Here is a 72089-nt window from a genome sequence, read left to right on the forward strand (position 1 = left end):
TAATAGTAACGAATCCTTAAATTCGTTTCGTTACTAATACTATGATATAAAATTTTTTATTTTTTAAATAATAGAAGTAATAGTGACGGTTTCCAAATCCGTCACTAATAATGCGATAGTAGTGACGAATCATCAAATCTGTCACTAATACTATGAAATAAAATTATTTTCTTTTCTTTAAAAAAAAAACAAGTATTAGTGACGGTTTGAAAATCTGTCACTAATGTCTAATAATAGGATAATAGTAACGAATCCTTAAATTCGTCACTAATACTATGACATAAAATTTTTTAAATTTTTTTTAAATAGTAGAAGTATTAGTGACGGTTCCCAAATCCGTCACTAATACTATGAAATAAAATTATTTTTATTTTCTCTAAATAAAAAAAGTATTAGTGACGGTTTGAAAATCTGTCACTAATAATGGGATAATAGTAACGAAACCTTAAATTCATCACTAATATTATGAAATAAAAAATTTTTTTAAAAAAAAATAATAGAAGTATTAGTGATGGTTCCCGAATCCGTCACTAACAGTAGTGACGAATCATCAAATCCGTCACTAACAGTAGTGACGAATCATCAAATCCGTCACTAAAACTACGAAATAAAATTTTATTATTTTTTTTAAATAAAAAAAGTGTTAGTGACGGTTTGTAAATTCGTCACTAATATTGCGAAATAAATTTTTTTTTTTTTTTAATAAAACAAGTATTAGTAACGGTTCGTAAAACCGTCACTAATAATTGGCTAATAGAGACGAATCTACCAATTCATCACTAATACTATGAAATGCATTTTTTCAATTTTTTTAAATAAAAAAAGTGTTAGTGACGGCTTCTAATTCGTCACTAATAATTAGCTAATAGTGACGAAAATTAAGATTCGTCACTAATATTGTAAAATTTTTTGTGATTTTTTTTTAAATAATATTAGTAACGGTTATCAGTCATCACTAATAATTTCCTTTTAGTGACGGATTTAATTCGTCCCTAATATCTCAGGAATCATAGCCAATATTTTCCTGGGACAATTTATGCATGAAAATTTTTTTCCAGCGATATTTTCCTATTTTTAGTAACGAAATATTAGTGACGATTTAAAATTCGTCACTAATAGTCACTTACGAAATTGAATTCGTCACTAATAGTTTTATTACTAAAAACCAGTTTTTTTGTAGTATTTATTAGTTCTATTGATGATTACTCTATAAAGTTTTAGGTTTACTTCAACAAGGAAAATTCAAAGGTATTCTTAAATTCAAGCAAATGAAAGGCAGAGGTTGAGAAACAAATAAGAAATTCAGTGAAGTGTCTCAAGTCAGATAATGGGCTAGAGTATAAGTTTGATGAGTTTCTAAACTTTGATAGTTCTGAGGGAAATTTTAGAAATTTTATAGTTCATAGAACTCCATAGAAGAATTGGACAGCTAAATGGATGAACAAGACCATGCTTGAGAAAGCTAGGATTATGAGACTACATGCAGAATTGCCTAATAATTTTTAGGCAAATGTAGTCAGCATAGCTTGTTATATTATTAATAGGTTACCTTCTGCAAAACTAGATAGTAAAGTAGTCGAGGAAGTTCCGATAGATTAAGAGGTTGACTACTCTATATTGAAGATCTTTAGTTGTCTAGCATACGCTCGCATTCCTAGTGAGCTTTGATCAAAACTAGATCCTAAATTCAAGAGATGCATTTTCACTAGTTATGAAAAGGGGGTTAAAGGGTTCGAGTTGTGGGATCCAAAGGATAAAAAGGTTTTTATAAGTAGAGATATGGTGCTCAATGAGGCATCAATGTTGAGATACAAAGAAGATGGACAAGATAGTAAAGTAGACAAGAAGGTGCCAGAGGTGCAGGTGGAGCTTGGTATACTGTATAATTAACAACCAAAGGTGCCCTCAGTTCAGCAACATGATCAGTGGCAATTAAATGACCACAATGTAGCTACAAATAGACCCAAATGCATTACCTATGACCGTAGAGATATGTTTTAAGGATATGGTCTCCTTTTCTCAAGTTAATGGTAGTAGAGATCCCATATTCTTTTAGGATGTAGTTTTCGATTCAGAAATAAATAGGTGAATGGAAGCTATGATGAGGTGGAGTCTTTGCATAAAAATTAGACTTTGGTGTTGGTGGAACTTCCTAAAAGGAAAGAAAGCAGTGGAATGTAAATGGGTATTTAAGAAGAAGGATAATATTGCAGAAAGAGATGGTAAACAATTCAAGGTCAAACTAGTGGCAAAAGGATACTCTTAAAGGAAAGGGATAGATTATGATAAGGTGTTTTTTTCCTGTTATCTGACATACCTCCACTCGAATTTTTTTGGTCATGGTAACTTAGTTTGATTTGGAGTTGGATCAGTTGGATGTTAAAACTACATTTCTTCATGGTGATTTGAAAGAGTAAATTTATATGGAATAGCCAAAAGGTTTCATAGAATCTAGGAAGGAGAATTATGATTACAAATTGAGGAAATCATTGTATAGTCTAAAGCAATCGCCAAGGTAGTGGTACAAGCGCTTTGATTCAAACAAGATGAGTATCGAATATACATGCTATGAGTACAGTTGACTTTGGTGTGATCCCAAGAGGGGGAGTAAATTTGGTTTTAAAAACTTTTTCGCTAATTTAAACATTTTGTCGATTCATCACAAATCATATCTCATTCAATGTACACGCGTGTATGTAAAATAATTAAACTATGAGTTCAAATATACACGTGTGCAACATATCTCATTTAAATTAAATGTGTGCATGTGGATAATTATGGCAGTGAACAAGTAAGCATACACATATGGAAATTAAAGTGCAATAATTAAATGAGATAGAGAGAGAAAGTGACACACGATATTTGTTATCGAGGTTTGGTTAAACTAGCCTACGTCCCCGCCTTGGGCATACCCCCCAAGGATTCTACTATCTCTGCTCACTTAAACGGGTGGAGCAGAAACTGTTACAACCTCTCCTCATGGGCCGAGGTAAACGTCAACTCAATTACAAAGTTAGGCCTAACTTGTCTCCCTTAAGGGGTTGAGGCTCCTTAGTTTAATTTTCAGGCTGAACCGAACCTGTCTCACTTACGAAGCTACTCCCTAGTTCAATTCCAGTCTGAATCCAACCGATCTATTAAAAACATTTTTGTATATATGAACATGTTTCTGCAACTAAGCTGAGATGTACAACATGAAAGCTTTATAACATGCACTCTAATATGATATGAGTTATGTTCAGTAGAGTAAGGGTGTTTTTCTAAAAATGATTTTGCACAAAACAAAAATACAAACATTTGATATTCAATGTGCAAATCAAAGCAAGAATGTATTTCTCCAATATAATATTTACCATGGAAATATATGGAGAAATATCAAAGCAAACTCTCAAAATGATTTTCAAAGTAAAAAGGAAATAAGAGAGTTAATGTAATAACCCCAAAAAGGGATATAGAAGATTAGTATAATGATTTCCCAAAAAAAAAAATTATTTAATTAATTAATTAATCAGATTTAAAAAAAAACTTATAAAATTTATTTTTATTTTATTAATAAAATATATTATTATTATTATTATTATTATTATTATTATTATTATTATTATTAACATCCTGAAGCTTCAAACTTCTTTTTAAAAGTTCTCCTACAGCCGCCCCCCCCCCCCCCCCCCCCATCTTCTTCTTCTTCTTCTTTCTTTTCTTTTCTTTTCTTTATTCTCCTACAACGCAGGACTCTCTCTCTCTCTCTCTCTCTCTCTCTCTCTCTCTCTCTCTTCATTCTCTCTCCCTCTCTCCTCAATTTCGTCACGGATTTTCACCCGATCGAAAATCTGAAGATACCACTGGACTTCATTCTCTACTACCGTCATTTCTACTGGAGCGGATCGGTGGTAGGAGCGGTGTAGGCGTATTCCCTAGGGTAAGTCATTTTCCCCTTTTTCTTTAATTTCTTACAAATTATAAGTCCAATTGACGAATGAACACCACCACGAGAATCTAGGGATGATTCTTTACAAGTCTAATAGGACAAAATTCTCGTGGGGGTGTCGGTCAAAACTCCAAATTTGGGGTACGGGGGTTATTAAGAGGCTTATTTTTAATTAATTAGCATTAATTTATTAATGTTAAAATATTGAGCATCTGTGGCTGAAGTATGATTTCTGGAATTTAGGTCCCGGGTGAGCGCCGCGGGTGTAATTTTGGGACCCACAGGCAAAATTCAAAAAATTAAGTGGAGGTGTTAAATAATAGTTTAAATATTAATTTGAGGTATATGGAGCCTAGGGAAGGTTAGATGAGTATTATTTCGGAGAAATAGATTAATTAATCTACGAAAAATGCAAATTGTAGGAGTTGAATTTCGGGCGCCAAGATCATAGAATTTGGGATTCTAGCGAGACTCTCAGTAAGTCATGTAAAGGGAATAAATTATAACAGTCTTTTTATGAAAATTATGGGTTAAAAAATATGTGAAAATGGTGTATGTTATTTTACCTGAAATTTATTATGATATAAATACCATATGAAATTTGTGTGGCATATGATTTATATTGAGAAATGTTTAAATTGAGTTAGATGATTTACCCTGTGAAATATGTGATACTGAAATGTGTTTTATTATGAAAATTGAAATGTGGAAAAACGAAGAAAGGTGAAATATGGAAATGTGTTTTGAGAAATATTCTGTAATTGTGAAATAAGATATGTATATGATAATATGAGATGAGATGAATTATAAACTAAGAAAATATCATTTAAATGATGAAATATGTTGAGAATGCTGATATTGAAATGTGAATATGTGAAATGAAAATATTGCAATGTTAATTCTGCAATATAAAAATGAAAAATGTGGAAATACGTGAAATATGAATGATAAAATGCCAATATCGCATAATGATTGCGGGTATGCGGTGGTAAACCCTGTTGGATGGTTATGATATTAAGCACGGTACCGTTGCGAGTGGTGTTAGTGCAACCACACAGACTCTTGGAGCGTGTGGCGTGACAGTCGATTGTGCCATTGTGTAGGGTTGTTGGGTCCCCTGAGTCCGGATCAGGGTTATTGGCGGGCCAGTCGTACTACAGACGCAATATGTGATATGATATTTGATCTAACCGGGTCGGCCAACCACGGTTAGATCCATCCTTCGGGCCGCACAACCTTGACCATGGGGGGAAGCATGGCGCATATAGAAAGATCCTCAGGGTGTTCATGAGTTACAGACGCGATGTTAGTATTTAATACCAAGAATACTCATGAGCCGAAAAATAAAGTGGAAATGAAAAGTGAAAGAATGATAAAATTGGCTAAAATGAGAAATGAAAGAAAGAATGGAAATTGAGAAATAAAGAATGACAAAAATGAGAAATGGAATCGTGTGAGTTAAAAATATAAATAATTGAGGCGAAGTAAAACTCTCTGCCTGAGGCTTATTGAATAAGGTGAGTGCCCTGATAGGTATCAGATGTGGCCATACTCGGCTACATAACGTGTTTGGACAGAGGGAGGCTACCTGTATGGGCAGGTAATCTTCCCTATTCTCAAGAACTTCGAAGGTAAAATGTGTTGGAATGATCGATTTTGAGAAATGATTTTTAAAGCTTATAAAAGCTTGTGTTGTATATCTATACGATTATGAGAATGTGTATATCAGTGTATTTTCTCAGATGAAATGATGATTTGAAAAGTAAAGTGTATTATAATTGTACTCATATGGCCACACATTGTAAATAATTTATTCCTTCTTACTGAGATGTGTCTCACCCAATTTATCTAAATTTTTTAAGGGACAGAGATAGGCCAGGCGATAGAGCTCCATGATAGTAGGGAGCTAGAACCCTAATATACAAGGTGAGTTTGGACTAGGGTTGTATTATTCTTGGATATGAGATAGTATTGTGTATTTATGTGTATATTGATACTCTGGGTATTGTATTCTGACTTATAAGTATATATTGTCTTCCACTATTAGGTTGTATAATAAAATAACTTTTTATCCAGTACCCAATGCGGGTCGGGTCGTATGAATGATAGTAAGATTGTTCACATGGCCGATTTGTGGATTTATGACGTGATTATTTATTTATTATTCATTAAAAAAAATTGTACGAAAAATCGAGGCGTCACAGTTAATGCCTTGAATGAAAAAAAAAATACCTATAAAAATTACTCCCTTATAAAAATGATTTACAATTAAATGAAAGAGAGTTTTGGAGAGTAAAAGGTTTGTCCCAAGAAAAGAGTTTTGTAATAAAAATGTGTTTTGGGAGAACTTTGATTAGGATAAAATTAGAGAGAAAATTTGGCTAATCAAAGTCACTAATTTAAGTTATGAAAGGGTTATTTATAGTTTTTCCACAAAATATGATCGTTGGGGACAAATTAGGAATTTTGGAAATATTTTAATTGAGTTTTAACCCTAATTACCTCGGTAAAAAATTGGCAACCCGAGAGGTTCGGTTGCATGGTCCTTAGGGACAAACACCCAAATAGAGACAAAGAGAAAAGGTACTTTTTCATGTTCGGGTGCCCAAGGGAAGGTTTGGGTGGCTGGGCCAAGGCGATTTTTCAAACGCTCGAGGTTTGGTCGCCCGGTGAAAGGTTCGGTCTACTGAACCTCACACTTCAGTCGCCTGAGCCTATTTTGAACTAATAGTTCGATCGCCCGAAGACAGTGGAAAAGTAGTTCTTAAGCATTCGGACGACTAAGGACAATTAGTTCATTTTAAGTTTGGTCGTCCGAGGCATGGTCAACTGTTGACCCTTTGCATATTTGGTCGCCCGAACCATTTTTAACTCTCTAGGTTCGGTCGCTCGAAACCTTATTTTTGACCTTAAACTTATTCAACCATGTGTGAATAAGTTATAGCATTTAGGTTTTAAATGTGATGGTTTCTATGGTCATTCTAAGGTATCTTGAGCTAATCTAAAAAATCTGGCATCGGTCAACCAAGATGATCCTTAAGGTCACTCTACAGTCCTATGGCTCTCTATGGTCAATCTACATGTAGATGCATGCATTATTACAGACCAAATAATAAAAATAAATGCAACTAAAAAAGAAATATTATATCTTCTTCTTCTCCTTTACTCTTTGACATCATAGAATATGCAAGATTTGAGTTTTAAGTCCTATCTTGACTTCCATGTTCTCTTAATCTTAGGTGTGACCTGAATTATACTTGTTCACGCACTAAAACACACACATAAGAGACACTTGTATTTGTCAGCATCAAAACAGAGATCGGACTCAAAAAGCCAACAAGTACGATTGTTATGTTTACTTTAGAAGTTTATCTCATGGTTCATATGTCTTTCTACTATTAAATATTGATGATATGTTGATTGTTGCAAAGAATATATGTGATGTCAATGGTTTAAATTCCTTATTAAGTAAGGAATTTGAGATGAAGGATCTTGGTGCTGAAAATAAAATCCTTGGGATGGAAATATAAAAAAATAAGAAAGATTGAATGCTTTGAGTCTCTCAAAAGTGTTGAATTTTTTGTTAGATCCCTATTTTGATTATGACAAATCACAGTATTTCATCTATGTGCTTTGAGTATTTGAGCAGGTTTATGTTTTAGTTAGCAAAGATGATGATGCAATGTGGAAGCCGTAAGAGCACTTGAACGAGCATATCCCGGCGTATTCCATGGAATTACAAAGGAGTCGCGCATGAAAATCGATTTATATTTCAAGTTGTATTATATTTTTATATTTATCATTTTGGTCAGTAATCTTATATGGTCTGTAATAATTAATGCATTGCATGCATGATAGGACTAATAAGCTCAAATGACTATAGGGATCCGAATGACCTTAGGACATCCTTCAGTCGACCGACGCCAGATTTTTGGTGTTAACTCACAAAGACTATAGATTATCTTTAGGACCCTAAATCTTGCATAAAAATGTCTCTCATAACCTTGAAAATAAACATCATATAAATAGGGACAATTTAATAAAGGGAAAAAGACCAAAATGCCCAAGGATGGCATGTTCGGTCAACCGAACTCAGTTACACTAAGATCTTTAGTCGACCGAACCACCACCAGGTCAACAAGTTGACCCTTCGGTCAACCGACTAGAAATGTAAAGAACCATTATGGTCGACCAAACTGACATGTGGGGTTCTCTCAACCGTATGGTCGACCAAACCCTCAAGAAGGTCGATCGACCCTCTTGGGTTGTCAAAATTTACCGAGGTTAAAAACGTTGTTAATATTATTAACCTCACTTAAACTTTTTCAAAAATGACATATATGTCCCGAACGGTTATAATTTTAGGGAATTCTATATATACCCCCTCATTTTCAAAAATTAGTATGAGATTAGAAAACATAATTAGCAAATACTCTCTAAATCTCAAAAAGCCTATTTCTCATATTCCAGCTTCCTACACTCATTCTTACTCATTCCCATTGCTAAAACCATCTAGTAAGAGTGTTCTTATGACTTTCTCATTAAGCTTATGCTCTCACTTGTTCTTGTTAATTGAGATAATTTTTATTTGAGAGCAAGCTTCAAGTTTTTCTAGGGGACTTTGTTGATAAGTCTTCCATAGGAAAACTTCTTAGAACTCGTGAGTTTTGCATCTTCATTGCAATACTCAAAAGTTCATATTGCATTTTGTTTGTGAAATAATTTTTACAAACCAATTCCAAATATCTTTTGTGCTTATTTTTTGAGAAATATATTTTGAGATATTTACTTGTGTGATGAAGATCTTTACTGTTGTATCTTTTTTTATTGATATTATCGTCTTGACACAAAGATCAAATAATTTTTACAAACCGATTTTGAATATCCCTTGTGGTTTATTTTGAGAAAAATATTTGTTGAGATATCTGGAGGGTGTTTGAGATCTTTGTTACTACACTTTGCAATTAGCATTATTTTTTAAACACAAAGATCCTAACTCATACACTCTCGCGTACTAATTGCTATACTTGGATACATTTTTTAGAGTAAATACTAAGACTATATTGAGCTTATCATTTCCTATCATACTGTAGTGTGTTGATTATAGTGGTACATATCTGCTTAGTATAAGAAGCATTTTACGTGTACACAAATTATCGGTTAAATTTGTTGTATTCCAGACACAAGCCTGAAGAGGGAGACTAGCCCTTTTGAATAGTTCCAGATTGGCTTAGACCCGATTAGGAAAGTTAGGTGCACTATCTTAGTAAGGTGTAGGTTGAGGTCAGCCCCCCTAATTGACCTGATTGTAAACGGTGCCGCTCCACCTGTTAAGTGAACCATAGTGGAATAATTGTGCTGGAGAGCCAAGGCAAAGACATAGGCACTTTGGCCGAACCCCAATAACATTTCTTGTACGTGCTTTTAATTTCCGCATTTTAAATTTCAGCACATGAATGTTTATATTTTACTATTATGAATGATTGGATTTATAATTGTATAGACAGACCCTAGGTTGAGTAATACTGTTGTTAGATTAGTTAAACTTAGGATAAAATTTTAAATATCCAATTCACACCCCCCCCCCTCCTCTTGGGAATACACCAAATCTAACAAAAAGGCTTATATAGAGAAGATATTTGAGAGATTTAGCATAAGCAATGTAAAGCCAATGTCTACCCCATTGGCAAATCATTTTAAGCTATCTTCAACACAATGTCCACAATTAAGGAGGATGTGGAGGAGATATCAAGGGTACCATACGCTAATGTAGTGGGTTGTTTGATGTATGCCATGATTTGGACACTTTCATCTTGCACATGTAGTTAGTATGGTGAGTAAGTTTATGACAAATCCAAGCAAATAAAAATTAAGTGCTTTGAAGTGGATCTTAAGAAACATTAAAAAAAAAAAAAAAGACACTATAGATTTTGGATTTTGGCATTGAGTTTGGTAGATAATAGGATTCAGTTATAGTACAAGGATTCGTCAATGCAGATTATATAGGAGATTTTGATGCTAGAAGGTCCACCACAGCTTGTGTATTCACTATGACAGGTATACCTATTTATTAGAAATCCATGTTACAGTCAATTGTTGCATTATCTACCTCTGAAGCAGAGTACATGATAGTGACAAAGGCTGCAAAAGAGGTTATGTGGTTGAAGGTTTTGATAACTAAACTTGGCATAAAGCAATAGATTATTCATTTGCATTGTGACAATCAGAGTGTTATTCACTTAGCAATGAACCAAGTTTGTTATACCACAACAAAGCACATTGCAGTAAAATCTCATAAGAGTTGAGAGTTGATTGGTACTAATGAAATTCAGTTGGTTACGGTGGCTACACAAGAAAATGTAGCTGACATGTTGACGAAGGTTGTTAGTAAGGTGAAGTTCTTATATTGCTTGAACTTACTCCAAATTACTAGTTGTTGAATCAATTATGTGCAAGTTCAGGTGAGGGTAAAGGTCTGAAAGCTTCGTGCGGGTGAATTTATATTTGCTAAAGTGGAAATTGATAAGTTGTAACTTATATTTAGAGGGTATACACTTGAAAGTTATTATAAATAAAAGGGCTCAGGACCTCGCAGGCTTTGCTCAAACTAGTTAAGTAGGGGTGTGTTAACGTTAAAGGGGTGTGGAGGGGCGGTACAATATAGTATGTTTCATATGGGACTATATATACACATTGTAACCGAAAGTTGAAACCTTAAGATAATTTTTCATTTAATAGTGAAAATTGCGTAGAGACTTTATAGACGTAGGCACATTGCCTAATCACGTCAATTTATGTTCTTCTTCTTCCTTTTTGATTTTCTCTAATTTTCATATTTATTGTGTTTGCATGTATAGTTTTAGGGCATAATTTCACAACATTATTACACAATTTAAATTTCTATATATGGTATAAAATTTATTTCTTTTGAAATGTTTGGTGTTGCTTTCAAAATATTAAGACACTTTTGGAGACAAAATAATTAAGCTATTCAAACTTCTATATATAGTGTAAAATTTATTTTTTATTAGAAATTATGTGTCTCATTTTTAAAAGAATGGGATAATTTTGTCCACAAAATAATTTACAATATTTGTGCTCCTATATATAGTATAGACTATATATAGAGTATAGATAAATGTGATTGTACATTCGAAATAAAAACTAAGAAATTTTTTTTATAAAAAAAAAATTGTGATGTCAAAATGGTTCGGATCAGATAATTGAACCAAATTGTCGATCAGCTAGACTATCAGTTAAGCAACTTGTTCAAATCGATTTTGCTTGCAAACGCATGGAATCAATATATACTTTCACTTCGGTTCAGTTTTTAGAACTTCAATTCCAATAGCCAAGCCATGAACTCCTCTATCTTGTGGTGCAATTCATTGTTTAAGCTAGGGAAAAAGTATATCATTGTAATATTATTTTTTATGAAGGTATTTCAAGTTATTCGAATGGCAACCATAAGTAGAAAAGGGTTGAAACCTAAATTAATTCTTTTACTTTTCTTTTAATTTATTGTGTGTATGTGCATGTGTCATGGTCCCACATTAGATGTGTATATCTTACTAAAGTTGAGCCTAGGAGCAATACAAATTCGCGGCACATAATTAATATTTTTTTCATACAAAAAAAGAAAGTAACAGCTGGATCCGCTATTTAAAAGTAAATATACAAAATATGTTTTTTTTTTTGTTTTCTCTTTTCATTTATCTTGGTCCTTCCAAATAGATCTTTAATATATTTTTCTTATGAAAAGAATATAACTTTTAATTAATATTTAGGTAACCAATTAATGTTACGCTTGACTTATAATTTTTCACCCCTTTATTTATTAGTTCTTATTTATGAAGTATTTACTATTACATTCCTTTCCATAAAGCTTAATCTCCCCAAAAGCTCATTGTAAATAAAATCTTCAGACACATTTAAAATATAAATGCAGGAATTGAAAAAACATGCATGTTGCAAATAGCAATTAAATTGTTTCTAAGATAAAATTTTATAAAATAGTTAAAAATAATACTATCTATAAAATAGATTATTTTTATTCATTTTGTATAAATTCAATCAAAAATATTAGCTTAGTCTTTTAAGCTACTTTTATTTTTTTTTTATAAGGGGGGTTTGTGACATTTTTTAAACCTCAAGAGAAGTGAAATTTCAGAATAGGTCCATATCTTTTTGTCAAATCTTATAGGAGGTGAGTGTCAACAGCTCTATTTCAATCATCAATTAAAAACAATCTAGAGTTTTTAAAAACACTTGAAATCTTGAGTAAAAATCCTGCTTCCAAAAGGGTCAAGGCCCAAGATAAGCACGTTGTCGAATTAAGAAGGAAAATCGGGTAATCATTGGAACAATGTATGCCCAAGCATCATTGCTTTGGTCGATGACAAGTAGAACATACACAATAGGTAGTCTTGATTGTCTTTCCAGTCTAATTCAGTTTCAAAGAATATTTTAATTAAAAAACATTGACTTTTTTAGAAAAAAAATTCTTTGCAAAGTAAAGCCTTAAAGTCTATTAATGTACACTTGCTATTCAATTGGTGCTTAACAGATGCTACCATGAAGATATGACTCAGTGATTCAACTCGGTCATAATTTTTTTATTATTACACGTGTTTATCATTATTATAACTACTTGTTATCAGATAACAGTATTATACACGTGATTATATTGTTTGTAAGATCAAACTGTAGCTTAATTAGTTGTGATTGGTTGAAGAGTAACTAAGTTAGCCGAGTGTATCAAGTGAGTTATTGAGCAGAATATCACTTTGTATAAATATGTACAGCTTGTATCAATTTTGATTACAAGTAGATTTATTTTTCTACATGGTATTAGAGCTATTCTAGTTTCCTTCCGCATTCCTTTTGCATCTTCTTTCTTGAAGCTTTCATGGCTTCCACCAATTCATCTTCTTCCTCTTCTACTTCCTCAAATTCATCTTATGTGGATGATTTAATTAATCCATATTTTCTGCATCACAGGGATAGCCCAGACATTGCTCTTTTTACCACACCCCTCGTTGAAACTAACTACCATACATGGAGTCACTCTATGATTACCTCTCTTCATGCTAAAAATAAGCTTCCATTCATTGATGGCACTCTTCCACAACCTGCTATCAATGATCCTTTTCGGCTCGCATGGGGGCGCTGTAATTCAATGGTCATTGCATGGATCATCAATTCACTAAGGACATTACATCTAGTGTTCTATTCTTTGATAATGCAAGGAATATCTGGCTTGATCGCAACAACGCTTTTCCAGAAGCAGTGATCCACGCATCTATCAACTGAAGAAATCAATTTCAGATCTTTCTCAAGGGTAATTATCCATTACTCTGTATTACAGTCAATTGAAGACTCTCTAGGATGTGCTTCAGACTTATAGCCCTCCTCCTTGCTGCTCTTGTTCACCATCTTGTTCCTGTGGAGCACTTTAGAAAGTGTTCGATCATTAGCAGTTCTACTATACTATTCAATTCCTTACAGGATTGAATGATTCCTTTTCGGCTATACAAGGTTAACTATTAATGATGGATCCCCTTCCTACCATTAACAAGGCCTTTTCTCTATTCCTTCAAGATGAAGGTCAATGCCAGCTTACATCAGCTTCTACTCTAATTTTTTACTCTGCTGCCATGGTTACAACTGCTTCACCATCATCAACTGTTTCAAAGTCTTCCAAGAAAGACAAGCCCATATGTTCTCATTGTGGAATTTCAAGCCATACTGTCAATAAATGTTATTGAATTCATGGTTTTCCACTTGGATTTAAATTCACTAAATCCAAGAAAGGAAATTCTTCTACTAATCAAGTTGTCTTGAATGTTCCTTTTTTACCTTTTAGTCAAGAACAGTGCACTTAATTGTTGGCTCTTCTTCAGTCTTCACCTCCGCCATCTTCAGCTTTGGTTACTTCCACTATTCCCACTGGTAGTTCTTCTTTAACCTCAATGTATATAACAGGTATATCTTCTTAAACTTCACCTTCTATCTTTGTTTCCAATTGTTGTTCTTCTTTTTCTTCTTCCACTTCTTGGATCACAGACACGGGTGCAACTGACCATATGGTTAGTGAGTTCACTTCTTAACTTCCATTACTTCTTCCGTTTCAACCTTTGTCAATTTTTCAAATGGAACTCATGTTTTCTATGACTCATATTGGAACTATTTGTCTTTCATCTTCTTTAGTTTTACACGATGTTCTTTACATTCCTTCTTTCAAATTCAATCTCATTTCTGCTAGTAAACTATCATCCTCACTAGCATGTTGTCTCATTTTTTCTTCATCCTTTCGTTTCATTCAGGACCTACGGCTGTGGAGGAAGATTGGACTGGGCCAACTATTTAATGGCCTTTATTATCTGCTTTCTTTCTCAAATGGTAGTCATTCTACTACATCTACTATCAATTCTTCTTCTTCAAATAATGCACACCAGTCATTTGATCTTTGGCATCAATGACTAGGTTATCTCTCTTCTGATCGGTTACATTTGCTACGTGATTGTATTTCATTTTCTACTTCAAATAATCATGATACTTATAATGTTTGTCCACTTGCAAAACAACACAGACTTCCATTTCTGTTGGAATTTGTGTATTCCCAAGAGGAAGGGTGAATTTAGTATTTTAAAAATTCCTCCTAGGTTTGGTCCAAATTTCACAACTATTATTACACAACCCTAGGGTCTTTCTATATATTCATAAGTCTAATCAATCTCCATAGTAAAACATAAACATTCAAGTGCTGGAATTTAAAATGCAAAAATTAAAAGCAGACACAAGAAATGTTATCGAGGTTCAGCCAACTGTGTCTATGTCCCTGCCTCAGCTCGCAAGCCCAAGGATTCGACTAATGCTCACTTAACAGGTGGAGCAACACAGGTTATAATTAGGTCAAATTTCCAAGGCTAACCTTAACCTTTACAAATTCTCCTTACGGGGCAGAGAAGGCCCTACTGATCCTTACGGGCTAGATCAACGCCCCCTCAGGCCATGCCTAGAATACAACAAACAATTTAAATTTGCGTACAAACAAAGTTGCTTCTAATGCAAGCAGATTATGTACTAATACGCACAAGTAATAACTAATGCACTTCCAAATGATAGATCTATAAGCTCGGTGAAGATAAGTCAATCTACTCTCAATATTATGTCAATATGCAATCAAAGTGTGAGAGTGTATGTGTTAGTGATCTTTGAATTAAATAACAATTTCAATCACAATGTGCAATATCAAAGATCAGAACCACACAATCAAAAATCTCGAAAATGATTTTCAAAAACCAAGCACACAAGATATTTTGAAGACAAAGCATGTCAAAAATATTTTTCTTCAAAAAACATAAGACAAGCTTAAGAGTCTTACAATAAAAGTGCAAAGACTCACAAGCTAATAAAAAGTTCCCCCACAAAATAAATTTATTAACTAAATTTATGGGGAAAAACTTTGGGCTTAACTCTCAATAAAAATCAACATCCAATCACAACAATGAGAGTATAAGCAAGTATAGGAAGTGTAGGTAATCTCAAAGATACTCTCACTTAATAAAATTTTGCAAGAAATGAGTATATATGAGGTATATAGGCTTGAATGGGAAAAGGAATTTTAGAGAGAAAAATTATTAATCTAACCTCTAATCACTCTCTAATTTGTGCAAATGAAGGCATATATATATATATAGCCTTCACTAAAAATATGACCATTAGGATATAGAGGGAATAATTAAAAAAATTTTAAACAAGTTTAACCCAAAATAATCCAGTTTCGTCCTTAATAACCCGCAATAAAAATAAGCCAACCTGAGAGGTTCGGTCGACCATATCACTAAGTTCGGTCGACCAGGGTTTTTTTGAACTAAGGTTTTGGTCGACCATGTTTGAGGAGATTTTGAGCCTCTGACATTCGGTCGACTAGGCTAAGTTCAATTGACTAGACTTATAGGTTTGGTCGACCATGTTCTTTTATACCTATGAGTTCGGTCGATCAGGGCGTTGGGAAATCCCCACGTACCAGTTCGATCAACCAAAGCGTTGTAGTTCATTTTAGAGATGGTCAACCAAATGGTCAACTTTTGACCCTGGAAAGGTTCGGTCGATCAAAAGTCTTGGTATATTTTCGTTTGGTCAACCAAATGGTCAACTGTTGACCTGGGGAGGTTCAGTCGACCAAAATTCTTCTATATGTTAGGGTTCGGTCGACCGAACACACTAACTTTGTGCATTCAAGTCCTATTTTCATTTGAAGTCACCCCTATTCGCATAATTATCACTTCTAAGATATATATGGGGGCCTTTTCATGCAATATATTTGGACCTATGGTCAGTCTATAGTCTTTTGATTTTTTAAATTAGCCCCAAAAAACCTGGCATCGATCGACCATCCCTAAGGTCTTGTGGTTCCTTATGGTCAATCTACGGTCATGTTGAACTTATAGTCCCTACCATGCATAACATGCATTAATTATTATAGATTGATAGATAATTATTACAGACCCAAATTAAAATAAATATATAAAAAATACAACTTAAAATAAAATAATAAAAAAAAAAAAACTTGATGCTTTGCTCCTCCGCAATTTCATGGAATGCGCCGAAATATGTGCTCCTTTAATTGCTTCTCGGCTTCCATTCTCATATGTCATCTGTGTTTTAGAAAGGTAGACTTGTTCATGCACTAAACGCACAGATGAGATACTGTGGTTTGTCATAATCAGAATAAGAGACGGACTCAAAAAGTCAACAGTTTCAACATAGTCAATCTGTATCCACTTTTATTTTTCAATTGATTCATATGGACATTTGGGGTCCATTTGCAACTCCTTCATTACAAGGTTTTCAATATTTTCTATCTATCATTGATGATTATTGCTAATGCACATGGATTTTTCTTATGAAATATAAATTTGAGACTCATATGTTACTTCATTCATTTTTTACTTTAGTTAACAATCAATTTCAGACCACTGTTAAGATCATTAGAACTGATAATGGTCCAAAATTTAATATGACTGATTTCTATCACTCATATGGTATTATCCATCAAAAATCATGCTTTGCTACTCCTCAACAGAACTCTATTGTGGTGAAAAAACACCAACATTTGTTGAATGTTGCACGGGCAATTCATTTTCAAGCTCATTTGCCATTACCCTTTTGGTCTGACTACATTTTAGTAGCTGCCTATATTATAAATCACACACCTACCCCTCTTTTATCAAATAAAACTCCTTATAAACTTTTATTCGGTAAACCTCCTTCTTATTCTCACATTAGGGTTATTGGTGCACTTTGTTTTGCTTCTACTCTTCCTTCCAATCGTCATAAATTTTGATTCTCGTTCTCATCGTTGTATATTTCTTGGCTATTCATTCAACATCAAAGGTTACAGACTGTTTGATTTACAAACCCATCAAATCTTTGTTTCTTACAACGTTATTTTCCATAAACACGAGTTTCCTTTTGCTTCTTTACCTTCTGATTTTCTTACAAAACCATCACTTCTTGATGTTGTTTTGCCTACTCCTCCAACAGATGCTTTTTATCTTACTATTTTTTTCATCAAACACTCCACCTTCATCAAACAGTTTGCCCTCATCTTCCCCTACCTCATATGATCTTGCTTCTAACTCTAATTCTCTTCCTCTTCGACGTTCAACACACCTCAGACAGCTACCTTCTTATCTTCACGACTACCACTGTTCTCTAGCCAACAATTTTAATTCAGTCCTTTCTCATCTTTACTGCTCAGACCCGCCATCCTCAGGTAACTCGTATTCTTTATCTTTTGTTTTATCATATTGCAATCTTTCTTTAGCCTATCGTTCTTTTTTATTGAATGTTTTTGTTCACACTGAACCTCAATATTATCATCAAGTTGTTCAAATTGCTGAATGGCATGATGCCATGGCTGCAAAGATACATGCACTTGAGGAAAAATAGACTTGGTTACTCACATCATTACCCCCTGGTCACAAACCCATTGGTTGCAAGTGGGTATATCGTATTAAGTACAATTCAAATGGTTCTATTAAACGATTTAAGGCTTGGTTAGTAGCAAAAGGCTACACTCAACAAGAAGGAATCAATTATTTTGAAATGTTCTCTCCGGTTGCTAAACTAGTTTAGTACATTGTCTCTTAACTATTGTTGCAACCAAAAATTGGTTTGTTCATCAGCTAGATGTAAACAACGCCTTCTTACATAGTGATTTATCAGAGGAAGTCTATATGAATCTTCCTCCTAGTTATGGGACTAAGGGGGCGACTGATTTGGTTTGTAGACTTCATAAAAGTCTTTATGGTTTGAAGTAGGCCTTAACGCAGTGGTTTTCTAAGCTTGCTACTACTTTACTTGCTTATGGATTTCATTAGTCTAAGTCTGATTCATGTTTTTTTATTTAGCTTTTACTGCCCTTCTGGTATACATCAATGATATAATTGCCAATTCTAGTATTGATTCTATCACTGCCATCAAATAGTTTCTTCACTCAGCTTTTAAGATCAAGGTTCTTGGTTGTTTACGATATTTTTTGGGGCTTGAAGCTGCTTGTTCCTCCAAGGGATTTTTTCTTTGCTAGCGTAAATATACATTGGATGTTCTACAATATGCTGGTTTTCTTGGTTCTAAACCAGTTTCTTTTCCAATGACACAATATCTTAAACTTTCTCAGTCTAAGGGTGATCTGCTTTCAAATCCTTTACAATATCGACGTCTTATTTGTAGATTGTTGTATCTCACAATTACTAGACCTGACATTGCTTTCTCCATTCAAACACTTGCTCAGTTCATGGAATTCCCACGGCGACCTCATCTTCATGCTGCTCACTATGTGCTTAGGTATTTTAAATCATCTCCTGGACAGGGTCTTTTCTTTCCTGCTCATTCATCCCTCAAACTCACTGGTTTTACTGATTCAAACTGGGCTAGTTGTCCTTATTCTCACCGATTAGTTACTGGTTTTTGTATCTTCATTGGTAACTCACTTTTCTCATGGCGATCTAAGAAACAAACTACAATCTCTCATTCTTCTGCTAAGGCCGAATACCGTGCTAGGGCAACTACTGCTTGCGAATTAACTTGACTTGTCACCTTGCTCAAAGATCTTAATGTTTCGGTGTCTTTGCCAATTTCGTTATTTTGTGATAATCAAGTCACGATGCACATCACATCTAATCCTATTTTTCATGAGGATGAGACATACAGATATTGACTGCCACTTGGTTCGAGACAAAGTTCAAGTTGGGTTTCTCCATCTTCTTCACGTTTCCACTCATCACCAGTTATCAAATATTTTTACAAAGGCATTAGGGTCTGATGCTTTTCATTATCTTTTGCGCAAGATGGGTGTGTTGAATCTTTATTCACCACCACCACCTTGAGGGGGCATATTAATGTACACGTGCTACTCAACTGGTGCTTAATAGATGCTGCCATGAAGATATGACTCGGTGATTCAACCCGGTCATCACATGTTTTTATTATTACAAGTGTTAATCATTATTATAACTGTTTGTTATTAGATAACAATATTATACATGTGATTATATTAAGTTTGTTAGATCAAACTGTAGCTTAGTTGTGATTGGTTGAAGAGTAACTAAGTTAGCCAAGTGTATCAAGTGAGTTATTGAGGAGGATATGACTTTGTATAAATATGTACAGCTTGTATCAGTTTTGATTACAAGTAAATTCATTTTTCTACATATTAATTTTAGAAAATAGATACTTCTCCACCTCAAGTCACTCTATAGGTGATTACTTTGAAAAATGATATATTTTCTAAAACAACTTTTTAAAAAATTGTGAGAAAACCACATACCCGCTCTAAAATCACTTGGAAATTGAGTTAAAAACTTTCTAAAAATCACTTGCATCATATGTTTATTGTTTGATTTTCTCAAAAGAAGGCAAATCATTATAATAGATTGATCAAGTTTGTTGTCTCGGAACTCTTGAATCAGTTACTATATTACTCAATGTAATAGGTAATGAAAAAAATTAACAAATAAATGGGATTGAGGATTATATATATTCAGTGAAGAACATGTAGACAAGAAAATAATAATCAATAATTTTATTATTTTCACAATTAATTGTGCAAGGACAGACTCTTATAAATTAGAAGAATATTGAATTATTTAAGGATAAAAGATACTTACCTTTCCTAAGATTTGGTCAAAAAAACAATTTCAAAAATGTTATAAATCTTCCTTGAGGTTCGGCATAAAGACAACGACCTCTCCTCAAAATAATTGTATTTTTTGTAAAATACTAAAGGAAGATTTGTGTCTTTTTGATAAATATCAACAGAGATCTTTGAAATTCTTTCAAGAAAAGTCCCTAAAAAATTTTTTAAATCTCAAAGGATATCAATATATTTTTGGAAAACCTCAAGAGATGTCAATATATTTTGTCCATTATTTAAATAAAAACATTTTCAAGAGTTCAATCTATTCAATTTTCAATTGTCTAAATTTAGTAAGATAGACATCATCAATAGTTTTCCAATAAATTTACTTTCTATGTATATATATATATATATAATAGATTAGATATGGTGCATTAAGTGAGGTCTCTCTTAGTATAATTATAATGTCAACTATCCAAAAGTCATGAACACAACAATGGCAATACTTTATTATTAATAGAAGGGAATTTCCTTATTTGACAATTATTTTGAAATAATTTTTAAAATTTTTAAGATGCCCCATATTGATAAAACAATCATTTTTAAATTTCATAAATAAAAAATTTTTAAAAGGGGTATGTATAAATCCTCCTAGCAACAACAACAACAACAACAACAACAACAACAATAATAATAATAATAATAATAGCAATGTCTTGAACCATTTCTCTTTAGAAAAATATTCACATCGTTCATGACTATCACCGACATATGAATTTATTAATAAGGTGTAGAGAAAAAAATATCTACTCATTATGTGGACCCGTAATAATTAGTAGAATTCTTTGTGGGTACCATTACTCTCCTCCTAATTCGGAAAACTTTATTCGTTTGGATGGCGGAATAGCCATTTCTTGTATGTTTCTTATTATTTTCATATGCAATAAAAAAGAAATAAATATTTTCATAATAAAACATAAAATATTTATTCTTAGTTTCATATTCTAATTTATTTTTAATATTTACATAATTTTTATTTAACTAGTTGCAACCCTACTTAATTATTCCAACCAAACGTAAGTAGGAGTTAGGTAAGCCCAATTCACTTCAAGTAGCCCAGCCCAATAATAAAAACGGCCGGGCGAACTTGCTCGGGACAAAAGAGAAAAGAGCGCCCTGTGCTCAAATTAGCAAGGTCACGGGTTTAAATTTTCGAACTAGCCGTTGGCAAAAGGACGGACCCACCGTCAAAATCAGCGCCTCCGTGGCCAACGTTCGAAAATAATTTTGAAATTCCGATTTTGAGCCCCTTCTTATCGTCGTTTTGCTTCGCCGCCCACCCTTTTAAATTAAACCCTAAACCCCGCTCCACCTCGTCTCTCTCTCTCTCTCTCTGAAATTTCTCTTGTTCAGCTACAGAGGTTGAAAGAGAAGGAGGAGAGATCTGGTTTGCAATTGCGAAATCTATCAATTTCTTGTTGTAATATTCGCCGATCTATTTTTTTAAGGACTGTCTTTTGGGAAAGAATAAGAAAGACGATGGAGACCATCAACAATGGGTACCAAGACAATACGCCGGTGACCAATCCGACGGTACCGACTTCCAAAAAGGCTCCTACTACGGCCAATACCGTCGATACCCAATCTGTCCTCAAAAGGTAAAATTTGGGTCATTTTGGATTTAGGGAACTGGGCTTCTTCAAACCCTAGATATTCAATTTGCTTCTTTTCATATATCTTTGATCCTGTTTATGTTGATTTGAATGCATATGTTTCGTTTTTGAGTTTTTGAAACTATGAGATTTCTGAATTGACTCGTTTCTGTTAAACAGGTTGCAGTCCGAACTGATGGCTCTGATGGTAAGAACCATGATTAGGTTCTTTTGTTCCTAATTCAATTTTGTTAACGGAAAATACAATTCAAGATATTAATAATGATGATAATAGACACACACACACATACACAGATATGAAGTTCTGGAATTTTCTGTCGTTTTTGTTCCTGAAAATAATTGGAGAAAAACCCCGTCAAGTTAGAGTTAGTTGTTTGAAACCCATTGATTTATTGTCTTTTCCTTCAAATTCTTGGCAACCGAACACTACTACTTCTTAGTCAATTTCATGTTAGGGTTTCCAAACGCTCTTTTGCGACGGGAAAGAACACACACACACACACACATCTCGAGTTCTAAATTCTCTGCTGTTTTTGTTTCTGAAAATAAAGGGGGAAAAGACCAAGCATAAGAATTGCATTTAGCTTAGTTGTCTAAAGCCTTTGATTTCTTGTCGTTTCCTTCAAATTCTTGGCAACCAAACACAAATTGAAATTTCCTCATAGAATTTACCTTTTTTCTTGTTTAAATTTTTTCCAAGTTTAGATGAGTGGGGATTCTGGGATATCTGCCTTCCCAGAGGAGGAAAATATATTCTGCTGGAAAGGGACCATTACTGGAAGCGAAGACACTGTTTTTGAAGGAACAGAATACAAGCTATCCCTCTCCTTTCCGAACGATTACCCGTTCAAGCCTCCGAAGGTGAAGTTTGAGACTGCTTGTTTCCATCCCAATGTGGATATCTATGGCAACATCTGTTTGGACATTCTTCAGGTAAATTTATATCTCTCCTTTCTATACGATTGATGTATTTTATATTTCTTTTTCAAAAACAAAAATCTGAACATTACTATGTTTGATGAGCTTTTGCAGGATAAATGGTCATCTGCTTATGATGTGAGAACTATACTGTTGTCCATCCAGAGTCTACTCGGAGGTAAACACCCTATTTAAGGTTTTTTTTTTTTTGTTTTCAGATGAAACTCCTAAAAATAAATGTAGAAGGAAGAAAAGAATGTTTGCTTAATTTTTCTTGATACTGCTTTTGGGAGCATAGATTTCATATCTTGAATTTGGATTTTGGTAGATTAAGACAAATTTTAAATACAATTTTATATTACATGTTGTCGAAATCCAAGGCATAGTATTCTTTGCTCAGAAGTTAAGTCCTTTTGTCCTTTAGCAACCCTCAATACTGATTTGTGTGAATTTTGCTTGCTGTTAATTTCAGAACCAAACACAAGCTCGCCTCTAAACACCGAAGCAGCTGCTCTCTGGAGAAATCAAGAAGGTAAGCATGTCGTCAGCAATGTATTTTAACAATGTGGAAAACAAAGCATACAGATTTTTTTGTTCCTAATGTGCTGAAGGGAAGTGTTGTTGTTAATGAAACATATATTTGTTTGTCTGTTGCAGCATATAGGAAGATTGTGGTGGAGAAGCACAAGCCATCTGCTTAGGTTTTTTGGCATGCCAAGGAGCGCTGGCTGTGTGTCTCTCAACGTCTTGGGGAAGAGAAAGAGTTTAAACTTTAGTGTGCTTCATAGTTCATTCTTTCGGTTCTATTATTGTAATTTTGCCCTTCACAGAAAAAGCAAATTATGTTGGGGATCTTTCCGGCTACTGAAAAAATTTCGTCAGATAAATTTACGCTTGTATTTGAAATTTCTCTCTCTCTCTCTCTCTCTCTCTCTCTCTCTCTAAAAATCTCAGTAGAACTTCGCTGCCTTACTTAACTTACGTTTGGACATGAACTTACAACTTACTAATTAAAGCTTAACTAAGCCTTTATTTGTGTACACCCTAGCCCCATCCCTAAGAGAAATAGGAAGACACTAACCCACGATTATCTTGCAAAATTTTTGAATTGGCTATGAATTTGATGTTTGGAGAGGCCTTAAATTGAATTTGTATTGGATTTTGTTGACATTCTAACTAATGTTACCAACACGCCTAATAACAATACTAGAAGACACAAGTTCAACACTCCCCCTCAAGTTAGAGCATAAATGTCATACACTCCTAGCCTGTTACAAATAAATTTAACACAAGCACCCCCTAATGCTTTGACAAATCAACAAACTACTATTGACTTCACAAAAGTGGTTGCAATGAGCTTCTGCTCAAGTTTCTCCTGAACAAAGTGGCAATCAACTTCAATGTGCATCATTCTTGCTCATGAAAGACCAAGTTAGAGGCAATATGAAGAGCAACTTATCACACATCAACTTCATAGCTTGATTCTTCCAACATTGTTCCTCAACCACACAAGTTCGTAAGTAGTGAGTCATAGCTACCACACAAGTTCGTACGTAGTGTGAGTCATAGCTCTATCACACATCAACTTCATAGCTTGATTCTTCCAAAATTGTTCTTCAACCACACAAGTTCGTAAGTAGTGTGAGTCATAGCTCTATATACTTGATCATCACACATCAACTTTATAGCTTTATTCTTCCAACATTGTTCTTCAACCACACAAGTTCGTAAGTAGTGTGAGTCATAGCTCTATATACTAATTCAGCACTTTACCTGACCCACCATAGTTTGTTTCTTACACATCCAAGAAACCAAATTATCCATGAATATAAGTGGTGACCCCGATCACTATATAAAAGACCTCTCCCAAGTACACCTTTGAGATATTTCAAGTTCATAGCTTGATTCTTCCAACATTGTTCTTCAACCACACAAGTTCGTAAGTAGTGTGAGTCATAGCTCTATATACTAATTCAGCACTTGACCTGACCACCATAGTTTGTTTCTTACACATCACGATATAAAAGACCTCTCCCAAGTGCACCTTTGAGATATTTCAAGATGTGAATTACTACATCCCAATGAATCTAGAAATTAACTCACAACACTTATTGCAAGTGATTGTGAGATAATTCAACTTTCCTACAAGTCTCTGGTATTGTTAGGACTGGAGGAGCCCATGGGTGGGCTTGATACACATGGTTGAATACCAATTTTACCTAAAAGCTCAAGCTAATTGGGTCTTGGGTCCATCCATGTATATAAGCACCCATCATTCACTTTAATTTTCCAATATGGGACAAGCTTACAAGTGGAATTCTCAACAATCTCTCCCTCACTTGTGAGTTCCTGCTCCCCGTTGAACGGAAATCGTCTCCCTTCTGGGACAATTCTCCAACAGTTGCTCAAGTGGGCCTTACCACTAGCGTCTTACGTACCTCAGATTGCATTCCACGTGCCTCCAAACCAATCCTACCTCCCACATCTTAACCCTATTCGGATCCATCCGCAACATAGATGATCTTTATTAGCCTCAGCCACACACTTGGTCCTCCAACTGTTAGCACGTCAGGAAAATTAGCTTCCCGTCTCGACTTTTACGATGTCTCTCACCTAGAGTTACGAACCATCGGCTCTGATACCACTTGTTAGGACTGGAGGAGCCCATGGGTGGGCTTGATACACATGGGTGAACACCAATTTGACCCAAAAGCTCAAGCTAATTGGGTCTTGGGTCCATCCATGTATATAAGCACCCATCATTCACTTTAATTTTCCAATGTGGGACAAGCTCACAAGTGGAATTCTCAACAGGTATTATCCAGAATTAGGTAGCAAATCTCCCATATCCGAGACTAACTTGTTGTTAGGATCCATAGGTGTATCAACCGATTTAGATTCCAAGCAATATGAAGAGCAGCTTGATTATCACACATAAACTTCATAGACTAAGAATGGGAAAAACTCAATTCTTCCAACATGTTCTTCAACCACACAAGTTCGTAAGTAGTGTGAGTCATAGCTCTATATTCTAATTCAGCACTTAACCTGACCACCATAGTTTGTTTCTTACTACACATCCAAGAACCAAATTATCCATGAATTTAAGTGGTGACCCTGATCACGATATAAAAGACCTCACCCAAGTGCACCTTTGAGATATCTCAAGATGTGAATTACTACATCCCAATGACTTGTCCTCAAAGAATCTAGAAATTAACTCACAACTCAATTCTTCCAACACGTTCTTCAACCACACAAGTTCGTAAGTAGTGTGAGTCATAGCTCTATATTCTAATTCAGCACTTAACCTGACCACCATAGTTTGTTTCTTACTACACATCCAAGAACCAAATTATCCATGAATTTAAGTGGTGACCCTGATCACGATATAAAAGACCTCACCCAAGTGCACCTTTGAGATATCTCAAGATGTGAATTACTACATCCCAATGACTTGTCCTCAAAGAATCTAGAAATTAACTCACAACTCAATTCTTCCAACACGTTCTTCAACCACACAAGTTCGTAAGTAGTGTGAGTCATAGCTCTATATTCTAATTCAGCACTTGACCTGACCACCATAGTTTGTTTCTTACTACACATCCAAGAAACCAAATTATCCATGAATTTAAGTGGTGACCCTGATCACGATATAAAGACCTCTCCCAAGTGCACCTTTGAGATATCTCAAGATGTGAATTACTACATCCTAATGACTTGTCCTCGAAGAATCTAGAAATTAACTCACAACACTTGTTGTAAAAGATATATCCAACCTTTGAGATATCTCAAGATGTGAATTACTACATCCCAATGACTTGTTGTCAAAGAATCTAGAAATTAACTCACAACACTTATTGCAAAAGATATATCCAACCTTTGAGATATCTCAAGATGTGAATTACTACATCCCAATGACTTGTCCTCAAAAAATCTAGAAATTAACTCACAACACTTATTGCAAAAGATATATCCAACAGAGTGATTGCGAGATAATTCAACTTTCCTACAAGTCTCTGGTATTATCTAGAATTAGGTAGCAAATCTCCCATATCCGACACTAACTTGCTGTTAGGATCCATAGGTATATCAACCGATTTAGATTCCAAAAATCTAGTTTCATCTAACAAATCAAGAACATACTTCCTCTGTGACAAAACAGCTCTCATACAAGATCCAGATACTTCTACATCCAAGAAGTATTTCGACGGACCCAAATCTTTGGTTTGAAACTTAATCTATAAAAAAGTTTGAAATTCTGAATACCTTTATTATCATCACCTATAATAACGTTATCATCCACATAAATAACAAGAAGGATCCTACCAATGAAGTATGACAATAAGATATGAAATGATTCACTACATACTGTCAAAGACTAAACTCAAGTACTACAGCACTGAAACAACCAAATCATGCTCTATGAGACTATTTTAAGCCATAGAACCTTCTTAAGCCAACACATTAAGCATGATTCCCCATAAACAAAAAACCTAGGTGATTGCTCCATATAAACCTCCCCCTCAAGTTCACTATGCAAAAAAGCATTCTTCACATATAACTAATGTAGAGGCTAATGACAAATAGTAGCCAAGGATATGAATAGATGTACTAATGTAAGTTTGGCAATCAAAGAAAAAATATCAAAATAATACAGAATATACACTTGAGCAAATCCCTTAGCAACAAAGTGGGCCTTTAGATGAGCCACATAACCATTAGGGTTGACTTTCACAATGTAAACCCAATGACAACCAACCACTGACTTGTCAGGAGGAAGAGGTACCAATTCCCAAGTGTCATTGTCATGTAAAGGATTCATCTCTTCAACCATAGCATTCCTCCACCCATAGTGGGTTAAGGCTTTTGAAACAGATTTAGGAAGGTTAGTAGATGATAAAGCAATAACAAAACAATAATAATAGGGTGATAATAAGTCATAACAAACATTTGCGTTTACCTTTTCAAACAACAATAGAAGGATCAATGTCATGAGAAATATGATCAATATACGAGGAAACTAAAGGCGTGGTAGTAGAAGCTAGAGGGGACTCTCTTCCTTGGAGCTGCCATTGTGAATACACCTGCAAATTAAGATGAGCAATATGATGAGAAGGAGTCTAGCTACATGGAGACTTAGATGGTTGGTTGGGCAAGGACACCAAAGTAGAATCTAGAAGATTAGGCAAAGGAAGAGACTCATTAAGCTCAAAAGCACTAAAGGACTGAGTGTAGTAAGGTGTAAACTTAAAGAAGGTGACATCAGCAGAAACAAAGAAGCCATGCAACATAAGACTGTAACAATGATATACCTTTTAAGTATACGAGCCTATGAATACCCATTTTATAGAATGAAGATCCAACTTATCCACCCCAGGAGTTAATTGATAAACAAATGACACACACCCAAATATTCGAGGAGGGGGAGAGAGTGAAGATGAATTTAAAAGGGAATGGAGTAGGGAATTTACCATTAAGAATAGAGGATGCCATCCTGTTGATCAAATAACAAGCAATAAGTATAGCTCACTCCAAAACTCTTTAGGAATATAAATTTGATAAAGTAAGGTGTGAGTGATTTCAAGGATATGTCTATTTTTCCTCTCTGCAACCCCATTTCATTGAGGAGTGTGGGCATATGATAATTGATGGACAATATCAAACTAAGTAGTGAATTGTGCAATAAAATACTCATTAGCATTATCACTTCAAAGTATTCGAACTGACAAACCAAATTGAGTCTTTATTTCAGAACAAAAGGCACAAAATACATGAAATAACTTGAACCGATCTTTTATTAAATATAACCAAGTCATTCTTGAATAATAATCCACAAAGGTTACAAAGTACCAGAAATTCAACTTGGACACAACTCTACTAGGACCCCAAATATCATAATGAACTAACGTAAAAGGGCTTGCAATCCGTTCATTCATTAACTCGAGAAGCGAAAAGGGCACAATGGTGCTTTCCTAATTAACAAGACTCATAATCAAGACTAGACACAGAGCTCAAATTAGGAACAAAACATTTTAACTTTTTTAGAAAAGGATAATCAAGACAACAATGAATTTGGAAAGGAGTGTTAGCAGTAGTGCATGCAGTACTCAAAGTGATAAAGTCCACTAGCTTCACGCCCTCCTACAATCGTCTTCCCCATCTTCAAATCCTAAATAACCACATAATCAAGGAAGAATGCCACTGAACAATTCATGGATTTAATAATCTTTCTAATGGACAAAAGATAGAACAGAAATTTGGGTATATACAAAACCAAAGGAAAAGAAATAGAAAAGGTGGGATTTATAGTCTTTAATGGTGAATTCATCAACAAGAGTAACACAAGGTAAATTTACAGGATATTAAAAAGTGAAGAAGAAGTTAGGTATATATGTGATATGATCAGTGGCAGCAATTCTATGACCCAAGGACTAGGATGAGAAATACCGGATGACAGGTATGCTATGGAATTACCTATTTAGACAAGAGATGCAATGGAAAGAAAAGCTTGTTATGAAGCTTAATACTTTTGGAACCTGGAATACTCTCTCTCTTACATGGGTACAGTATGTAGGCCCCACTCAGCCCCAAAGGTAAGGAGTTAGTGGCGGCTGCATTGGCTGCTCCCAAAGGTGTGAAGTCCATGGTGGCTGGATTGACAAAATAACTTAATCCAAGTGAGAAAAATTTGACAGCTTCTACAATTTATAAACGTGTACAATGACAAGAAGAATGCATTAATGAGAACCTTAACTAGTGAAGTTTAGGCTAATGGATCCTTAAGCCTAGACTTCACTTAAGGTCCTTTATAGACTCTTCTTGTATGGCACCTTGGTGAAGTTATGTCAATAAGTCATTTTTAATTTACACTAAAATATTTATTTTAAAAAAGTATCCATTCAAATTATTTTTCTTAAAAAATATATTTAAAAAAAAATATACTTACGATAAAAATCTCAAGACTACTTTTTAACAAATAAGATAAATATTTTAAAACAATATATATCTTCCAATAAATAATTTCGAACAATTCCTAAAAGCTGTTTGAGAGAACTCTTATAAGCACTTTCGTTAGAAAAATTTGTTTTTAAAAAGTACTTAATTTCCTTATTTAAAAAAATAGTTTAGAAATACCTTTTGAACTAATAGTTATTTAAGTGTAAACCAAGGAATAATTAAACACAACTAATTATTAAAAGTGCTTTTTCAAATAAATATAAGAAGTTCCCAGCACAGCCAATTGTTCTTTGCTGAAATTGTTGTAGTTCTATTTTGAACTGCCAAATTGCCTTCGTGGAGAACATGCAGTGCGGCCCTTCGACCAACCATGTGCTTCGATGGTGCAGAGCAGGGTAACACAGAATTTTACAAAGTAGTCTCAACAATTCTCACCAGTATCAAATAAAAATGAGAAAAGGAAGATTTAGACTTGCATTTTCTCAAATAACATCCATTATTTTGTATTTGTCATTCTCATTCATTTAAACCCCTATAAATTATTCTAATACTCTGAGAACCTACAAAAATTCCATGCTAAAACAAACTACTACTGTTGGGGTGATGTGAGCTGCCTCAAGTTGTACTTGGCCAACTCCTTGTACTTCTCGACGACTCCAATCAAGCACACGGTCTGAAAATACACAAGATAATAAGTTATTGGGACTGTTAGAATCAAAATTGCAATTTATCATTAATATATAAAGGCAGAAAAACAGTAATCCTTCAGCAGAGTGCAAATGCAACCAACGTAAATCCTAACGCATGACTAATCAATTTGATCCCTGTAATAAAGGTTAAACAGAAAATTGAGACTGCAAAAAATGCTGTGGTATCGACTCCATCAAAATCGTCATCCAGTTTACCTAGAAATGAATTCCTTCCATCCAGAATTTTGCATTAAATGATTAGCATATCAGAAGAATGAATATTAGTTGAAGCACTTAATCTAGTAATCTTTTGCAAATATTTAGCTTTAATATTCATAAGCAACGAGCAATTGTATTACCAGAACACATTTAAAGCAATTGAAACATAACTTGGGTGCATGCAACAAATACCAGTACTATATAAGGAATGGATTGGCAGAGCACTTTACTACCTTGACAATCTGCACCACAATAGTCTTGTCCGGATTATTAAGATCGACTTTGTGAGGTCCAGGAACAGATTTTGCTACAGCATTTATGATTTTCATTCTCTCAATACCAGTATTTGCGCGAGCATCATACAACACTGCAAACTAAAAAGGAAGATCAGAAAAGTTAAAACAATTCCAATGCAGATTGCAATCTTGCCGCTCAAAACAGGCACAATTTCTCAGTTTTTTTTATAGTATAAAACAAGCATAATTTTAGTTATGCTCCCAGGTTTTAAAAAGTTCTCAAATCAATGCTCCACCAAGTCGGTTACTACAAATGTTGAAGGAACCAATTCTAACATCATAGCCTCATTACTAATTCTACACTAGTAAAACTGAATATCTAAATCAGAATTTTCAACGAGTTAAAGCTTGTTCTGTTTTTTCAAAGAAGCATGAAACACAAAATCATAAATTCAGATCCTTGTTGATTCTTCATGAAGTTCATCCATTAAGTCTCTTTCGTTGCTATATCACTTTTACAGCACCACAGATTCATAAGATGGCAAGATAAATAAGGTGAAGGTACCTTTTGTGGAGTTTGAACTTCCACTGGAAAGTATCCAGCAATAATTGGTTTTATTGCTCTTGTAATGTCCTCTTCTGAACAATAGCACGTCACTTCAACTGGCAACACTCTTAAGATGAACCTAAGAACCAGGAATTATTTCAGCACATTATTAAGCCTTACCAACTTATTAACTTGAAAAAAAAAATAAATAAATAACATAAATATAATGCAATGAACAGACCTTGACATTTGCTTCCTTGTTGAGGCAGCAGATGTCATCATGTGCTGCACAATGTCTTTGGGGCTTGGATCTCCATCTCTCTTACGCATTTGAACAAAGACAACTCCATTACAACCTGAATCAAGGCTGGAGAAACGCCTCTGTACAAAAAGAGAAATAACCTATCATCAGCACAATAGCAATCCTCCTGCCAAGAGGCTAAGGTTGCCTGAATCTACACACAATGGCTTGTCTTTAAATCAGTGACAGCAGCAAGAGCAATGAATTTGAAGAGGATTCTCAAATAAATGAGATTGATTCTAAAATGAAAGCATGACTAAATAGTTATCCATGAAACACCAATGCCCCACCTCAAAAGAGAAAAAAAAAGGGGGGGGAGGGGGAGTGGGAGAGGACTGAGCAGTAACTCAAATTTCCATTTAGTTGTAGCAATAAATATAAGGAATCAAAAAGTATGAGTATCAAGCATTGATATAACTTCCATGAAATCCAGCTGGGCTAACAAAAATTCATGTTTTTCCATCACTCAATATAATTGAAAATCATATATTCCAAATCAATTCCATAACCTGTACATATTTTTCCCAGAAAAACTATATGGAAGACGAAAAAAATTTTCATTTTCACTCAGTGTGAAAAGGGTGCACACGATCAAAATAGTGCTGCTACTCATTTTTGGAAAAGAAAAAGGAAAATGAGGATAAAGAAGATCAACTGCCATTGCCATCAGGGAGAGATACAATCTTCATTTTATAAAACCAGGCTGTCAAAATTCACTGCATTGATCTTCTTTCAACTGTTCATATCACCTAGACATGCATTTTTCAATTAGATCGCTGAAACATTCAATAGTTAAACCAGCAAGACAACCTTCTTCAATATTTATGTCAGGTTTTTTCAAAGAACAAAATGTTCTCCTGTAGAATCAGTTAGGATCAGTTTAGCTGTGGAAAACAATAGATTTTCAATTACAAAAAAGTCACCTTGTTTTCTAGTTCTTTAAGATTTATATATGAAAATTGATTAACAATAAAAAGATGTTTTCCAACTCCCCTATAAAAATTTGGAGATCTGGAAAACAAGGTTTTTTCATAATTTCTGGTAAGTTTTGAATTTAAAAAAAATGAAACATTATAACAAACCAATCAAAACTTTTTTATACAATTAAATAAATGAATGATCAACTTATTATAATGACCCAAACAATTTAAGATGCGTACATCTATATCACAATGGTCCACATAAATTAAGATACATATCTACCTCTTTGAAGAAAGTAAGTACATTCATGAAATGAAATTAATTAGTTAAATTAAATTGAACAATTGAGTCTTGAGACAGCTAGATTCAAAAGTCAAACACATTCATTAAATGAGACAAATTAGTTAAATTAAAGTGAACAACTCACTTTTGAGATTGAGAGATTAAGAGAGTAAGAGAGTAAAAAAATAATATGGGCACTTGGACAGTTAGAAAGTCCAATTTCCCATGCATCACATGGGTCTGTACTAGCACAGAACAATTGCAGTGGGAAACGCCAGTACTTTTGCCATCTAAAAGTTCTTATCGATCGGCAAAACTAGTTTACCACAATTTATTTGATAACTGATGTGTCAAAAATGGCCCAAGCACAGCGTAAGTGCATAATCCATTCAACAGCAACTGGTTAACCACATTCTTGTTCTCATTGTATTTACCAAATTAATCCATGTTTTGTATAACTTTGATTTATATTGAAACAAGACTTGAGATAAGACCTATGTCCCTTTAGAATTTGAATAAACTATTATAAATTTATAAGAGCACAAACTCTATTAAATCCAATTGGCATAATTTCTTTCTTTATTGATTTCAACTTTGATTTCTTTATTTTAAGATTGAAATTTTAAACCCTCAGAAAACATGACTAAAATACCAAATGGGAGTTGATAAGTTGCTACACCTGCATTACCGCCAATTGCTGTCCGGTTTATCAATATCACACAATCAGCAGGATTACTCTAGCATGTCGCAAAAATGTAAAACATGAAAGAGATTTTTTTTTATCTTTTCTCTGGCTTTTAGTTTGGCTGGCTGGGTGTGTGATTTAGAAAGTTGATACTTTGCCACCTATTGAACTGTCATGATCATCTTGTACCTTCACCTTTTTTAGTTGCTACCAGTCCATAAGGGTGAAATCTTGAAAATCCCTAATGAAAATCAGATTCAAGATGGAATTGTGTAACCAGTAAAACCAAATCACACAAACTTTCCCTTGTTTGTATTTTAAACATCCATAGACTTGGTAACGATAAATATAATGCACAGTATACAAGGATGTGGAAATAAAAACTGCATCCAGATGAATAAGTGATTGTGTTTTAACCATGATTACCAGAAAATGATAACACTCTTGTTAGAATACACGCTTTATCTAAAAGCTTAAACTCTTAGGTTGTGGGCCAACTATGTACATCAAGCTTTAACACTCTCCCAAACCTGCAGCCCAACAGCATGAGGAGAGGTAAACATGAGACTAGAACCTAGGACCTCCTAGTAACCAACTCTGATACCATGTTAGATTCCTACTTTCCCTAAAAGCTTAAGCTATTAGTTTGTGGGCCAACAATGATATCAAGCTTTAACAACTCTAGCAAACCACAATTTTGTACAAACATTTTGGAACACAGTACATTTTTGTTCTGGAACACAAATATAGATTTCCAAAATCTTAGTTCAATATATTTCACATAACATTTTTTTCAGTTTAAGCGAAAAACTATTGCATTATAATTCTCACAAAAGAAAATCATTTCAAAAGATGATAACATCCTGCCCAAAATATATAAAAGCCATCACACGTTGCTCACCAATTTATCTGTATAAATATACCCCAAAGTTTCCATATTTTAGAGTATGAGCTGTACCTCAATCCTGTTCTTGTTCCTGTTCCATGCTGGAACATTCTCATTCTAGGTAATGTTGATTATAACCAGCACAACACTTAGGTAAATGTACTTCTCAGTTAGATACAAGGATGCGGAAAAAAGGACTCCATCCAGATTAAAATCAATGAATAAGATATGAACACCCACCCCCTCTCCCCCAAAAAAAGGAAAAAAAAATTTCTGGTTTCGATAATTACTAGCACATAAGCTAACAAAGTCAACTAACTCAAGCACAGCCACTGCAAATGAAACAGAAAATAAACTAGTGTGACTGACTAAGAAAAATCACAATAATGAAACAAACATGACATACAAAAACAGAATCTAGCACAGAAACTGTCCACCAATATGTATATATTCAAAAATATTTTGCGAGGTTCAGTGGCTATTATTAACTCACCTTGTTTCTATCTCCCAACTCTTCAATTTCAGCCTCAATTAATTTATCAATGGACTTCTCCACTTTATCACAGCCAAAATTTCCAGATTTCGATGTGGCTGTTTCATGGCATTGTTTCTTTGCTGGTGGCTCCTCAGCTTCCTTAGCTTGATGCTCATCATATTTTAATTCCTCTTTATTATTGTTTGTCATTTCCTCCCTCTCAATTTCATGGCGTTCATCATCCCCTTTACATGGATCAGACTTTTCATTTGTTGAACTTTTATTATTTGCATCACCTTCTATATGAGAATCTAATTTCTTCTCTGCCTCCTGCACTTCTTTCTTCTCCCCCTCGTCACCTGACTCACCACAATCATCATCATCACTACCAGAAGAATCAGAATATGTAAATTTAGTTTTTGTATTCAACGGTATGTTTGCTAATGCTCCAAGATTAGCACTTGAATCCTTTCCTTGGACTAGCTCTTCGTAGAACTGCAAAACAACATTAGCACAATGACTCGTATGATCATAACAATGACATCCATGAAATGTCCAAAGAAAAAAATGTAAGCAGGAAACAACATTTGGACAAGGTAAAAATTATTAAATATAATTTCTGCAAACAGAAACAAGAAGTGTCATAGGAAGATTATAAAACGAGTATCATAAAACTGGGACTAGGGAAATACTAAAAACAAGATAGCATACATCAGCAATGTGAAACAAAATGACAAACATAGAAATGTCACAAGCTTGAGGGTTTGCTAGAATTCAAGTTCAATAAGCCAACTGATCTTCCAATTCTGTACGATTGCAACTTAAGCTTGAAGAAAATTAAAAAGGAAAGGAGCTTAAACCAAATAAAGCTCAACCAGTTTGTGAGCAGCTTAATTCACAGGCAGCCCAAATGCCATACACTCTGCATGATAAAGATTATCACTTTGAAAGCGGAGCACTAAAGTTGTAGGTTCTTCCAAGAATAAAAAATCCTTTGGTTCAAGGGACAGCTTCCTTGACAGTTATTAGATCATTAATCCAATAAATTGTCAGCTTAATTGACTGTTTGTGTCAAGAGACATTTTGGTCATTTCAGTATTCCTGACAATGGGATATGGTTGTGATACATGGTAATTCCTTCGGCCAAGTTAGGGACAAGTTATGAACATGGACCTTTGCAATGGCAGTTCAGTGGGGTTTTGTATTTTAATGCATTTTTGTAAACTAGAGCAACAAATTTATTTGGTCCTCAAATCATGCCCTCTATGCATACATGTCATATACAAGCTTTGCAAAGACGAGATTGAATGAATGGAAAATTATAGTTTCAATTTGGAGGGTCATCCCCGAGATGACACGCGATGTGTGGTTACACAGGAAAGAATGTGCACTCAAGCATAATCTTATATTTCCACAAAATTGCCGAAATTTCTGCTTTCCACCACCCTTGAAATCGAAATGGTAGTCAATTTCCATTTCAAAAAAAATCAATCAAAATTTTCACGAACTACCCAAACTTTATCGAAATCTCATATTTTCAACAAAATTTGTCAAAATTTTAACTATAGAATACATTTCCTTGAAATTCAAATTTTTAGATTCAAAACCCAAATTGAAATTTCTCTTTTACTTTTTCTTTTTTTTTTATTGAAACTAAAGATTATTACAAGAAGGATATGAATAGCTTTCATAATTTTGAAATTATATTTAAAAAATAATAATAATAACTTAGATATTATCTTCAACATTTTATTTGACCATTTATGTCTAAATTATATGATTTATATAGTAAATAATAAATTGCATTTACATTAATTGAATATGTTAATAAGATTACTATATCATAGTTATTGCACTTTAAAAACCACTTGCCTTTCCTTAATGTATTTTATTTATTATATTTCGTCCCAAATGTTGCATTATTATGTCTACTAATGGTTTCTAAAGTTTCATAAAAGAATCTGTGCTTTACTGCTAATTACATCATTTTCAAAAAATCGAAACTGGAATCAAAATTGACATCAACATTGAAACATTCATATTTTTTAAGCCTCTAAAGTTTTAGACAAATTCAAAATTTAAGACCCACACTCAAGCATATAATCAAGGGGAGCAAAAACTTCACATAGCCATTTTAGGAAAGAACTATTTGAAAAGAGACAAGACAAAGTGAAGGACCAACTCAAAAGACATCCAATCCCACAATAACTTGAATACAAGAAGTGGTTCAGTAGCACAAGTAGATTGTTGTTGTTCGTTCAACTTGAACACACGCAATGGAAGCACACAATCAAACACGAAACAATCAACAACCACTAATGCAATCACTTGATGATGAAATATATTCAAGAAGCAAGCAAACAATGATAAGAAGAAGTAAAAACACAACTAGAACGCACACAAGATTTACATGGTTTGGCAATAGCCTATGTCCACGGGAACAGTACTTTGGTTTTCACTATGATCAATGTCAAAGCTACAATCTTTGAAGCTTACTTGAAGCTTAATCTCATCTAGGGTTACATAATGATGTTTATATAACAATCTAATGCGTACAGAAGTGTTCTAGTATAACCAAACAACATCTGTAGCAATCCCCCAAAGAAAATCCCTCCAATAAGCCCAATCTATAAGCCCTCAATTTGAAAATACGTGATTTGCGACGACGAAAACCGTCGACAGTTTGGAGCAAAAGAAAACTCTTTGCAACTACTGTCTGAAACCATCAACGGTCTGGTACATGTGATCCGCTCTGAATATAAGCCACATCCGCAACAATCTCCACCTTGACGAATATTCATCACCTTGGAAATCTGAAAGCATAATCGCTACTCCACCCGGGCCTGTAGATTAGGACCCGCCTACCCTCTAACACTTAAATACGTAAACCAAGTCCAAGCCACGCTTGAACTTGACTGTGGTAACAAGAACTCCACCTAACTAAACACCCAACTCCTTGAATGATCCTCTGAACCACAATACTACCTTGGCAATCTCAGCCTCTGCAAAGAACTTTGTTCCAGTTGTAACCAGCACACCCTGAGATTGTACCCCGGACTTCCAACAATTAAGCCTACCCACAACGTACACCGTTGCAAGTCTCTTGTCTTCCAAGGCCCCTGTGCAGTCTCCATCTGCGTACCTTACAACTGACGAAACCCTCTGTTACCGCCGAAATACCCAACTGCATTGGCTTAGGAAACCTTTGACATGACCCGAACATCACTGTTCATCCTCGAGCACTGAGCGGTAGATTGTTTACTTACATTCGCCAATGGTATACCAGTGACCAGTTTAACATCAACCATGCTAAATCTCACCAGCACCTGATCCCCAAAACCACCCTGAGATAACCACAATCTCCATGTAGTTTTATTCATATAGCCGTCCTGAGATAACGTCAATCTCCCTGCAGCTATGACTACAAAATCAACCCAAGATAATTTCAATCTCCCAGTAAATTTAACCTTGCGAATCTCCAACCCAAGAACACTCTTGGCAGTACTCAAAACCTTCGTGTCGACTTCCATTCTCAACAGAGTCCCCCACTAATTTACCTCAGTCGGAACCTTCCTAGCAATTGGCATGTCACTCACACGAAACAATAGTTTACTTGCCCACTTGTAGCCTATCTCCCTCTCCCCCTCTAGGAGCACCACCAACCCCCGCATCTAATTCTTATACAGTACCTCCATCTCCTCCACCATGGCACCTGTCCACCTACCCTTCTCCTGGCCGTGCACTACCTCCTGAAAGTAACTAAGATCCTTCCTAGTAGTAATGGTTGCATAAGACATCAGATCACACCTGAGCGGTGGCCTGATAGTACCTCTGAGTCCATTGTGATCCTACTGGTCTCCCGAACTTGGACTTCCTGTATCATGACCAAAGTCATCTCTGCCCTGAGTCTGAAACTCCACCAGCATCACAATCTCTTTTCTAATCCAGTTTATCCTGTGATCCTGCAAGTCTACTGAGTTAGAACTCCCTGCACTCTTGCCTTGAGTCTCTAACTCCACCTGCACAACATGCTCATTGTTGCTACTGCAGCTTTTTAACAGCCGTTTCTCTTCATCTATCTGAATACATTGTCTAATGGCTTTAACACCTAAACTCATGTCTCCACCAATCGCCACCCTATTTGCCATTAGATCACCCAGCTTGAACCCATCTTTCTTATATACTAAAAAGATGCACTACCCAGACATAACACCAAGCCTAGATCCCACCTCACTAGAAACGTGCATAGCTGAACCACCAAAGTCTACCGCATAATCAGTCCAAACCTCTCCTGCAACTCTCCCATCTAGTGATTCTTTTGGCGATCAATTATCCGAGAAACATGTCATACTTGCTGACTTCACCAAGCAATCTCTTGCAAGCCCTGCAAACACCATGCCCTGCTCACAAAACTTCTTAAATGCCAACGTACTCGGCAACAATATCTAACCTAAGGAACTCTCTCCTGGTCTGATACTCCACCTCAGCCACAAGTTACACCTGGCAAACAACTCCAACTTGTGCCGCATGAGATACCACCAGGCCTTTCTTGATAACCTTACGAAATACCCATGTCCAACCCGTGATGCTGCCCTCACCGGTCCCCAAACATCCACACCAATGTAGTTAATAATATCCACCATTTTGTAAGTGGTTATATTACACAAAACAGCATTTCCTGACTCAAAACTCTCAATTGCAGCTCCACCTACAACGGTATTACCATGCAGTGCATAAAGATTTCGTGCCATCCTCTGTCCCTTCATCACCATCAATACGCCATCACACACGTTCTTCTGTAGATCGGGTACATGTCTTACCCCACACAACGTCCTTACCACACCGTCATACATCTTGATCTTGATATCCCCCATTCCGAAAACTTTACAAACCGCACCATTTCCCATTATAATGGAACCAGGACTCACCAATCTGTAAGTGGTGAACCAGGCTTTGTTGGGCGTCATGTGAAAAGAACATCCCGAGTTTAGGATCCAAGAACCCGTGAGGCGTTCTAAACCTTATGAAACAATAACCATCTCACAATCACTGCTCCTCGAGTCCCCTTCTTCAACTACATTCACAGATTTTGACGAATTCCCTTGAGCTTTTGCCTTCCCCTTCTCCCACTCCGAACATTCCGATTTTATATGCCCTAGTTTCCCGCACTTAAAATAGTGAACATCATTCTTCCTCCTAGACTAAGTTTTATTACCACTCGGTCCAGTCTAGGATTTGCCTCTCCCACGATCTTTATTACCCTTCGCCACGAGCCCTTCACCATGTGAACCCTCATCGCTGGCCTTCTTCCTTTGGTGGGAACCCCAACAATGCACTCGTGATGTCCTCCAACTCTAGAGTTTCTTCCCCTCAAGTCAGCATCGTAACCAGATTCTCGTATGTAGGCGACGTAGGTAGGGAATTCAGCAGCATCAACGCCTTGTTCTCCTCCTCAAACTTCACATCAACTCACCCCAAATCACTAATGATCTGATTAAATGTGTTAACGTGCTGAGTCAAGTCCAAACCCTCCGCCATCTTAAGCCAATAAAGCTTTTGCTTAAGATACAGCTTGTTCGTAATTGACTTGGACGTGCATCGGCGCTCTAGTTTCAGCCAAACTGCCACCGGCGAGTCCTCATAAATGACATGATACAACACATCTTCAGCCAGACATAACATGATCGTGGAAACCGTCTTTGCTTCAAGATCCTTCCAACTTGCGTCGTTCATGTCGTCCGGCTTCTATCCGTATAACGCCTTACCATCTCTTGCTGCACTAGCAAGTCCTTCACCCTTCGTTGCCAAAGTCCAAAATTACTAGTTCCATAACTTCCATCGAACTTGTTCACTTCGAACTTAATCAAAGAGACCCTAGCCATTGTAGAACCAATAGCTCTAATACCACTTGTTGTTGTTCGTTCAACTTGAACATGCACAGCGGAAGCACACAATCAAACACAAACAATCAACAACCACTAATGCAATCACTTGATGAAATATACTCAATAAGCAAGCAAACAATAATAAGAAGCAAAAACGCAACTAGAATGCACAAGATTTACGTGGTTCGGCAATAGCCTACGCCCACGGGAGCAGCACTTTGGTTTTTGCTATGATAATGTCAAAACTACAATCTTTGAAGCTTACTTGAAGCTTAATCCCATCTAGGATTACAGAATGATGTTTATATAACAATCTAATGCATACAGAAGTGTTCTATTATAACTAAACTAAATCTGTAGCAATCCCCCGGAGAAAATCCCTCCGATAAGCCCAATCTACAAGCCCCCGATTTGAAAATACGTGATATGCACCGACGAAAACCGTCGACGGTTTGGAGCAGAAGAAAACTCTTTGCAGCTACTACCTGAAACCGTCGACGGTAACCGCCCCAAACCGTCAACGATTTGCCCTTCGTGGCAGCCCCAAACCATCGACAGTTTGCCCTTCATGGCAGCACCTTGCTTTTGTCCCTCACGTCACGTAGCTTTCTCTAGTACATGTGATCCGCTCTGAATATAAGCCACATCCGCAACATAGATCACAGAACAAGTAATTATTGGCCTGTAGAGATTTGTCCAAGGTGAAATTTGAGTGCACCTCCACTGCAACTTGAGTTCACCGTTTCTATACAAGTTCTCTCATTTGTATTGAATGTAATACACTTTTAACCTAAGTTCCTGGTTTGTAAGTAAAAGGTCCTCTTCATTGAGGCACCAACCCACAATTTATCTTCAAGTCAGCAGACATATTTGCATAAGCACAAAGGTTTGGATCATTTGACCTTTGTACAGGGGAAAGGTTGAGTGGGGAAAGATTGTGACGAAACAAACTAGCAAACTAAATATGAACAGGAGGAGATGAAATTGGAGCTTTGGAGAAACTTGGCAAAATGAGTAAACTGAGATGGGAAACTTCTTTCATAGGAAGGAAACATAGTATGCCACCGTGAATTCAATATCAAATTACAACTTGTATTCCTCCCAATCAAGAAGCTCAAAATGAATATGGATTTGGCAACACAAAATTCAAGAGAATCTTCAAATACTTTCTATCGAACCTAAATAGGGATATATATATTAGAAAATAGATTTGTAGACTCCTTGAATCTTTCACAGGAAGCACCAACCAAGAAAGGGAGATGTTAGAAAGAATGTTTTAGATTTCCTAGAACAACCTAATGACATGGGCACTCAAGGGTTAACTGGCCATGAAGGTCAAAAACTCTTACCACATGATAGGCAAAACCATGATCCTCCAACTAAAAAGTGAACATTACCATAGATGTACAGTCGGGACTCGAGACCAAAAGGGAGACAGTTGTGCGAGAATACTGACCAAGGACAACAGAGACTTCAATTCAAGTCCCAAACTAGTGCCTTACCACAAACACACAAGGAAGATGCAATAGCGAATAATCCCCAACAAAGGAACCAAAGTTGGAACTACAAGCCCAACAAGTGAGTAGGCATACCAACTCAAGTAGGAAACATAGACACAAAATTTGGTCTAGTTGGCTCAAATGCATCAAAAATAGGGCAACATAATGAGCATGTTTTAGGATTTGTTCAATCCAAGTCAAGAGAGTAGTTGAGCATCTCTTGAAAGCTCTCTTCCTTCAAAATTGAAAGCTTTCTAAGAGCTTGGAGTTATTGACAGGTAAATCCTAGGTTGTCTATCAATAGGTTTGGACTGTTCCTCCTTCCAACAACAGCAGAGGTCAATTGAGAGCTTTGAGATCAGTAGAGAGCTTCAACAAATAGGGAGTTTCACAGTCAGGCTAAGAGCTTAAAGTTCCAAGCCTATAGTAGCTATGCATTATCTTTGTAGTTTCTTCACTTTTTTTGTTCTTTTTTTTTCTCTTATTATTGTCAAGCTAGAGACCTATCTTTTTTCCCAAAGCAGAGAGCATATAGCATTTTTTTCCTTTTCATTTTTTTGCCACTAACAAAAAGTTTTTCCTCTTCCTTATTTTTTAACTTCTCCTTCTTCTTCTTATGGTCTAACGAAAGACCAAGAAATTTGCATCAATTCATTGAATTAAGATTAGAAATTTCTTCTTCCTTCTTCTCTTCAGTTTTTTGCTTTTTTTAAAAATTATAATTATTAAATAAACAAGCTAGCAACACTCTACCCTTTGCAGTGCACTTTGCAATTCCGGCTATTTAGATTTTTTTTTAGGTTCAAAATTTTTGAAGGAAAAACCTTAGGTACTAGCTAGCAAGCTAGCTACATTCCTGAATTTTGTTTTAATTTCTTGAGCTTACTACCAAGTTTTAAGGATTATGTTAAGGAGAGATGTCATAAATTACCAAATATATAAAATTTCAATTCATTTTACATTGTAAACAAAATCTTACGATCCACGATCCGATTCTGCAAACCTTCCCAATGATCCTATGTAGGACCCCATTTCTAACAACCTTGGAAGCATGAAGTGGATTTCATGTGCCTTTATTCACATGGAGTGCTACACAATGCAAGGCAACATGGAGTACATATTCCACAAGCCACAGTGACACATGACACAACCCCACACTTCTGAATGAAATTTGGCTCTAATGCCAAATTGAAAGATTCAAAACAAGAGAACCAAAAAAGCACATAACACCTGCAATGCTCAAACAACTGAGCAAATGTCATGGTCATAGCATTACTAAGTTCATCAAATGGGTTCATTCATAAACCACTTCATATTTCCTACCATGGTTAGACATTATTTAACCTACTTCAATATTCATTCGAGGCATTACACCATTCCCTCACCTATATCCAATCTATCAGATAATATCCTATATATTGTAATATTTTAGTTAAGGGGTACTTTAGTCTTTGTATCATTATTAGGGTTAGGTTTATTCATTAGTTCAATTGTATTTAATATATATATAAATAGCATAAAGGCAAAGGTCACTTTTTCGGCCTCTTGTGCGGCATCTCTCTCTTTTGCAATTGAATCTCTTTGCATTGGATCATGAATGTTATCATGGTATTAGAGCAATAATTACGTCTCCTTTGAGCGGCTTCAGCAGCTTTAGCTCGAGCTTCTGCGGAGACCAACCTGTCTTCCTCGAGCGCCTGCTACTTGCTTCCTCCGCCGAAGCAACCACAACAAAACCCCATCTCTTTGTTTCTGCACCTCCTCCCTTCTGTTGATTAGAACAGCCTTGGCCTTGAGGCAAACGACACAGAGGGCATCATCATCGTAGAATTGAAGGCGGAGGACAGCATAGTGAGAGGAGAGCTCCCCGTCCACCGGTAAGACCACCAGAACCTTTTGGACGTCCAGTCTGAACCCGATGACACTAAACTCAACCTGGTGTATTCCTTGTGCTGGACCTGGACCCGACTCCCCGTTCCTCTCCTTGCAACTCCGCCGCACTCTCTGCAACTTCGGCACATCCACTACTACACTCGCTGCTGCACTCTTTGCAACTCCGGCACCGTCCCTTCCTTCAATCCCCTACACTTGCCACCGCACTCTCTACAACTCCGGCACATTTGTCGCTGCACTCGCCACTCCAACACATCCAACGCCGCTGCACTCACCTCTACAAAGGATTTTTTTTCGAGCAGCATCGTCGCCTTCTCCACTAGCCCGGAGGACTTGTTGGAGTTGAAGATTATTTGCAGCAGGGAGATGGCTTACTTGACGGCTCCCAAACCCAAGGTTTTCTCTCTTTATCATTGATATACATAGATAATATTTCTTTTGCAACATCTTGGCTTCATTTGTTGATTGGATCTCTACAATTAATTCCTTTGCATTTGAAGGTGGTTGGTGAAAGAGATGATTCTCTGCAAGCCATTATTGCTAAATTGAATGGAAATAATTATTCATATTGGGCATATGTTATGAAGAACTTTTTTATTGGAAAAAACTTCTGGGGATATGTTACTGGTAATGTGTCAATGCTCTCCAATAGCAAAAAAGAGAATTATGTAGAATTGCTAGCCGTTTGGGAGGTGAATAATTCCAAAATTATTACCTGGATTAATAATTTTGTTGATCAGTCCATTGGTATGTAGCTACCTAAATTTTCTACAGCTAAGCACGTTTGGGATTTTTTAACAAAATTATACACGCAATCAATTTTTTCTAAACGATATCAATTAGAAATAGATATTAGAGTAGCAAGGCAAAAAGATCAAAGTATTTAACAATTTTACACTTTTATGACTAGTTTTTGGGATGAATTAGCACTAACTGAACCTGCAGATCTTAGTTTGAATAAGTCTTACTGCACTTATAAAGAGGAACAACGACCTGTTCAGTTTTTTATGGCACTTCGAGATGAATTTGAGGCTCTTCATGGTTCTATCCTTCACCGGAGCTCTCTTCCCTCTATTGATTCAGTTGTTAGTGGACTAATGGCCGAGGAAGTGCACCTCAAATCACATGTGGGTAAAGGTCTTCTACCAATTCCTACTCAAACTGCTTTGCTTTGGCTGTCCCATCTAAGCAATCTTCCAATGGTCAAAATCGACATCAGAAAGTTGTCATTGATGAGTGTAGTTTTTGCAAGCAGAAGGGTGATTGGAAAGCTTAATGTCCATTATTATTAAGGGACGACAACAAGCTTCAATGCCTAGGCATTATCACACTGCAGCCACTACATCATCAAAAGAGTTGTCTCCCACCGTGCCTACGCTATCTATTATTGCAGAAGCTTCTTTCTATATCAAAGCCTAATGTCTTATCTATTTCTCCCTCCATAGGTTTGTCCTCCTCATCCACTTCAGGTATATCTCTGTCCACTTGGATATTTGATTCAGGTGCTACTCATCATATGTCAAATGACATCTCTATATTTACATCAATATCTTCTACCTTGACACCTCCATCTGTTTTGGCTTTCAATGGCACCCCAATGCCATTGGTAATTACTGGTTCCATCATTTCATCTTGTTTGTATCTTTACAATATTTATTGTATTCCTCAACTTTCATTGAATTTAATTTCTAGATACTGTGTTTACTTTACTCCAACCTCATGTTTTGTGCAAGATCCACATTCCAAGAAGCTGATTGGGACAGTCGTAGGAAGGGGGGATTGTGTGTGTTAAAAGAGGTTCGGGTCAAAGAATTTGCCGGTTCTAGTATTGATTTGTCTTCATTTCGGTTGAGTTCAAATTCTTCTAATTTTTATTTATGGCAATCACGCCTTGGACTTGTTTTTAGTTTTCAAATGAGATTTTTGGCTTCCACAGGAGTATTAGGAAATTTATCTACTCATGACCTTTCTAATTGTAGTGATTGTAAGCTTGCAAAATTCTCTGCTTTGCCCTTTAATAAAAGTACATCAGTGTCTCTTGCACCTTTTGATCTAATTCATTCTGATGTTAAGGGACCAGCTCTTACTACCTTAAAGGGAGGGTCCCGATATTATGTTTCTTTCATTAATGATTATACTCGTTTTTCTTAGATATATCTTATGAAGAAACGTTCTGATTTCATTAGCATCTATAAAATGCTTCGTGCTTTGGTTCAAACTCAACATTCAGCTTGTCATTAAGTGTTTCAAGTGCAATTTGGGGTGGGGTTTTTTGGGGGGGGGGGGGGGGGGGGAATATAATTCTACTGAGTTTTCCACCCTACTGACTTTTGATGACACCATACATCAATCATCGTGCACTGGCACTTCTGAGCAAAATGGTGTGGCTGAAAGAAAACATAGGCACATTCATTGAGATAGCTCGATCCCTTTTCCTTTCTGATAATGTTCCCAAAGTCTTCTAAGGAGAAGTAGTTCTTATTGCCACATATTTTATTAACAAAATTCCTACTGCTCTTACTTTGGGAGTCTCTCCTTATGAGAAATTGTACGGCAAGGCATCAGAGTATTTTCATTTAAGAGTATTTGGTTGCAGATGCTTTGTCCTTCATCCTCATACTGAGCTTTCTAAGTTTTCTGCACGATCCTCTATGTGTGTGTTTCTTGGTTATGGTGATGTACAAAAAGAATATCATTGTTATGATCCGGAAACACAAAAACTTTATGTTTCTCGTCACATCACCTTTTTTGAACACATTCCTTTCTTATCTATTCCAACAAGTTCTAGCATCTTATATGAGTTTGACCTTGTAAATATCGATCCATTTACTTGTGACTGCTTACGTCAAAGCTCAAGTGATCATGATTTTGCCTTGTTTACTCGTTCTACATCTAGTGGGTGTATTATTTTCCTTCTTTATGTAGATGATATGATTTTACCTGGAGATGATACAGATGGGATTGCAAAGTTGAAATCAAAGCTACACCACCTCTTTGAAATGAAAATTTGGGACCCCCGACATCCTTTCTTGGCATTGAGGTAACCTATTCTCTTAAATGTTATCTCCTCTCTCAGTCTAAATATGTAGCAGATGTCATTCAAAAAGCCCTTCTTACTGATACTCGAACTGTAGAAACTCCTCTTGAACTTAATGTTCATCATACCCTTCTGATGGGGTTCCATTCGTGGATCCAACTCTATACTGTACTATTGTTGGCAGTTTGGTTTATCTCTCCATCACTCAACTTGATATTACATATGCAGTTCATCTTGTCAATCAATTTGTCTCCTCTCCCACTACAATCCATTGGGCTGTTGTTCTTCGTATCTTACGTTATATCAGAGGGACATTGTATCAAAGTATATTACTCTCTTCCACATCTACTTTAGAACTTCGTGCTTATTCTGATATTGATTGGGCTGGAGATCCTACAATCCACAAGTCCACGACTAGTTTCTATATTTTTCTTAGCGACTCTCTTATTCCTGGAAAAGCAAAAAAGCAATATGTAGTTCTTGTTCTTCTACTAAGGCTGAGTATCGTGTCATGGCTTCAACTACTACTGCATTACTTTGGTTACGTTGGTTACTTGCTGATATGGGTGTCTTTCTTATTGAACCCACTCCTATATATTGTGACAATACCAGTGCTATTCAGATTGCTCATAATTTTTTCTTTCTTGAACGCATTAAGCATATTGAAATTGATTGTCATTTCACACGTCATCGTCTTCGCCTTGGTACCATCTCTCTCCCATTCATTTCCGCTACCATGCAATTGGCTGACTTATTCACAAAGTCTCACACTATTTGTCGTTTCTAGTTTCTATTCGGCAAACTCTCGAAGCTTCTTGGTGCGCCATCGTAAGTTTGAGGGGGGATATTAGATAATATCCTATATATTGTAATATTTTAGTTAAGGGGCACTTTAGTCTTTGTATCATTATTAGGGTTAGGTATATTCATTAGTCCACAACTGGTTTCTATATTTTCTTGGTGACTCTCTTATTCCTGGGAAAGCAAAAAGCAATCTGTAGTTCTCGTTCTTCTACTAAGGCGGAGTATCGTCTCATGGCTTCAACTACTGCTGAAATAGTTTGGTTGTGTTGGTTACTTGCTGATGGGTGTATTTCTTGCTGAACCCACTCCTATGTATTGTGACAATACCAGTGTTATTCAGATTGCTCATAATTTTTTCTTTCATGAATGCACTAAGCATATTGAAATTGATTGTCATCTCACACGTCATCATCTTCGCCTTGGTACCATCTCTCCACCATTCATTTCCTCTACCATGCAATCAGCTGACTTCTTCACAAAGTCTCACACTATTTGTCGTTTCCAGTTTCTACTTGGCACACTCTCGAAGCTTCTTGGTGCGCCATCATGAGTTTGAGGGGGGATGTTAGATAATATCCAATATTTTAGTTAAGGAGCAATTTAGTCTTTGTATCATTATTAGGGTTAGGTTTATTCATTAGTTCAATTGTTTTCAATATATATATAAATAGCATAAAGGCAAAGCTCACTTTTTTGGCCTCTTGTGCGGCAACTCTCTCTCTCTTTTTTAAATTGAATCTCTTTGCATTGGATCATGAATGTTATCAAAAAATTCTTCATTTGGTCTTTGGAGCCTTATCGTACAATTTCTCATAAGGAGAGACTCCCAAAGTAAGAGCAGTAGGAATTTTGTTAATCAAATATGTGGTAGTAAGAACTGTTTCTCCCCAGAAAACTTTGAGAACATTACCAAAAAGGAGAGGGGATCGAACTGTCTCAATGATGTGCTTATGTTTTCTTTCAGCCACACAGTTTTGCTCAAGAGTGTTTGTGCACGATGATTGATGTATGGTGCCATCAGAGCTGAGTAGGGTGGAAGCTTAGTAGAATTCACACAATTTTGCTCAAAAGTGTTTGTGCACGATGATTGATGTATGGTGCCATCAAAGCTGAGTCGGGTGGAAGCTTAGTAGAATTATATTTCCCCTCCCCACCCAAAAAAAAATCGCACCTGAAACACTTAATGACAAGCTAAATGTTGAGTTTGAACCAAAGCACAAAACATTTTATAGATGCTAATAAAATCAGAACATTTCTTCATAAGATATATCTAAGAAAAACGAGTATAATCATCAATGAAAGAAACATAATATCGGGACCCTCCCTTTAAGGTAGTAAGAGTTGGTCCCTAAACATCAGAATGAATTAGATCAAAAGATGCAAGAGACACTAATGTACTTTTATTAAAATGCAAAGCAGAGAATTTTGCAAACTTACAACAACTACAATCAGAAAGGTCATGAGAAGATAAATTTCCTAATACTCCTGTGGAGGTCAAAAATCTCATTTAAAAACTAGAAACATGTCCAAGGCATGAATGCCATAAATAAAAATTAGACAAATTTGAACTCAAACAAAATGAAGACAAATCAATACTAGAACTAACAAATTCTTTCACCCAAAGCTCTTCTAACACATACAATCCCCCATTCCTACAGTCTATCCTAATCAGCTTATTGGAATGTGGATCATGCACAAAACATGAGGTTGGAGTAAAGTAAACACAGTATCCAGAATTACATAGTTGACTAATAGAAAGTAAATTCAATGAAAGTTGAGGAATACAATAAACATCATAAAGACACAAACAAGATGAAATGATGGAACCAGTACCTACCAATGGCATTAGGGTGTCATTTACAGCCAAAACAGATGAAGGTGTCAAGGTAGATGATATCGATGTAAATATAAAGATGTCATTTGATATATGATGAGTAGCACCTGAATCAAATATCCAAGTGGACGGAAATATATCTGAAGTGGATGAGGACAAACCTATGGAGGGAGAAACAGACAAGGCATTAAGCTTTGATGTAGAAAGAAATTTATGCAATTGTTCTACAATAATAGATAGCATAGGCACGGTGGGAGACAACTCTTCTGATGATGTAGTGGCTACAGTGTGATAATGCCTAGCCTTCGAATCCTGTTCTTGTCCCTTACTTAATAATAATGGACATTGAGCTTTCCAATCACCCTTCTACTTGCAAGAACTACACTCATCAATGACAACTTTCTGACATCAATTTTGACCATTGGAAGATTGCTTAGATAAGACAGCCAAAACAGTCTGAGTAGGAACTAGGAGAAGACCTTTACCCACATGTGATTTAAGAAGCACTTCCTTTGCCATTAGTTCACTAACAATTGAATCAACGGAGGGAGGAGGGCTCCAATGAAGGATAGAACCACGAAGTGCCTCAAATTCTTCTCAAAGTGTCGTCAAAAACTAAACAAGTCATTGTTCCTCTCTATAAGTGCAGCAAGACTTATTCAAACTAAGATCTGAAGGTTCAGTTAGTGTCAATTCATCCCAAAAGCCAGTCATAAGGGCGTAAAATTGCTAAATACTTTGATCTCCTTGTCTTACTACTTTAATATCCATCTCTAACTAATATCGTTTAGCAAAATTGGATTGCGTGTATAATTTTGCTAAATAATCTCAAACTTGCCTGTAGAAAATTTATCTAACTGCATACCAATGGACTAACCAACAGAATTATTAATCCAGGTAATAATTTTGGAATTATTCACCTCCCAAACGGCTAACAATTCTACATAATTCTCTTTCTTGCTATCAAAGGGCATAGACACATTACCAGTAAAATATCCCCACAAGTTTTTTCCAATCAAAAAATTATTCATAAGATATGCCCAATATGAATAATTATTTCCATTCAATTTAGCACTAATGGCTTGAAGAGAATCATCTCTTTCACCAACCATCTTCAAATGCAAAAGAATTAATTGTAGAGATCCAATCAAAAAATGAAGCCAAGATGTTGCAAAAGAAATATTATCTACGTATATCAATGAGAAAGAGAGAAAACCTTGGGTTCGGGAGCCGTCAAAAAAGCAACTTCCCTACTACAAATAATCTCCAACTCCGACAAGTTCTCTGAGCTGGGGAAGAAGGCGACGATGCTGCTCGAAAAAAAAATCCTTTGCAAAGGCGAGTGCAGTAGCGTCGGATGTGGCAGAGAGGCGAGTGCACCGGCGGATGTGCCAAAGTTGCAGAGAGTGTGGCGACAAGTGCAGGGGATTGAAGGAAGGGATGGTGTCGGTGTTGCAGAGAGTGTAGTTGTGGATATGCCGAAGTTGCAAAGAGTACGGTGGAGTTGCAAGGAGAGGAACAGGGGGTTGGGTCCAGCACAAGGAATACGCCGGATTGAGTTCAGTGTCATTGGGTTCAGACTAGACGTCAGAAAGGTTCCGGTGGTCGTACCGACGGATGGGAAGCTCTCCTCTCACTGCGCCGTCCTCAACCTCTGATTCTACGACAACGATGCCCTCTATGTCATCTGCCTCAAGGCCAAGGCTATTCTAATCAACGAAAGGGACGAGGTGCAGAAACAAAGAGATGGGGTTTTGTTGTGGTTGCTTCGGCAGAGGAAGCAAGCAACAGGCGCTCGAGGAAGAAAGGTTGGCCTCTGGAAAAGCTTGAGCTAAAGCAGTCGAAGCCACTCAAAGGAGATGTAATTAGTGCTCTGATACCATGATAACATTCATGATCCAATGCAAAGAGATTCAACTGGATCATGAATGTTATCAACCATCTTCAAATGCAAAAAGAGACTCCCATAACACAATTGAATCAATTGTGTTATCAACCATCCTTTGCATCTACTTTGCATTGGATCATGAATGTTATCAACCATCTTTTGCAATTGAATCTCTTTGCATTGGATCATGAATGTTATTACAATCAAACCTCAAAACACCAAAACTGGAGAAGGTGTTTCCTATTAAAAAAACAAGAAGTAGAAGGCTTAAGGAATCCCTAATAAGGCCCCACTAATTTAGAAAAAAAAAAGGCTAAAATTTCCTAGGAACTTGGTGAGAAAATTTTACTCCCCATGCTTAATCTATGTTGGAGATATCTTTGGGAAATTTTTTTATTTGTCCTTGGGGAAAATATATTTCTTTACCCCTTGAGCAACACGTTTTCTAGAAAAATGTTTCCATTCTAATTAATTTTTTTCAAAACAAAGAATCCTAAGCATAAACTCGGGTACTAAAACGGATATAAATCTCCATGTCAAAAACAAATAATAATAAATACATGGATGAATCTGTATCGCATATCACAGAAAACCAACTCGGAACTTATTTGGAAGACCGTTGTTCTCCTAAAATAACAGTAAATTAAACAACTTAAAACGAAATTCAGCTTTGAGATGATAAGCAGAGCCGCATGGAAAATTAAGAACCAAAGATCAAGCAGATAATGTTAACGAGCAAAGAATGTTTAACAGAAGAAAAAGAAGAAGAAGGAGAAACAGAAAGAGACGCACAGAATCAATAACATTGATAGCTTCATGAGAAGCCTGGCGTTCCCTCCCTCCATCGCAGGTGATGAAGAATCCCTGAACTCCTGGCCGCAATGGATACAACCCTTTCTTTACAGGTTTCTGAAACAAAACCCACAGAAACAAACGGTAAGATCGTTACACAGCGAAAGGGAGAGAGAGAGAGAGAGAGAGAGAGAGAGAGAGACGTTGTGGGGGAGATAGCGTGGCCTCTTCTTCTTGTTATGGGACGGGTTCGCGGCGGTGGTAGTATTGGATTTGCTTTCTGCCACCATTAGTGGAGTCTAGTGATGCAGCACGATAAGATTATACAGCCAACGGCTAGGGCTCGAAACAGCTACTCCAACCTAATGTTCCGAAGCAAGAAGAAGAGACAGAGTGAAAGTATGCGAAAAGACGATATTACCCCTTCAAATTCTTTAAGTTTTTCCCCATTTTATCTTTAATTTAAAATGATATATTAAATAATATCTTCAGAAAAATAATAACGCTTACATAATCCCACTGCTTGATCTAGTAAAATTTTTTTGCCACACATCAACACTCAATTGGATTATCATTTAAATCTTGTTACTTGGTCTAGCGATATTTGTTGTGCATTCAATTTTTTTATTAATAATCCAAAGTATGCTATTTTAAAAAATCTTTTTAACTATAATTTGTAACATGAATTATTTCAATTTTTTGTATTCTCTTTTTTTTATTATTATTATAATGATAAATTAAATTTTTTTAGCGAAGAATCATTTATTAATTTAAATTTTCACATAAAATAAATTAAATTTTTTAATTTAATTAAAAATATTATTTTTATCAAAAATTAATATAACTTACGTTATAAATGTATACTAATAACAAGATTATTTTTAATTAAAAATAATTATTATTAAAATTGTTTACTAAAAATCTAAATAATTCTAATTTAAATTATATTTAAAACTAATAATAACACTTATTCAAATACAATCAAATGTCACTTGTAATTTTCAGGGTTTCTCCAATCCAACACTTATTATTAACACTTATTAAATTCAACACTTTTATATAAGGAATTCTAAGTCACTTATTTATTTGTCTTGATTATAGTAAATTATATAATCTGTGCATGTAGAATTCGTGATACTTATTTGGCGTCACCACTATGAATTTTATGCAAGCATTATTTATTTGTTAAATAATGTCTTAATGAAATTTCTAAAATGTGAGTTTGTAACAATATGAGGCAACAGGTCGATGGATTCTTTTGCTTCAATATATTTTGCATTGATTGATCCTTATTCAAGTACAATGATCAACCTTCAATAGGAATGAGCCACGTAGAAGTTATTATATTCCTATTATAGGAAAAGGCTCCAGTCTCACTATCTCAGTCTGAATGCCAAGAATTTAGAAAGATGTATGGTCATACCATCCTTACAGCCTCAATGTCTTCTTTCCTAACTATCGTTTCCCTTCTTCTTCTTCTTCTTCTTTTTCTTCTTTCTTTTGAAAATATAATTAATTAATGGCTAAAGTGTACTAGTGGAGATCATCAGCAGTGGCTTTGATCAGAGCATTTTCTGGGTGCTTGATTCGTCTTGTTCAAATAATTACATTCAGCTTTGATCTTGTTTTATTTGTTCTTTTTTTAGCACTTATATATATATGCTTCTCTTCTCCTAATTGGTTAGAAAAGCAAAAAGCTCCAACCTACCTTCAGACTATACATTCTAGAAGTCTTGAATCTGCATCTCTCATTTGATGTGGTTTTCTAGATTTGTACGCCATGTGTGTATAAGATTTGTTTATTTTCTCTTTGACTTGTACGGTTCAATAACTATCTTACAGATATTATAGAAGTTGCAGCATTGTACAAAGATAATCTTTTGGCTTTACTAGCATGTTGAAAACCCCAAAAAATAATTCCTTTTTTTGCTTGAATCATTCGCCTAAATAGAAACAAAAATATGGCTTTTAATACTTGATAACATCAATATCCATATCTATTGGATCCAAAGTATTAATGTTATCAAGTATTAAAAGGATTATTTACTTATCAATTATTTTATTCATTTATCTTAGATTAATCTTCACTCATTAGTTAAGGTACCCACGGGTCCAGGTGGATTATGATCTGCCAAACTTTGTGATACTAATTTTATTATATTTTGGAAAAAAAAATATGAAAATTAAGCAGGTCGTCACATTTAGGATCATTGTGGTTGTTTTTTCTGGTTACAGTTTGTGTGTTTAATTAACAAATCAAAAAATGTTGCTTGCTTGCATGATCTTTAATTTTATTTTTATTTTTATTTTTATTTTTTTGCCAAGCAACCCTTAGTATCTCTTGACAATATCCAAAGGGGATTATATAGTTATATACATACATACATACATACATACATATATATATATATATATATTTACATACATTTTTATTATTTGGCAAGAAAATATGTCAAATCAAAAGTCTTTTATATCTTGTCTTTTTTTACATACATACATATGTATATATGTATATATATATATATATATATATATATATTAATTGCATAACTAGTTCGATAACTACACATGAAAATGCATACGAACTAGTTAGACTATTTTATGCTCAAACCTTTTACCTGTTATCATATGCCATATGTTTTAAAATCAAATTCTTTATGGGTCTTATGATATGACTTAAATTGCTCTGGTTTGTGGATAATTCTGGTCTAATCATGTTTGTTATGTCATTTTAAATGTGAATGATCAGTTATATTGTTTGTGTGCTTAATTGTTATATTTTTCAAAAACTAGTTATATTTTACATTTCCTTTTTGCTATTACCAAAAGGGGGAGAAGTGGCAAAACTTGGTATTTGGGAAATGCTTTTAAATTTCTTAAATTTATTTACATTTCCTTATGCATAGTTTCAGGAGGAGTCTTTTTTGGCTGTACCCACTTTTGCATAAGGTATTTGTCATCACAAAAAAAAATGAGATTGTTGACCTTATGGGTCATATCTCATTTTGATTATGACAAATACTCTGATATTTGGTGTTTATCAAGTTTGTATGTAGGTTGTTAGCTTTGGTGTATTCCCAAGAGGGGGGTGAATTGGAATTTTAAAACTTATTCCTAAGTTAAAACAAATGTTAGCAAAATATCACAACCTATAGTCTTTCTATGCAATCCTAAATGCGCAGATAAATATAATATGCGGAAATTTAAATCATGCGCATCATTCACACTATAACATATACATGCAGTAAATATAAAGTGCGGAAATATAAATAGGCATACGATATATTATAGGGGTTCGGCCAACTATGCCTACATCCTCGCCTCTAACTTGCAAGACCGAGGATTCCACTAAAGCTCACTTTAACGGGTGGAGCGGCACCGATTACAACCAAGTCAATTCAAGAGGTTGACCTCAACCAACACGCCTTACTAGGATGACGTACCTAACTTTCCTAACCGGGTCTAAATCAGTCTAGGACTATTTTATCAAGGCTAATCTCCTTCTTCAAGCCCGTGCCTGGAATACAACAGATTTGAAATACAATTTTTGTGTACAAGAAAATGCTTCTTACATAAGCTGATATGTACCAATATAATCAACACATTACTAAATCGTAAGATATGATAAGCTTAGTGTAGCCTTAGTGTCTACTCTCAAATTAATGTCAATAATGCAATTAGTACGTAAGAGTATAAGTGATGGGATCTTTGTGTCAAAATAATATTCTCAATCACAGTGCACTAACAAAGATCCAAATATCTCAACAGAAGTTTTTATCAAAGTAAACCACAAGAGATATTCAACAATGGTTTGTAAAAATAGTTATTTGATCTTTGTATTAAAATGATGATCTTAATCAAGGGTATAGCAACAAAGATCTTTTGGCACTCAAACAAATATCTAAAAATATATATTTATCAAATATAAGAAAAAGAGATATTTTGAAAATGATTTGTAAAATATTTTAGCAATCAAAATCCAATGTGAACTCCTTGAGTATTGCAATGACAATGCAAAACTCAAAGACTCAATGAAGTATTCCTAGGAAAGACTTATTAACAAAATCTCTTAGGGGAACTTCAAGCTTAGCTCTCTAATAAAATAGTCTCAATCAACAAGAATAAGAGAGAGCTTAAGTCTATTGAGAAGAACGCTCAATCACACTTACAAAGAGATTTAAGCAATAAAATATGGTAAGAATGAGTGTAGGAAGTTAAAAAATGAGTATGAAAAATATTTGAATTTTCAAAAGATTTTTCCTAATTAAGATTGCTAATCCGATGCTAATTATTCCAAATGAGGGGGTATATATAAAGTTTCCCAAAAATATAACCGTTTAGGACACATAGGATATTATTAGTATTGTTTTAAACCATTTTAACACCATTAACCCTATTTAAATATTTTAACCACGGTAAAAATTATATGGCAACCTGAGAGCACCATTCGATCGAAGGTGAGGTTCGGTTGACTGAGTGTACTAGTTCGGTCGACCGGACAAGTTTTGAACTAAAAGTTCGGTCGACCGAACATAGTGTCCCAAAGGCGATTTTTCTTTTCTGCGTGGTTCGATCGATCGTGAAGTTTTGAACTAGGTAGTTCGGTCGACTAGATCGTTGGATTCTCCCACGTGTGGGTTCGGTTAACTAAGGCATTGCCCATTTAAATTGGGTCGATTGACCGAAGAGTCAAAGGTTGACTTCAGTGGGAGTTCGATCGACCAAGAGGAATAAATTGGCATGGCTCGGTCGATCGGACAGTAGTCAAAGTGTTGACCCGGTCACTAGTTCAGTTAATTGACATATTTGTACTTGTGCAGTATGGTCGACCGAACATGCATTTTATGTGCATTTTGGTTCAATTCAATTATGTGATCACCTTTTCCATATAACTATATATATATATATATATATATATGCATGTATGAGTGTCCTAGGATCATTCTAGGTATTTTTCGTTTGAGCTTATCTATCATACCATGCAGGTGATGCATATAATTATTATAATCTAGATCCTATTTACTATTACAGACCCATAATGAATAATGAATTCAAATACAACATAAATAATGTCTTCAGGGTCTTCAACTTTTACTTCTTGTGCCATCATTCTGATTTGCCAATTGTATATCTGCACATATCCTTAAACATCCATCAAATACAACAAGTATTTATCATTATCAAAACTGGGTGTGACCGATAAGGTCAACATTCTCTCCCTTTTTTATGATGACAAATACATTATGCAAAAAATATGGGTATAGCCTTAGATGGCTCCTCCTAATTATATGCATTAAATGCAGCCCAATTTCAACCCAATTTTTCTTGCTTCTTCATCTCCCGCTTTTAGTAACAGCAAAAAGGGCTATAAAAATTATAGCTTTAGGCCATGGGTAAAAATCAGAGTTTATAAGATCTAGCAATTTATCCACAACTAGGAAACTCAAACAGTTCTAGTCCAGTATGATTAATACAATAAAACATAAATACCATTATCATCATGTAGTAGATATGAAAATTATGCATCGCAAACAATAATCAAGTTTCACAAAGTCTAAGTCAATACAAGATATCAACAGTTATATTAGTTGTTAAACTTGTAAAATTTATTTGAAAGCTCCCCCTGACAAATTGAATCCAAGCTTAGATGAAATAAACTGCTTAGACTATATGGATAAATATTTCATTAAGAATGTCAAGAAGTTTAAGCAATCAATTTTTAAGTCTTTTAAAACGAATATACTGAATTAAGATTTATTCATTTACCATTCAATCAGTATGATCATCTCTATAGATCGCACATGCATCAGAAGACATACATTAAAGCATGAAATAAAGCAAATAACCGAGAATAATCCATATCAAAACAACAGGATATAATGATGATCAGGGTTCTTAGAAGAGCCTCAATATTCAATAAGTCAAAACATGATGCATATGAGTTCTTTATGGTCTTTCTCTAGGGATGGAGCTACGCTCCTTAAATACCTAATGATTATGTAAGGATGAAGTTTAATTTTCATTGAGTTTTCACTCATCATTTCAAAAAGATTTTAACTTTTAATTTTATTATAATCATCATTGAACAAGGTTTTATGTTGGAAAAGTCCACCAAAATTTGGTAGCATACCATTTGTAAATAGGACATTTCCCAAATAAACCTGCATAAAAGACTCCCAACAACCAGTATATCGAAAGTTTTGGGCATGCAAGAACCTAATTATCTACCAGCAAGCAATTGCACATCCACTAGATCCGCAATGTCGGAGGCATTCTAAACTACTCATGCAATCAGGTAGACAATGATTTATATGTCGTTTATCATAGGATATCCAACAAAAGAACAGAAAACTATCATCTAGGCATATACATACATGAGTTATACAGAAACATAATCATGGGAACATGCAATACCTAAGAAATAGACAACCACAACTTCTTCAAATCAATACATACCGACAGATATAAATAAAAGCAAATAACCCAACTATCCGCAGAATCCAAAATGGACAGTGGGTGTGAGTATAGTATGTATGAAAGAGAAAAGAAAGAAAGAAAAAATAAATAAATAAAACCTGTTTTATAAGTACAGACCAGAGAATATAAAGGATAATGAATCATAAAGACAATTCCTGATCTTGCAGAATGCTCCCCTGAAGCTAGATTTTACCCTCATCTATACCGCCATTGGTGCCATCGCCTGCATCAAAGCCAAAATCCATCGTCATGCTATCTCTCTCGTCCTACATCTCCTGGATCCGGTCATTCAACTCACTGAAGTTAACCGCAATGACCCTCTCCATCTCTATGAACCAGCTCTCAGAAGAGATCGAGAATTGTCTAAACTCATCATGAAGTGCACTGGATGACGACGCTATATCTTGAAGAACTGAATGGACAGATCCTATGAACTGCCCGAATGAGTTAGAAAGATTGGTGATGGCAGCCATCAGATCAGTATTTGTCGGTTGCATGGGCTGTGGTGGTAACTCCTGTGGGGCCTCCTCCTAAGCTACTGCACCCCTCGCACCAGATGACAACCATATGTTGCCGACCAGCTCATACCCCATCAGTCTCAAGGCGACAATGGAAAATATATCTGCAGACCTTCTCCTTTTTAGCACGGCTACATTGGATCGGGTAACTCCTACTACTCGAAATAACTTGTTCAAAATCCCTCCATATGGCATAATGATCCTATGCCCGATCGTCTTGGCCATCATCCACCGAATCATCAAGTTGGGTAAATCAAGCTTCTTTCGTGCAAATAGGCACCATATGACAAAGCAGTCTAGGAAGGAGACATGCACCCTAGATCCTACCTTAGGAAGGATATTGTATGTAATTAGGTGGTGCAAAATCTTAGCCTCTAAGGTGAACTGCCTATACTAAGGTGGGTGATTTTGATTGGCAGCTAGTGGATTAGACATAGTCATATTAGCAAAGGTGGTAACAGTAAAATCCTGTTCGTGTATCTAGGACATTACTGAGTCAGGGCATTCAAAATCGCCATGATCAATATCTAGAACATCAGATAAATATTCTGCATCAAATCGAATATCAGTCCTCACTACCCTAGAGAAATACTCATTCTCATCATTGCCTAGGTTTGCGTAGAACAACCTAACATAGGTAGGGTAATGGCCACTGGACTAATAAAAGATTAAATATTTCCACCCCTGATAACGGAACATACCCATAATATTCCCGAAATTTTGTTCCATAAATTCAAGATCTAGAATCTTACCCAAAATAGCTTCTTTTGGGCAAAACTCCAGCAATAATGGCTTGTTCTGACCGAAACCAGTTATCCTCAGCGTGCGCCATATCATGGGCTTCGATATGATCATCTTGATGAGCCATGAATGCTGGAGGAGATAGGTTTGGTACTTGTAACGACCTGCTTATCTAATCATATGATAAAACATAATAAGTAAAATAATCAACCTGCGAGGACACTTGTCATACACAGCGGAACCTAGGCAGCAGTAAATGTAAATCATCAACCTCATTACCACAAAATACATAATATCATAGTTAACTATAATCCAAAACACTGTGTTTATATACAATCTCTCAAAAAAATACAAAAATATCTCTAGGATCCCACATCAGAATACCTTGATCCTAGTTCAAACTTACCCTCCTAACGGGGTAGCACAACAGACTCAACGGTAGTCACGACCTGCCGGTCCTTTTAGGTTTCTTGAAAATTATTTAAGTTCGGGGGTGAGACACTTCTCAGTAAGGAAAAATAAACTATATACAGTTGTGTGGCAACATGAATATTTAATGATAATATAGATATACAGTATATTTTTTATATCAGAAAACATTAATCATTTAATAATTACATAAACATATACCTTCATATTTTTGATAAATCATACTAATCATAACTATCTGTTATAGCTAATAATACTGAAAACATACCCAAGATGAATAGCTAGCTGATATCATGTATTACCCCCCATGATGGGTTGTGCAGCCCGAAGGCCGGACTCGACAACGGCTGGCCGACCAATGCTGAGTCAAAAATGTCTGTAAGTACGATGGGCACATCCTAGTCCGGACTGTCAGGTGGATGTCTACAACTCTACACTAAAAGTCACATTGAATATCCATCTCCCACCCCTTGTGGGGTGGTTAGCACCAATCTGAACATAGATATATGATCTATATAGTTACGGTACCGTGCTCCTAAAACTGAACTAAACTAACATCCGGACTTTGATAACATATAATACATGATAATATAGCGTTTAACATAAATGGATTGATAGCTTTTTCTATAATTTCATAAATATGACCTTGCACCGAACGTTTCATAAATACGGCCTTGCGCCGAAATCATATATTATACACGGCCTTACGCCGGCTATCAATCATGACTTTGCGCTGAATATCTTATACATATCATTGTGAATAAATAAATCAATTATCATGTATTTTCAAAATTATAATGTACTATATTATTTCATAATTCCTAAAAACATGTTTTACTCGTAAAATTTGTCATAGCATAATACTTATCATGTAAAATCATATTCATGCCACACAATGCTGAGTAAAACCATATATTTTATTCTAAAATCATATTTCCTATATAACAACTGTATTTTCCCAAATATGCATTTTCTCTACAATATTCAAATATAATACATGCTTTCCTGAAAATTAATTTGCTAATAAATAATAATAATAATAATAATTTGAATGAAAAATAACTGTTTTAATTTATTCCCTTACCTGATACTAAAAAGAAACCCCCTGAAAATCTACTCGTCCTGCACCTGCAGGGTTCCCCAAGCAACACCCTGAAACCAACAACTCACAAAACTAAACTTCAGTATTTCTCCGTGAATAACTTTTCCGATAACTACGGGAAGACCAAATTCTGAATATTTAGTCTTACCTTGAATCAGGGATGAATTCCAACTCACTTCCACCAACAATCCGCTTCAGCAGATTTGGAGAGAACTTCCCCAGGAGCGTCGTGGTGGCCTCAGATCGTCGATCCAACAAACGACAGAGCCGAAATAGAAGAGAGAGGAGAGATATATCGTAGGGAGAGAGAGAGGGAGTGATTTTTCTACGTTTAAATCCTACTTTTAGGCTATTTATACAAGGGGCTTCGTTGACGAGCCACGTCACCTTGTCGACGAGGTCAAGAGGAAATTCATCGATAAACTCTCCCCTTCGTCGATAAAATTCAGAGGCCCAAATATCCTCTCGATTTTCTCTCATCGACGAAACACACTTTCGTCGACGAAGGCTGCTACCTCCTTTTGTTATATTTCCATTTCCCTCTCTTTTTAATATTTAAATACCACTATTCTTCGGGTCATTATAGTACTGGTCTAAGAATATGGGATAATACTCAGAGGAACAGTGGAGGAGCTCTGAAGTTTTTCTAGTGAAAACTGAGTTTTGAACGTGAAGGATATATATAAGCACCGAGGTTCGATCGACCGGGGAACAGGTTCGGTCAACCATCCCTTTAAGTTCTTCACAAACCAGCAATGTTCGGTCGACTGAAGGAAACTTGTATTGAAATGGATGGTCGACTGAGGTAGGAGCTTGGTTTTCAGTTCGATTGATCGAGGGTAGATCAACGAGTTCGGTCGACTGACTTCATGAAGCTCAAATGAGTCAATTAACCGCACGGTCAAAGTCAATGTGACGGTCGACCGGGAGCTCCAGTTCATTCAATGCTGGGTCGACCGAGCATGGTCAATTTTTTAGTTTTGACCTAATTTTGACCAAAAACCCCTCCTTAAGTTCAGATTGGATATATGACATGTATTTCCACACTGACATGATTCTCTAACAGTTCTTGGTAAAACAATATTACATAGTTGAAGCATATACCAAACTTTGATATTTTAAGCGAAGACCACTTCCCAAACTTATAGTCATCACAACTCCTAAACTTAAAAACTAAGGAAATATTAGCTAGAAGATAATTTCAATTTGAATCCACTTTTCTTTGAGTCCTATGGAGTTTGCCTTCATGATTACCCAAATCATTTTCTTGTTTAAGCCTCTTCCATTTTTACTTGTTGTAGCATGATTATGGGTTTGATGAACTAACCATGAACCCTTTCTGAAAAATTTATTTCCTTTAACTCCTAAAGGTTTATTTGAACTATACTTCCCATCTTTGGATTTGAAAATCATTTCATAACTATCTTCAATCTTTCTTTCTAAACAGATGATTTTCAAGACCTTATTAATATTTTTATTCTCAAGGATAGCATGATATTCCTTTAATTTTTCTAATTGTTGAGCTATCCTTTCATTTTCATTTTTGAAAGATACCTTCTTCTTGTTCACCCTAACTAGAAATTTATTCATTTTCAATAGAGCATTTTCAAGTTTTTCACACAAAGGCATGTTTTCATTTATCAATTCAGCACATGATTCATCAAAAGAATTAACACAATAATTTTCACATGAATCATTGCATGCAATAACAACAGTATTTTCATAAGGAATACCAGATGATTCATCTTACAATATATTGCAATATTTTTCACAAGAATTGTAACACCCCGACCCCGAGGGGCCTGGGATATTAACTCTTTACTACTGATTTACAGCGGAAGCAAATAAACTCAATTTTTATTAAACCAGAGCACTAATATTCCATATTACAATCATTTATTTCAAAAGAAGGAAAATTACACAAACATAAATATCTGAAACCATACTAATATTTCTAATCAATCTTTATTTTTCTAATCCCCACCCGCATGCTTGCTAAGCCTGATTTCCGACATGTCCTTCAGAGTTATCTGAAATAAAATATGATTGGGGTGAGACGACGCTCAATAAGTAAATAAGATTATTATTAGTGTGTGGCTAAAATGAGCTTTTAAAAAATTTCGTAAAACAATATTTAATAATATAATTTCAAGACTGCTTTTAGAATAAATATAAATTTAAAAATTTCTGCATAAAACTTTTGTCATCAATTTCAACAGTAAATTATTATAATCATATATTATAACTGCTAAATTAAACTTTTAACTTTAAAACTGTAAAAACATTTAATGATAAACATACATATACTTTTCGTTATACGTTTTCCTTAGATCGTCATTTAAGCACTAGAATGATCCTTTTCACGTAAACTTATACTTTTCCTTCAAATCATCAGTAACTTGTATACGTAATTAAATATGTATAAACATATATTGTAAAAACCACCCTTAGGCCTGTTTGCCGTAAGTCATGTTTACCCCCATGACTGGGTTGTGCGGTCCGAAGACTGGACTTAGCTGGCTGGCCGACCAAACTAAATCAACGTACGTAAACTTTAAGTGAGATTTTCCTTATTAAGTCCTGGACTTAAACCAGGTGTGCACTCAGGAGAAATCCACTAACATAAATAACCACTCTGTAAACAGTGTGGGTGCACTCTGATCCGTATAAACTTTAAGCTGCGGTACCGAGCATCTGTAACTTTGAACTTTCGTTGCCATAAGGGGTTTGAAAATCATCTTATTATCATTTATGCAATTTAAAATAATATCGTGAAAATCTTATCTTTACTCATATTTACATAAAAAATGTAACGTAAAAATAAACTCATGCCACACAATTTTTGTGTTAAAAATATATATATAATTTTATTTTTGAATAGAAAGAAATGCTGAAAATTTACCCGAGGGGATTGGAACATTTTTTAACCCAAAAATAGATGCAAGTATATTAAAGATAGAACTGGTATAATTAAATATGCGTGAAAATAAACTCATGAAAATTTTGTGGAACTAATTGACATAATTAAAATTTACGTACAAAATAAGCTCGGGTATGAATTTAAAATAAAAAGAAACTAACATAATCAAAATTTACTTACCTTCTTCTTTTACCGTGTGCTACGAACACAATAGTTATCTTTAAGAAATGAGATCGGAAAAAGTGGGTGATTGAGAATTTATTCAAAAATTCTCTCTCCACCACAAATTCTTTCACTCACTAATCCTTCTCTTCCTTGGAAAATTGTTGTGAAAAATGAAGGTTGAGAGCTCCCTATTTATAGGAAAATTTTGGGGAAGAAATAGAATTTATAAAAATGTGGGGAGATGGGTGAAATTATAATTTTTTTAAAATTAAAGAATGGGCAAGGGATGGGCAAGGTATGGGTTGAGTATGGGATGGGGATGGAGGCCATGTGGGAGTGCTTGCCACCATTCCCATTAAATAAATTTTTAATTAACTACTTACCTAATTAATTAATCAATTAGTTAATTAATTATTTTATTATTTTATTATTTTTCTTAATCATTATTATCATTGTTATTACTTTTAAACTATTTTTAGTATTTATTTATTTTATTATTTATTTTTGAACAAGAATTTAATTGAATTTAGAAAACTCATGTGGGCCCCACACGGTCTTGTGGGGCCCACACAACTTCGAGACCCGAATGGATCCTACGTAACTCGAATAATTCTTATACGATTTTATGCATCCTAAATAGCTTCGAGACTCGTGTAAACCTCCATACGGCTTCGGGACTCATGTGGGCCCCACACAGTCTTGTGGGCCCCACATATGATACTTACATTATTATTATTTTATCATATATTTCTACAAATTATGTCAGTCAAAACATTATTTTATGTACATATTTACGTATATAAACAGTGTCTACTCTGTTTATCCTATGAAATTCCATTTTGACCAGGCCGACCTCCAGGGAGCGACTGAGCCGCAATGGTCTCTGAGCACTCGCTTAGACAAGGTCTTTCTTAGGCATCAAACATGGAATCAAGGATCCTAACAGAGAAACACTTTCTTTTTTTTTTATACTAACTATTATTATTATTATTCATTTTTTTTTTTTTTTTTTGGGTTATTACAAGAATCATCACGTGCATCAATAACAGGATTATCACAATATTCAATAAATGATTTAGCACATGTAGCAGCATAGAATTCAACACATGAATCCTCAAACAAGCTAAAGTGAGAATCATATACCTCCTATTCTGTTAATGCACTAACCCCATCATTTGCCACTCCCTAAGTGGTGGTTTCATTCTCCCGGATTCTCCATATTTTCTTTTAAGTTCATTCCAGATTTCCCGTGCACTATGGCATGCCATGATCTCAAGAAAGATGTTAGAATCTAAAGCACAATATAATAGTTCCATGGCATATGAATTTGCATGCATCAAGGTAATATCATTTTCGTTTATAGGCATACAAATTCCTTTGATAATCACCTGCCAGGCCCTCATACTCATAGATTTTATAAATACATTCATTCTAATTTTTCAAGTGGTGTAATCGACACCACAAAACAATAGAGGACTGGTAGGTGACTGTCCCTCTCCGAATGGGGATACACCAATGAGAGTCATCTCGATCTTTTAGTAAAAATGTTTGAGTCAATGCCACGAGGAACTTATACCAATTGTTAGCTTTGGTGTATTCCCAAGAGGGGGGTGAATTGGAATTTTAAAACTTATTCCTAGGTTAAAACATATGTTAGCAGAATATCACAACTTAGAGTCTTTATATGCAATCCCAAATGCACAGGTAAATATAAAATGCGGAAATTTAAACCATGCACATCATTCACACTATAACATACACGTGCGGTAAATATAAAGTACGAAAATATAAACAAACACACGATATGTTATCGGGGTTTGGCCAACTATGCCTACATCTGCGCCTCTAGCTCGTAAGCCCGAGAATTCCACTAAAGCTCACTTTAACGGGTGGAGCGGAACCGGTTACAACTAGGTCAATTCAAGGGGCTGACCTCAACCAGCACGCCTTACCAGGATGGCGCACCTAACTTTCCTAACCGGGTCTAAATCAGTCTAGGACTATTTTGTCAGGGCTAATCTCCCTCTTCAAGCCCATGCCTGGAATACAACAGATTTGAAATACAATTTTTGTGTACAAGAAAATGCTTCTTACATAAGCTGATATGTATAAATATAATCAACACACTACTAAATGATAAGATATGATAAGCTTAGTATAGCCTTAGTGTCTACTCTCAAATTAATGTCAATAATGCAATTAGTACGTGAGAGTGTAAGTGACAGGATCTTTGTGTCAAAATAATATTCTCAATCATAGTGCACTAGCAAGGATCACAAGTATACTCCAAATATCTCAACAGAAGTTTTTATCAAAGTAAACCACAAGAGATATTCAACAATGGTTTGTAAAAATAGTTATTTGATCTTTGTATTAAAATGATGATCTTAATCAAGGGTATAGCAACAAAGATGTTTTGACACTCAAGCAAATATCTCAAAATATATATTTATCAAATATAAGTACAAAAGACATTTTGAGAATGATTTGTAAAATATTTTAGCAATCAAAATCCAATGTGAACTCCTTGAGTATTGCAATGACAATGCAAAACTCAAAGGCTTGATGAAGTATTCCTAGGGAAGACATATTAACAAAGTCTCCTAGAGAAACTTCAAGCTTAGCTCTCTAATAAAATAATCTCAATCAACAAGAACAAAAGAGAACTTAAGCCTATTGAGATGAACACTCAATCACACTTACAAAGAGATTTAAGCAATAAAATATGGTAAGAATGAGTGTAGGAGGCTCAAAAATAACTATGAAAGAGATTTGAATTTTTAGAAGATTTTTCCTAATTAAGATTGCTAATCCAATGCTAATTATTTCAAATGAGGGGATATATATAGAGTTTCCCAAAAATATAACCGTTCAAGACACATAAGGTATTATTACTATTGTTTTAAGCCATTTTAACGCAATTAACCCTATTTAAATATTTTAACCACGGTAAAAATTATATGGCAACCCGAGAGCACTAGTTGACTGAAGGTGAGGTTCAGTTGACCGAGCGTAAAAGTTCGGTCAACCGGGCAAGTTTTAAAGTAAAAGTTCGGTACACCGTTAGGTTTTGAACTAGGTAGTTCGATCGACTAGACCGTTGGATTCTCCCATGTTTGGGTTCAGTCGTCCAGGGCATTGCCCATTTAAATTTGGTCGGTCGACCAAAGAGTCAAAGGTTGACTTCGGTGGGAGTTCGGTCGATCAAGAGGAATAAACTGGCATGACTCGGTCCACCGGAAAATGGTCAAAGTGTTGACCCGATCACCAGTTCGATCGATCGATATATTTGTACTTATGCAGTACAGTCGACTGAACATGCATTTTATGTGCATTTCAGTTCAATTTAATTATATGAACACCCTTTCCACATAACCATATATATATATATATGTGCATGTATGAGTGTCTTAGGGTCATTTTAGGTATTTTTCGTTTGAGCTTACCTATCATACCATACAGGTGATGCATATAATTATTACAACCTAGATCTTATTTACTATTACAGACCCATAATGAATAACGAATTTAAATAAAACATAAATAATGTCTTGAGGGCCTTCAACTTCTATTTCTTGTGCCATCATTTTGATTTGCCAATTGTATACCTGCACATATCCTTAAACATCCATCAAATACAACAAGTATTTGTGATTATCAAAACTGGGTAGGACCTATAAGGTCAACACAGGTTCATATTAGCAAGATCCTATGATGACACATGATGATTCAATGTCAAATAAAGACCCAGAAGATTCATTTGTTGTAATTGTATATTAAGTTTAATTTGGGTCTATAATAGTAATATAAGATCGGTCTGTAATAATCCCTACATATCTTGCATATAGGATCTATAAGATCAGTAATGTCGTAGACAGACCGTAGGTTAATCAAATGACTTTAGGGCTAACTTCGGTCGACCGACGCCGGGTTTTTGGGCATACTTGAAAAGACCTTGGGTCCTTGCATAAATACATAAGATAGTCCCCAAAATCACTTATAATATCAATGGAATTAATTGAAGTAAAACAAGACTTAAAAGACAAAATTAGTGAGGCTTCGGGTGACCGAACTATAGTGTTCAAAACACTTCGGGTGACCGAACCATTGACAAGTCAAAATGTTGACTTGGTTTTGGGTGACCGAACAATGTTGACCGTAGCGTCCATGGGCGACCGAACCATTACTCTGGCTTTTCCCACCAACTCGGTAGCCTGAACTTATACATTCAAAAAGGCCTCAGGCTACCGAACTCAGGACTAGACGATCGAACCACGGTCTTTTGAAATCGCCTTCGGTTCAACAAACTGAACCAAAATTCAAGTACCCGAACCTTCAAAAAGAACTTTTCTTGTTGTGTCTGTTCGGGCGACCAAACCTCAGGTCAAGTGCCCAAAACTCTCGGATTGGCCAAAATATTTCTGTAGTTAATTATGGTAAAACTGAGTTAAATGATTTAAACTCATTTTAAAACAAATTTAATTATTACCCTTGTGTCCCAAACGGTTATTTTTTGAGTGTGCTTATATATATATATATATATGTGTGTTCATTTGCTCAGATTAAGGAAAGATTAGCAATTTGATTAGTGGAAAAATTCTCTAAATTTTGAGAGATCCTTTTGTTCTTTCAAGACAAAACTACTCTTCCATTTAGCATTCCTTTGAAAGATAATCTTGTGTGAAAGTGTCCTACTTCATCCTACATTGATTCTACTCGCCTAAACACTCATTTGGTTAATTGATTGAACGATTTTTATTTGAGAGTTTTAGCACAAGTTTCCCCCCGATTTAAATCAATAAATCTTTTTTGTGGGAAACTTGAAAGCTTGTGGGTCTTAGCATCTAGATTGTAAGACACCTTAGCTTATAATTTTTGTTTGCACAAAAATCTTTTTACAAGCTAAGTTTTGAATATCTCTTGTGATTGAATATTGAGTAAATATTTGTTGATATATTTTGATTTATCTAGGTGAAAATCTTTGAACCCTAGGCTATGATTGAGATACACTTTCATATATATTTTCAAAGATTAGCTTACTCATACACTCTTATGCTTGATTGAGTATAGACATTATGTCGAGTGTTGATTGCACACATTTAGCACCGAGCTTATAGATCCTATATTATTGATGCGCATTAATCAGTGCTTGTGCTGAATCGGTACATAGTCTGCTTAGTTAAAAAATATTTATTTGTACGCCAAATTATATTGATTGGTGTATTCCAGGCGTGGGCCTGAAGAGGGATACTAGCCTTGTTGAATAGTCCTGGATTGGCTTAAACCTGGTTAGGAAAGTTAGGTGCACCATCCTGGTTAGGTGTTCTAAGGTTGAGGTTAGCCCCATGAATTGACCTGGTTGTAACTAGTGTCGCTCCACCCGTGAAGTGAGCTTATAGTGGAATCCTTGTGCTGGTGAGCCAGGGCAGGGACGTAGACACTTTGGCCGAACCCCGATAACATTTCTTGTGCGTGCTTTTAATTTATATATTTTAAATTCCAGCACGTGAATGCTTGTATTTTACTATTGTGAACGATTGGGTTTATAATTGCATAAACGGACTGTAGGGACTCGAATCTCAAAAAAAAAAATAAAGAAAAAAAATGGGAAATTTAAAAGGATCAAACAGCAGAGCTCGTCGCCAGACTCCTTTTCTCGTTGACGAAGTTTCTTCTATGGCTCGGCGATGAGATGCGGGGCCTCGTTGACCAGAAGATACCGAGGGATTTTCAAAAATTCTGAAATCTCAGGCTCTTCGACAAGGTCACTTTCGCGGCGACAAACGCCCTTCTTCGGTTCATCGATAAGAACTCCAACTCATCGACGAGGCTGGTTGGGTCAACCTAGTTATAAATTGAATATTCATTTCTTCCTTGCTAAGTTATCTCAATTCTTTCTCTCTCTCTCTCTTTCTCTCTCTAGAACACGAACTAGCCCTCTCTCTCTCTCTCTAAAATTTCATGTCGTCTGTTATTGAAATTAGCAATCCGACGTTGCTACGTGGATTAGGAGGAGAATCTCTACAGTTATAGCATATCAGATTTTCGATCTGAGGATTTTCGTGTTTTTCCCTAAAATCAAGGTAAGGATCTGATTTCGTTTTTAGTTCAGTAGATATGTAGTAGTTGAGATTATAGTGAAGTATTGTTCTTCGGTTTTTAGGTTTCAGGGATCCTGTGTCATTATTTTGGAGTGATTTGTTCGTGTTTTGGTTTTCGGGATTTAGGCAAGGGGATTTGTTGACATCAGTATTTTTAGAAAACAAAACCACTAGATATGTAGCTTATGTTTATATGAATGATATGACTGCTTATTTGTAAAATTTCACAGGGTAGATATGTTAATTCTGCAGCTTTACAGTTTTGGCAAAAATGAGGTTTTTGGCATATGATCTCCAAATTTCTTAAAATTACTTTATTTGCAATAAAACTAAAGTAGGAGATGCTTGAAACTCTTGATTGCAGCATAAATGATATTTTTCAAACCAGTTTATAGGAAATGTATATTTTGACCAAATAGGTGTGGCATATGATATGAAAATGTACTATAAGAGAATATACTAATTCAGTTAAGTATGTATATGAAATATAGGGACTGAGTCCCAAATGATTTTCAGGGATGCAAAAATGAGATGCCGGTTAAATACCGTGCACTATGTATGTAAGGGTTAAACTGAGAGGGTATGTTCCGGTTTATACCTCAGTATAAATGAAAGAAAATATGTATGAAAGGATGAATAAATGAGTTGTGAAAATACTAGAATTGCTTAATTGCTTTTATTATAAATTGTATATATGATGTGGGAATCGCCATAAATAGCTCATTATTATTAGAGCCTTAAAGAAGCTCATTAACAATAAGCGCGGTATCGTTTCTAAAACAGATAGGTACAGTGAAACCACATACATGTTTTTAGTGTGGGTATCTAGTAGTCGGCTAGGTACGAAGGGCCATTGGTCAAATGGGATCAGGGTGGTGATGGCCAAGTTGGGTTGCAGTATGTTATGATTCCTGACAATGCCTGCACGAATAGGGCTCGATCAGTGCTTTATTATTGCACAACCCTTGCCACGGGGAGTTACTGGCATAGTTATGATGTTACGAGGCTGTGTTGAGTTCCATAGGCATATTTATGATTTAAAGACTAAAATGGTCAAAATCACAGGTTTGAGTACCAGGCAGAGGGATTGTACAGTGTATGGGACTGTACCCTACCCTAACCTCGGGAACTCTCGCT

At 35.4% G+C, this 72089-nt stretch overlaps 2 protein-coding genes across 3 annotated transcripts; one reads left to right on the forward strand and one right to left on the reverse strand.

The window, feature by feature from the left end:
- The first annotated feature begins 21380 nt into the window (after positions 1 to 21380).
- On the forward strand, positions 21381 to 23572 carry LOC131147661 (ubiquitin-conjugating enzyme E2 20). The gene is made up of 6 exons (XM_058097174.1): positions 21381 to 21733; positions 21908 to 21935; positions 22454 to 22681; positions 22781 to 22844; positions 23139 to 23198; positions 23324 to 23572. The coding sequence occupies exons 1-6, from the start codon at positions 21615 to 21617 to the stop codon at positions 23365 to 23367; spliced, it is 543 nt and encodes a 180-aa protein (XP_057953157.1). The 5' UTR covers positions 21381 to 21614; the 3' UTR covers positions 23368 to 23572.
- A 6460-nt stretch (positions 23573 to 30032) lies between these two features.
- Positions 30033 to 52923, reverse strand: LOC131147662 (uncharacterized). 2 transcript variants are annotated; one of them, XM_058097175.1, is made up of 7 exons: positions 52703 to 52923; positions 52500 to 52616; positions 34886 to 35362; positions 31559 to 31698; positions 31336 to 31456; positions 30768 to 30908; positions 30033 to 30299 (listed from the first exon to the last, which is right to left on the reverse strand). In XM_058097175.1, exons 1-7 carry the CDS (start codon positions 52787 to 52789, stop codon positions 30216 to 30218), a joined length of 1167 nt encoding a protein of 388 aa, XP_057953158.1. In that variant the 5' UTR covers positions 52790 to 52923; the 3' UTR covers positions 30033 to 30215. The 2 variants fall into 2 exon arrangements, with proteins under 2 accessions (XP_057953158.1, XP_057953160.1); XM_058097177.1 differs by lacking the exon at positions 30033 to 30299 and having other exon boundaries at positions 30768 to 30901; positions 52703 to 52860.
- Between the last annotated feature and the right edge of the window lie 19166 nt (positions 52924 to 72089).

Source organism: Malania oleifera, chromosome 2, assembly GCF_029873635.1.
Source record: "Malania oleifera isolate guangnan ecotype guangnan chromosome 2, ASM2987363v1, whole genome shotgun sequence".
NCBI classification, from domain to species: domain Eukaryota; kingdom Viridiplantae; phylum Streptophyta; class Magnoliopsida; order Santalales; family Ximeniaceae; genus Malania; species Malania oleifera.

Coding starts and splice junctions, on each gene's coding strand:
- LOC131147661 (XM_058097174.1), top strand. CDS start 21,615: ATGGAGACCATCAACAATGGGTACCAAGACAATACGCCGGTGACCAAT. Junction 21,936..22,453: donor CCGAACTGATGGCTCTGATG/GTAAGAACCATG, acceptor TTCCAAGTTTAG/ATGAGTGGGGATTCTGGGAT. Junction 22,845..23,138: donor CATCCAGAGTCTACTCGGAG/GTAAACACCCTA, acceptor TGTTAATTTCAG/AACCAAACACAAGCTCGCCT.
- LOC131147662 (XM_058097175.1), bottom strand. CDS start 52,789: ATGGTGGCAGAAAGCAAATCCAATACTACCACCGCCGCGAACCCGTCC. Junction 31,457..31,558: donor ACAAGGAAGCAAATGTCAAG/GTCTGTTCATTG, acceptor CCTGGTTCTTAG/GTTCATCTTAAGAGTGTTGC. Junction 30,300..30,767: donor TTGTGGTGCAGATTGTCAAG/GTAGTAAAGTGC, acceptor GTGTATTTTCAG/ACCGTGTGCTTGATTGGAGT.